This window comes from Crocodylus porosus, unplaced genomic scaffold (genome assembly GCF_001723895.1).
Source record: "Crocodylus porosus isolate Cpor-Errol unplaced genomic scaffold, CroPor_comp1, whole genome shotgun sequence".
Taxonomy (NCBI): domain Eukaryota; kingdom Metazoa; phylum Chordata; order Crocodylia; family Crocodylidae; genus Crocodylus; species Crocodylus porosus.
Genome location: NW_017728931.1, coordinates 41,905,580 through 41,972,734, shown reverse-complemented (window position 1 = coordinate 41,972,734; position 67,155 = coordinate 41,905,580). Strand labels below are relative to the sequence as shown.

The window sequence follows — 67,155 nt, the reverse complement described above, 5'->3', positions numbered from 1 at the left end:
CCCGCCCCCTCCGTTGCGCCCATTGGCGGGGCGGACGAGCCAACGCGGAAGACCAGAGCCGATTGATGGAAAGGCAAGCTCGTCACACCCAGGCCGGGGGTGGCCACGGCACCGGCGGGCGGGGCGCCGGCTCCCCGGTTACGCGGCGGGGAATGGGCGGGGCCTACGGGGACGAAGGGGGACGGCGGCTGCGCACGGCACCAGCTGGAGCGGGTACCTGCTGCCCGCCCCTCACTGCAGTATGCTCGGGTTGTACCGTAATTATCGTATTCGTACCGTAATTGCAGCTCTTTCAGGATCAATAATAATAAAGGTGCTCAAAATGTGCCGTCATTTTCGAGGCAACCCATTGATGCGGTGGGTGCAAAGCCCCAGTTGCTCTCAGGGAGTCTTCAGTGACTCCTCTTTTTTTTTCCATTTAAAGACATTTTTTCATGTTCCAAGCTAAGTCAGCCGAATCGAGTCCAAATCCGTGAGGGAGCCCGCCCAGAACCATAAATGGCCCTACAACCAGCAAGCATCCTCCACCCCCTCCAGGAGCTTCAGATATTTCCAATGTCTTTAGGCATGCATCCTATGTGCAGGGCCAAGTCTTGAAGCTTGGATGCCCCCAAGTTTCACCTGCCCTCATCCATAGGGCCGCAAAAGAAACCAAGGGAGGAGCCTTCTGTTTCCATAAAATGGGCTTTAAGCCCCAGGCCCCCAGTAGGTACTAAACCACACCAGAAGAACAGCTATGCCTGAAAACTTCACTGGCCCAGGAATACCTATGAAATTTGCAAACCCAAGAGTCTTCATAGCTTCCTAGATTTGCTACCACTCCTTTGTTCTGATGGCTTGAAATAAAAAGATACTTTGACTCTGCAGGCCCACATCTCACTCGCTCGCTAAACAACTCACAGTGAGCAGTATAAAGGAAATAACAAGATGAATCTGCATGCATATTTGCATATTTTTCAGTATACAATAGTTTTCCGTCAAAGACAATAATTTGGAGCTTCCAATACAATGATTTCCTGGTTAAGAGCTGGCAATGCTGCTCATGACCCAGACTGGCCATAGCAAGTGCTGCGCATGCAGGGTGGGGGGTCCCAGATTGGCCCTGTGTGGGGTCAGCGTTGGGGCCTGGGTGATGTAGCTCCATGGCTAGATTTGGCACATAGCCTGGATCTCTGATCTCTGCCAGCCCTGGGGTGTGGGAACAGGGTAGTACCAGATGGGCTGGCTGAAATGAGAAGTGCTAGAGGAGATAAGTTCAGAGTTGAGGGTGCCCAGAGAAGCAGAGGAGAAGTATCTGTGCTGCAAGAGGAGAGAGCAGATGCAACTGTGTTTATGGATGTCCCATCTGTTCAAACAAAACATTCCTATTTTGAGGTATTTCGCTGAGGGAAACCAAAGCATAGAAAAAGAGGAGCTAGGGCAAAGATAAGACATGCAGGAAGGCAGAAAGAAAAGAACAGAAAGTCCAGACCGGAGCCCTGGGGCTTTAATAAAAAGGGGCCTTGGTGTAAAGAAGATGTTTCTTCCCGGAGACAACCAGAGCAAGGAGCGGGGCCCGGGGCAAATCAGCCTGGCGGGGCCCTGCCCCGGACATAAGGAAGCAGCAGGGGGAGGTGGCAAGTAGCTGGACGTGAAGCCGGCGGCAGCATGGAGTCACCGCACCACTCTGTCCAGCTCCCCAAGGCTCCCCAAAGCACGGGGCCCAGGGGCAGCTGCCCTGATTCTCTCTCCCCCCAGCCCCAGACAGCCCTGTTTCCACCACAACAGGCATGTCTACATGTGCAAAAATGCCCTTTTCCTAATGCTTATTAGATTTACTACCTCCGGGCACTTTTACACATGCTCTGGCGGTGTGGGGGGGCACACGCTAATTAGAGCCACTTAAAGCACTGCTGTGTCTCGTGTATCAGTGTCCCCACACTTAAAAATGGTGGCGGGGGTGCTTATATTAAATCTCATTCGATCAGCTTTAGTTCAAACACCCCTGCCACCATTTTTAAGCACAGGGACACTGATAGATAAGACTCAGGAGCATCCTGGAGCACAGTAATTGCCATGCTCCAGCAGACTCGAATAATCAAGTCTGCTCCAATGTGCTGAATTCCAGTGTGACAGAGCAGCCTCTGCTCTTGTGTATAGGCGCCCACCAGTGTGAGGTACTAAATAAAGGTGCATTAGGCCGTCCTAATGCGCAGTAGTGCAAACGCACACTTTTTAGGTGAACCTTAATGCACAGTACAGGCAACCACCGCTTAGCGCTCTTAACTGGTTCAGAAAAAACTGAGCGCTAAGTGAAACAGCATTAAGTGAAACCCATTTCTCTGTACAATTTAATGTAAATAAATATAATTGGTTCTGCACAACCTGCTGGCCCAGACCGCACACTTCTGCTGTCCAACAGTCAGATTGCTTTAGGCTCAGGACAGTGTCCATGCCCTGCAGGTGAGTACATGACTGGAACAGGGCATGGGCTGCAGCCCACTGATGGGGGAGCTCCGCAGGCTTGGCGCCACTGCGGCCTGGGGCTGGGGGACAATGAGCACGTGTCCTGCCATCCTGGGCCCAGCACTCCCACCGTCCCTCCAGCCTGGGCCCCACACTCATAACACCTGCCCACCTGCTCCTTCTTGCTGCCATCACCACTCTTCTCCCATCTGCCCACCGGCTGCGGACTCCTGCCACGCTCCTGCCACCCTGCCCTGAGCCCTGCTGGCCCTGGGCCTGGGCACCAGCCTTGGCTCCACAGTCATGCATCCTCCTACTCCCCCTTCTCACCGCCACCACTCCTTCCCGCCAATTCCAGCACCATGTGCAGGAGCAAACCCCACTCTCCTGCTGCCTTGCTCTGAGCCCACGCTGGCTGTCACTCACCTCTTCACTCTCTGTTGCTGCCGCTGCTGCCTCTGCTGCTGCCATTGCTGCTTTGCCCCAGCCCCGCGCTGAGCATTATAATGAGACACTCTGCGCACTAAGTGAAACCAGGTACATATTTTAAATGAGCGGTAGGCGAAACCGCATTAAGCGGGGGTTGCCTGTAGTCTATTTTACCATGCATTAGCATAATGGCTATTTTTTACATGATGCTTTAATGCGCAGTAAAATAAGCTACTGTGCATTAAAGTGCACGTGTAGACACGCCCAGCAAGGAAAAAAATACGGTCAGATGAAAGCAAAATTGTAAAAGGAGGTAGCTGACAACATCTGCTTAACAAAGCTGTAAAGTCAGGAACAAGATGGACGAAGAGTGAAAAGGAAAGACTGGTACAAGAGAGAAGTAGTTTACAAACTACATGCAGTAAAATGCTGTTCATGGTATGAATATGTGGTGTGAACATGGTCTGAATATGGATTTGAGAACACAATGTCAAAAAAGCTGTTTTTAGGCAATTTCCTGAGAAAGGGAAGGTTACCAGTGGGATGGGTGCTAAAATATAAGAATCATCAAAGCATTAAAAGGCAGTAGCTGCATGGCAGCTTCTCTGTTTCAAGGACCCAGCTCCTCAAATGTATATAGGCACATAATTCCTTTGAAATCAAGGTGATTTCCTTATTCTCTCTTTCTCTCCATTTGATATTGGCTGGAGCTTTCTGAATCCTTTACAGAAAAGCACCAACAACAAAAACTTAAAGGCCTTTCAGCCATGGCAGCAGCTGGACATTCCTGATCAGTGACAGCAGCAGGCATGGCAAATTAAAGACGGAGATTTATATGTTGGTCCTTTCCCTAGAGCTTCTGGTACTAACTGCCTTTAGTTTAGAATCTGACCAGATGACTCCCAACTAATAAACTTTCCTCTGTGTGACCATCTCCAGTGATCAGTCTTTTTGAATTCCCCACCCCCTCCTACCTGCTGCCTGTGTCCCTATAGCATCGTTCCCCGCACTTCCCGATTTCTTTCTAGTTCATTGCTACAAGCCTTAAATGGGGGATCATTCAACAATGAAGTAACTCATTCTGTTACAGGAAAAATTAGGCAACAGCTTTGATGCTGGAAAAAAAAAAGTGAAAAGAGGTTTGTTTGCTGGGTTTTGTTCACAGAAGTTCATATTTTGTTTGTAAAAGATGTAACACTTTTACTTCAGATATCTGAAGTATGTACAAGAAGCAGAAATTTACCTTCATATGACCAGCATAGTATAGTGGCCCTGTACCCTCTGTTTCAGAGGCTTATTAGTGGCCTGGCTGAACAGCTAAGCTACAGTCTTGACAACCTTACTTACACACATGCGGTGAGCCTGCTCTGACGTGCTGGAAATCCAACGATTAATCGAGTATGCTGGAGCACGTAAATTGATGCACTCCAGCAGTCTTGCACATCACAGGTACCAGTGGCGCAGTGTGTCTCCACGCTGAGAAAATAGCAGCAGTGAGCTCTGAAATAAAACACATTCAAAGTGCTTTACTTCAAAGTGCCCCACTGCCATTTTCTCAGCGCACAGACATGCTGCGCTGCGATACAAGTGACACACGGGTGCTTTGAATTAGTGCAGCTCGCTAATCAAAAGCACCCAGCACTGCGTCAGAAGCACATGTAAAAATGCCCACAGAGACTAGTTTTCACTTGGTTTAGGGAGAAACACGCCCACGGAAAGCTGTAAACAGAAGACTGCCTTTTCTTAGGATCTCTTGCATCTGGGTTTTCTGATACAGAGAACTGCTCACTGAGCTCACACTGCATGAGAAGGTTCCAGGATAAAGTTTCAAATTACTAAACAGGGTCCAGAAACTGAGTAGCCCTCCTGATTACTAAATCATCTTGTCTGGTAGCCTGCCAAAATGTGATAGCCCAGATGGATTTCTACAGTACTTCAATCTAAGAAGATCACAGTGAAAGTAAAAGGAAGCCATTGTAAATGTATAAATGTAAATTTTATTCACTACACATTCATTCTTCATATCTGTATATCTGTATGTCTGTCTATTGCCAGCAAAAGAAGAGAGTTTGATTCATCAAGACACTAATTTATGCAGGAATTCATGCCTACTTATTCCCAGCAAAAAATGCACAGGTCAGAATTACATGATCTTTTTATTTCTGCAAGTTTTAGGCGCAGTTTCCCAGAAGTAGTCTGCAAGCAAGAAGGAAACATTAATATTTGCAGTAATACAGACATTAGTAAAGGTTGTTAAACCATCTTTTAGAAAGAGCAAGCCTACATACATGAATGTTTGATCGTTTATGATTTACTGTTTTCCTGATCTCTCTAGAATCAGTTACATGTTCTGATTCCTTTGTTATGAAAACAATGGATTACTCATTACTTTACTTAAACTGTACAGAACAGTTGTGACAATTCTGAATCCACCTAGTAAGTAAAAGATATATACAACCTTGAGCTGAAGTATCCCCTGCAGAAAAACACTATCTAATTGTATGTTATGTGTATGTATTGTTATATATATTAACTGATTGCAGATCATTTTTCCAGCCTGTTCACATCAGATATATAGATATAAAATAAATAAGTATATATATATCTGATGTGAACAGGCTGGAAAAATGGCCTGCAGTCAGTCTATATATATAGACTCTTGTGTGTGTGTGTGTGTGTGTGTGTGTATATATATATGTATATGTATACACACACACACACATATACACACACACACATATATATTGATTGCAGTATATATATATATATATATATATATATGATGTGACTAGGCTGGAGAAATGGTCTGCAATCAGACAATCAGATGAGATTCAATGAGGACAAGTGCAAAGTGCTGCATTCGGGACAGAATAATTACATGAACAAATACAGACGGGGGAATGACTGGCTAGGCTGCAGTACTATAGAGAAGAACCTGGGGGTTATTGCAGACCAGCAGTTGAATATGAACCAACAGTATGCTCTTGTTGTAAAACATGTCAACAGTATGCTGGGTTATAGTAACAGGAACGTCACTTGCAAATAATGGGAAGTGATTTTTCTATTCTATTCAACATAGGTTAGGACTTGCATGGAGTACTGTGTCCAGTTTCAAGATTTTCAAGTGAACAGGCATCCGTGTCAGAAACATTCCCACCCAGACCAGCCCTCATTCCAGAGAACAAGAACCAAATGGGCTTTAGAATGAACTATCAACTCTGTCTCTGGTATGGGTTTACCACCTCCATGTTGGCAGGGCTTTAGAGGAAGCCTGGAATTTTACTTCCTGTTTTGTCTATGAATAAATAACTGAATCTTAAATCTTTAAGGTCATTTCAGTATCTTTCAAAAGCACCACATTAACCCAATACAAACGACAAAGGAATATGAAAAATGGAGAAAAAGAGAATCAATATGAAAAGAGATTAAAGAAATCTGGCACCGAGTGAGCAAAAGAAATCACACAGGCTGCCCCTAGGCAGTTGTGAAATCCTCCCTTTCCCTCAGACACGGAGCAGTTTGAGAGCCCAGCTGCTCATGAAGTTAATAATAAATGGACTGTCTCAGCACTGAATGTGTCGCTGGAACGCAGGGCAGCTCTAGCCAATTCTGATGCCAGTCCCACAGACCCTTCCCCCCTGCAGAGCTGTTCACGAGCAAACTGCTTGCAGACCACAACTAAATCCGTCAGGCAGACACCCAGAGGTAAGAGACTGAGGAAATGCCAGACCACTGCATAACAAAACTGAATGTTAATGGTGTGTAAAACAATGGGCAGCTGGTTGGGAGGGTTTGGAGAAGAGCCTACATGGGGGAAGACTCGTTGCAACTATAGCTATGTCAAATTTTTGTCATGAAACTCCTAAACTTTTGTTGCAAACCAAAGGTTCAAGCTTGACTGGCTAAAGAGCTATGGCATTTAAAAATCTTTCAGCAAATCTGGGCTGAAAAACGGAATGGATGTTGGCTGAGCTTCCAGTGAATGTCAGCAAATGTTGAGTTTCAGCTGAAAACAAGCTGGTTTTCATCCAGAAACAGGTGCAACTTGAGTTTTTAGGCTTGATCAAATGCAGAGTAAAACTCACTGGAACCAACTCATGCATTCCATATAACTTAGAATTAGAAAAAGGATGAATTTTTTGTGCATGCAAAGTCATACAAAGCAAAACTAGAAACTTTGCATGAACTCTGGAGGTCAGACAGGATGGTAGGGCAGGGTGACACTTTAAGAGACAAACTGATTCAGAGAGGCATGAGCTTTCATAAGCAGCAATCTACTTTGCCAAATGCTGTGAAGGGAGTGGCAGAAAGAAAACCTTTTATGTAGAAGGGGAAAGGATAGGGAGAGGGGATGCTGCTAAGAGAGGTAATAAATGAGTTGATTAGATAAGTTGAGATGAACAAGGCAGTTAACACATTGCAGGACACTCAAGTAAACAGCTACTCCAAGTTATAGAATAAAAATCTATAGTCCCTTTTGAGAACATGTTTAATACAACTGAGTTTGTGGATGATTTATTTTCTGAAATCTCCTGGTCAAGTTGGTTTGTAATGGTTTGGTTTTGTTCTATTAATGGAGTTAAAATGTTATTCTGTGGGCTTTTGTGCGTTTCTGGAATTGATGCCATATCAACATCCACTCATATTTTATATAGAGATTGCCTCAACTGGCTGGAGACAGCACAGGGGGACTGGCAGGAAGTGATGGCCTACATGGTGTGGGTGGAGGAACAAAATGCACCCTGATATTAAAATGTTGCTTAGTCCAGTGATGTTCCAGTCTGTGTTGATGAAGGAGCACACCTGTCATCTGGGTTTGTAGCAAGGCCTGATGACTTGGTGAGAATTGGAGTTAGGTAGTCAATTGCTGGAGGGACATCCAAAAATGCTGTAATTGGTACAGCTCAAGTAGAGATCACCTGTATAGAATGGACATTTTCCTAAAGATGGATCACGATCTGATTCCAAAAACAAAGTGGGGTTTTTGTCTGAGTAGAGACTAAGGAAAAATGGAGTACGGACAATTGAATTTGGTCAGATGTTTAGGTAGGGAGTATCCAATGTTTCTTGGCAACTTCTGTTCTGGTGGCTTGACAGATGTCTAACAGAACTATTTCCTGCCTCACTCCCAATCTCTCCCTTATAGATATATTCCTGAGATTCTAAATAAAGTAGGGGTATGAATGAATATTAGTAGTGCTAAAGGTCTGCACTCCAATCAGGAACTCAGGGTGCAGACAGAAGTGCAGTTCTCTGCTATAAATGAAAATGCTGGTAGGCAGCACAGACAGAAGTTACAGAAGACGCTGTGTTTTGAACCATTTTCATCTCACCTCTCATGCAGTGAGGGTTCAGATTTTCACTGGATTGGCCATTTTTGAAGCTGTCTGCAGCTGTGTACTTGTGTATGGTTACAGCTATACGCCACTTTCTGTGGCCAGATCAGGCAAAAATTGTCACTTCTATCTGTGCCCGCTCTGTACCAAGGCACTGAACAAACAAACAATAATGCAATTTCAACCCTGAAGGATTTATGGTTTAAGTAAGCAAGGCTGATTTAAGGATGAAAAAAAGGAAGCTTTAGACCCATTTTACTGATGGGGACTTAGAAAACAAGAGATGCTTTAGTGTTTTGCCCATGATTCTTGAGGAAGATGGTGAAAGAGCCAAACACAGAGCCATATTCTTCCAAGTCACAGTCACAGTCCACTACCTTAACCACAAGGTCACCTATCCACCTACCTATTCATTCATCCATTTAGCTACCTAAACAAAGTAATAGTTTAACTGAAGCAAACAGAAGTTGCTTAGAGCCAAAAATTGTTTTTGTAGAAGAACTGAAGCAGCTTTCATGTGGACTGAACTGCATCTCCTTGCCTCTAGCCCCTAGTACTTACTCAGAAAAAAAATTGAAAGTAAGGCTAGAGTTGCACCTCTGGGGAAACTGGTCTATCTTTGTCTCTCTCTCCGGTTACAATTTCTCCACCTTTCCGTTTGTTGGCTTTTTCTCTAACTGTTTACCCCACTTTCCTTATCCAAGACTGCTTCAAAAAGTACTTTATATATTGCACTTACTTTTTTGTATCAGTCCCTATTCTACCACAGGCATAAGGTTTTCCTATATGGAAATAACAGTGGGCCAGTCTGCCATTCACAATTCATAAGTGGTTTGGGAAAGGATCAGATTACTTCCTTCCGGACTACTTTCATTTTGCATGATTCTGCTCTTCTCACAGTGCCATCCCTGTTTACAAGATGATTGGGAAGCTGGCCTGTAGGCTGGGAAGTCGCATGGCTGCAGTGACATATAGCATCATCCAGGTGAGAAGATTTCTGCATGGTGAGTAGCATGCTCTGAAAATGTCACAATCATGATAATGCTTTCCTCAAAACACAGTAATGGCAATGTCAGTGCCTGAACAGTGCAGTGATAAAATTAGCAAGTAGAGGCAACTCTCTCAGACTGCATAAGGAACCTTGAAACCCTTCAAAACTCATTTCACATAGAATTTCTGTTACTATATCTCTTGAATATGTATGTGTGTGTGTACACATACACACACATAAACACTAAGTGATATGTTGGTGTATGATACTGTAACAACATCTTAGTTTTCGTGGTCTTTTGACACTAACAGCTCCCATATTTTAATGCCCACACGTTGCTCAGATAGTGGCAGACTTGAATGTCTGAGTTCTCCCCATATCAATTGCAGTTAATTCACTGAAGTCAGTGAAATGTCACAGCTGCAAAAATAGTAGGGAAGGAGCAAAACTTAGTGATTTTTTGTTAAATAGTGTCTTCACCAAAAAATGCAGTTTCAGTCATCTTGAAAATATAAGTGAATTCAAGCTGCATTTACTGACTAGTTTTTTCTAGTAAAAATTGAAGGGAGAGGCGAAATTAAGTATGATGGTTGTTCTTACTTTACCCATTAGCCCAAGGAAATGGTTACTGACCCAAGATGTGGAAGAGCTAACTTCAAGTCCATCTTTTTCCTGTAGGGATTTGATTTGAGTTGTCCTACCTCCATGAAGACTATCTTAACAAGAGGCTAATGGGTACTCTGGGGTGGGGTACCCTCCTGTTGATACTTTTTCATTTTTCATAAATTAATTAATTGGAACAGGCACTGATCTCCAGCTGTCCCAAATCTTGTGTGTGTGTACTAACCACCTAACCACTGTCTCTGTGGCTCCATGACTATTTCCATATTCCATGCAAAATGGAACAGGTCCAGTAGGAGAGCTTGAAGGGGTTCACTTTACCTTTTAGCTCTGCGGTTCTGGCGCTCCCCAAAGAAGAGACAAGGGAGAGAATTGACTCCGTGTCTCCCACATCTTCAACAGCCTAACTGCTGGACTATTTGGGTAAAATGGGAACCTCCTTCATTAGTTGTTTTATGAACCTAGCCTGTCTTCCCTTGCTTTTATTACAAATGCAGAATTCCAAACTGTTCAGTTTGGTATTCAAAGGAACATTTTCTTCAACCTGTGAAACAATTTTTGAGTGGGTTGTTTTGGCATGAAGAAACAATACATTTTTATTTCAGATTGATCCAGACCCTTTTTTTCCAGCTTGGCCGCTGACCTGAAGTTTCAATTATTCACACATCTATAAAGAGGAAAATCAGGCCCACAATGGTCAGTCTGCGACTGATTGACAACTGTTTTAAAAGTCTGGATTTCAGGAGTGATGTGTGTACATTTTAATGTCTCAGCAACTTTGGACTACTAACCATTAGTAAAAAGAGCACTAAGCATCAGATGGAAATGAAACTCAGTTGGGACAATTGACTTTCTATTTTGTGTGTATACTGTACCTGGCATGAGGGGCATGCATTACTGATAGCTAATACAATACAGTTAATAATTAATAATTGATCTGAGGCTAAAAGAAACCCAGCAACTCTTCAAGCATGGCGTTATTCTTAAAAAATGCCTAAATCTGGTGTAATTTTTGTCATATAGGTTTCAATTTGGGCCTTCATAATTCCTGGCTATAATATTTTATAGATGCTGATCTGACATGAAACAAGTTCTTAGCAGTCTCTCCCCAAAACTTTCCTTGCAATTAGATTTGGAATGAGCAATTCTTTTCTGGCTTGAAGCACCAATGATTTTATGAGAAGTTGAAATGTCTGAGTGCACTTTTTAACCATTTAATCTTAAAAGAATCCTGTGAATTATACAATGTGCTGCTTCTGAATTTTTGTTTTAATTTTTTTTAGCTTTTTCTGATATTTCTTGGATTTGGGTGTCTTCAAGAGAGGCAGAGGTTTCAGACTTCCAAATGCTGGTGCAGGAAGAGAAATACAATTAGGTTTTGCAATTTCATGAGTTTTTGCTTCCTGCATAACTTTGCAGGGCGCAGGAAGGATCCACAAAAAATAGATTGAGTACTCACCCTAGTTTGCTTCTCCAATTTCCTGTACAGCTGTTCTCTTGCTGTGTCACCTTGGTAAAATAAGAAATCTCTAATCAACCTATGATATTAAACCATTTTAGTGTTTTTTATTCACAGATGCTCATTTCAGGGTTCAGTCTTCTGTGCAGGAAGCTCTGGCCAGTGGGAGACCGATTGTAGCCTTGGAGAGCGCCATCATTACACATGGCATGCCCTATCCCCAGAATTTGAGGTGCGGATTTGATTATTTGATTCTTCTAGTGCAGCAGAGTAGCAAGCTGTGTCTGATAACCTATGGGCCTGTTGGGACATCAAATATAGAAAAATCTGTAAAGTCCCAACAGCTCCCTAGACCATGAAGGGAAACCAAGGGTATGGCAGGCTGGCAAAATATGACCTCTGAAACAAAACACATACCTCTGGGCTTCCAAACACAGAAAGAACATTCTCAGCCCCTAGTTTTACAAGAAAAAATTCTCTCTCTCTGTAGTCCAGAGATTCACTAACTTTTTTCGGTCAACTTTACTAGCAACCAGATCATTTTGTACAACTCCCATCTACATGATCATTGGTGTGTGTGCTCCACAGTAGCTGTCCCTATGCCCACTTTACCCCCCAGTAAGAGCTAACCTGGGATAGCTTATCCCTGAATAAAACAAGTCAAAGCTGCCCTGGTTTAGCTTTCATTTAACATGGGTTAGGAATAGACACTTGAACAGTTACTGTGTTCAAGTACCTGATACATAATAAGTCCCTACCCCAGTTAATTAGAGGCACATGAATTGTTCACAAACCAGCAGTTACCCTGAGGTAAATATAAGATAGATTAGGGAAATTTAGCACTGTTTCATTCCCTGTTTCAAAAATTAAACTGTCTTAATTTAGATGTCACCATAGGGGAAAAGGGGCAGAGAGTCAGTTATTGCAGAGCAGCTGAAATACAGTATGTATATTCCTAAACCCATATTAATTGTGGGTACAGAGGAAAGTTGTGACTTCAGAGTAATTACAGTTTGTATGGAGTAATCCTGGGTCTCTCTGGGAATGTCCTTTATAAGAGGGAGGAAATTAGCCATTTTAGCCTGAAGGCAGGCAAGAGGCAGGACAGATGTGCACTTTATAGACTAACCAAATCAGAGATGCATAAGCTTTTGTAAGCAGCAGTTTACTTCATCAGAGGCTTAGAAGAGACTGCAGAAAGGTGCAAATCTGCCTTACCTTATGTCGTCTATAAACCATGAAGAAATAGTTGGGATCCAATGGTTTCATCTGAGTGCACCTACACATTCATTAATGCGCCTTAGTTACTGAACATTTAATTTAGTACTTGCCTAATGAAGTACTAACTAAAACCGCAGTAAGTAGAGTTACTGCCCACTAGCTCTCGTGCATAGTTATTTTATAATGCTTACTGCACGTTAGCTTAATAACACCACGCAGTAGGCTATTAGCACGGTTTTTGGCCACCGCACTACTATGCGTAATGTGTAGTAAGCGTCTCATGTAGACGTACTGTCTGTTTATTGATAGTTAAAAGAGCAGATACCACAACAATATTTTCCTGGACTCCCTTCCCATTCTGTTGCTGTTCATCTGTACAGAAGAACCCTGCCTCTGCTACCAACCCTTTAATTATCGGTATGCTCCAGATATCTTATTTCTCTGAGTGACAATGCCAAAAATGAAACCAGTTTCCCAAAGGCAATTACCCACATTCTTGTTTAGCCTCCAAACACAGTATCAAAAGGTAACAGTACTGAATTTTCTAATTATTTTATATATGGCCATTGTTTTTCTGTGGCAAAGAACAAACAGTGACCTTTGTTTCTGTGAGAAGCTTGAGGTGACCCGGTGTGGGTATCAAATCAGCCTGGGGGAAAAAAGAACCTTCCCGTACTGGTGTCCTGCTCAGTAAGAAATTATTTAGTTTCACAAATTAATAAATATACAACCTGAAAAGATCAACTTGTAGCTGACTAGTGCTCTGCGTCAGATTGTAATCTTCAGCACTGTTGCTGTCTACATCGAACATCAGGATTATGAGATAAGGAATCTGATTGGCAAAGAGTTTGAATATGGAGATATGTAGTGAAGGAACATTTGCCAGCCAATCTAAAAATGTTCTACATAAACCAACTTTACCCTTCCAAAAGTTCATTTCTACTGAACACCCTAATTTTTTTAGTAGCTGACAGGACTTGGTTTCCAACCTCAGATCTCACTGTACTCCACAGATATAGAAATAGTTACACGTGCACTTTAATGTGCACTTTAATGCATTATTCTATTGTAATATGTATTAAAGTGTCACTAAAAAACATGGGCATTTTCACATGTCCTCTGGGACGCGGTGCCAGTCACTTTAATTAGCAAGCAATGCTAATTAAAAGCATCTGTGTGTCACATGTATCAGCATCCCTGCACAACCCCACACTGAAAAAATGATGGTGGGGCACTTTGAGCCAGGGCTCATCAAATGTGTTTTATTTCAAAGTGCCCCACCACCATTTTTTCAGTGCAGGGGCACACAGAGATGTCAATACACGTGACACGGAAGGTTGCTGGAGCATGTCAGTTTCCGTGCTCCAGCAGACTCAATTAATTGATGCGATGGATCTGCAGCGCATTGGAGCAGACTTCACCCATGTGTATAGGAGCCCACAGTGCTATTCAAGTTAATGTACATTACAATTGGCTAATGCGCATTTAGTGTCACTTAAAACCACGCTATTTAGTTAAGACAGGCTAATGCTCATTTTCCTAGTACCTCACAATGGACGTACTAGATTTAATGTGCATTGACTAAAGTGTGTTAATGCACATGTAGACGCACCTTAACAGAACCAGGTACATGATTATGTGTAATTGCTTCCATAACATACAGATAATTGCTGTTCATTTCCATGATACTTGTCATCAGCTGTTTGGTGGATTGAGGGGCTGGTAAGACATAAGAAATTAAGTTAGTGGAAACAAATCACTTCCATAATCAGTTTGATTTGCCATATATATTTATGCAAATGAGTAACTGCAGTTTAGAAAGAGTTCTTAGTCTCTTCTACAATACTTACCTGAGCTCTCACTTATTACCAAGTCAGCATGGATAAGTGACAATGGGCATATACAATTTACTCATAGGTGACTGGTAGGGAGCACACAGGAGGGCACATGCCCCTCCTGACAGGGCCGTCCCCACCACCGATGCCACAAGCGGCTTCTGCTGGTGCTCGCCAGCTCCATCCCTGCTGGCTTTTGCGGGTGCCCCTGCAGGCTCCAGAGGCACCAGTCATGCATGAACTTACTTGTTCATGAGTAAAAACAGTCATAGCTGGATATTAGGGATGGAAAACAAGTACTAGGACCTCTACTACAAATTAGATTTCCCTCTAGGCTATGAAGAACAGCCAGGCCAGTCAGTCCTTCAGACACTTCCAGAAAACTAAATGTAAACAACATGCTTTTAAGAAGTATAAAACACTGTCAGTTTTGTAATGTGAGATTTAAGGAACTCTATGCCTCTGAGTATTAGGACCAGACTTTTGCTAGCTGAAGATAGCAGGAGAGGAACTACATTTAGCAAAATTTGAGGGGATGATTATTAAAAGTGGGAACTTGGAACCAGTGGCAAAGAGATCTGAGAAAACCTCTCATTTGATCCTTTTCTTTTGCTTCTTGCACTGTGTGTATTATTCCAGTATGGCTAGAAATGTGGAAGAAATTGTGAGGACACATGGATCTGTGCCAGCAACTGTGGGCATTTTAAATGGGAAGATTCACATTGGCCTCAATGACGAGGAACTTCACTTTCTGGCAAAGAGTGAAAATTTAGTTAAGGTATCTCGAAGAGATCTTCCCTACGTTCTCAGCCAGGTATTGTATATAGACCTTGAATAGCATCATATTTTCTTTATAGCAATAATGTACTGTCCAGCATAAAGGCTGGTGGCAGATATATTTCTAAGTCCCGGTGATGTCATATAAAATACCACTTTACTGGTAAACTGGCACAAGTACAGAACATGTTCCTAGTGAGAGTCAAAATCACCGAAGCTAGAAAACCACAGCCACGACATCTTCCCAAAGGAAATAATTTTATTTTGGCTCACAGCAGGAAAATAAGGGCTAGGTAGGAGTACTCGAGAGTACTCATATTGTAGTGTCTGTACTAAAAGATTCTGCTGCCCGTGCTCCAGGAGACTCAATTAATTGATGCGATGGATCTGCAGCGCATTGGAGCAGACTTCACCCACGTGTATAGGAGCCCACAGTGCTCCTATACACATGGAGCATTCATGATGAGAGACTCTTCTTTCCCTTCCAAAAGCATTACAGCTTTTGTGCTGACTTTTAGGCAGAATGGGAATGTCTACTTTGGAACCTGTCATCTGCCAAGATGAGAATCGAGAGACAGTCACATCAGGATACCCAGGAATGGGAACACTGTGCTAAATGAAAGATGCCTGTTATAGAAATGATGGGTCAAATTCTCTGCTTGTGTAAATGCTAACAGCACCATTCATTCCATTTCCATCAAAAGAGAATTTGATCTGATATCTTTCTGACAATAGCAGCCATAATGCTGTCCTTTGGGGAGATGTATTATTTGGTTATGCAACATCTTGTAAGCAATATTGAACAGATTTCCCTCTCATATGTAGTCACACTATTACCAATCATTCTTTTCCTTGTACTAGGAAAATAATACTTTTGTATCCTTTTTATTCATCAGTTCATCACTGTTGCTATCCAATGCACAATCTGGTAGCAGATATGTGCATCACAGAAATTTAAGGGGAAAAGGCTTATGATGTCAGGTTTACACCACAGGTTTTTCCAATATGACTACTAGACTCTCTGCTGAGAGAGGTATGATGCTCTCTATGGTAGACAAGTCTTAGACTACACTTTATTACTCTAGGGAAGAATGGGAAGAGTCAGATGAAACTAGTTTTCTTATATTTGCAACTCAGCTAGTTGTCTTGCCTCATACTGGGTGAGTCTACGCATCCATTTGATCCAAGATCAGTTTACTTGCAAGTAAGCTACAGGGATGTGGGAGCACTTTTGCTGTTTCCTGCCCAGGGGGCTGCCTACTGCCAGGGTGGGGACAATGTCCCCCTGCCTCAGCAGCAGGGAGCTGCCAGCCCTGGCTCCCTGATTGGGGCAGGGGACTTGGAAAGAGCTGCAGGGGAGGGGAAATTTCCTGCCCGGCCAGGGACCCGCTACTAGCTGCCCCCTCAGCAGATGGGGCAGGGGGCTGGGACCTGCCCCACACCTGCATATCCTTCCAAGCCCCATGCCTCGATCACCTGATTGGGGCTCATAGCTGGGACCTGCCTGTGAGCAGGACAGTTCCCAGCCCCTGCTCCATGATTACGCAGAGCTGAACGGGGAACAAGCTCCCCAGCCTGTTCCTCACCTGGCTGTGCAATCACAGAGCTGGGCAGGGAACAGGCTCTCCAGCCCCTGCCAGAAGGGAGCTCTGAGTGCCAGCTCCATGGTTGCAGGGCTGACTCTGGGAGATAAGGATCTCTCACCCCAAGCCCTGTGACCACAGAGCTGGTACTGGGAAATCAGGATCTTCCCTCCCTCTGTTGCCTGATCACGATCTTGGAGCGAGGGGCTTGGAGCTCCCTGCTGCCAGGGCAGCATGACTTAATTCCTTGCCCAGGATCTGGTGGCAGAGCCCCACCTGCAGCAGGCGGCTCCAGGGGGCAGGGAGCAATCTCCTGCCCCCTGGTGGCTGGCTGACCGGGAGCAGATTTGTTCCCAGGCAGGCATCTACATCAGTACTACTGCGCAGTAACTACTCGCAAGTAAATTTGCTACTTGCATTTGCAGGTAGCAAATTTATTTGCGATTACCAAGGTTTACTGCACAGTAAACATGTGCATGTGTAGATGCACATGCTTACTGTGCAGTAAACTACACTACTTTGCAGTAAAGTGTCTCATGATAGTCCCAACCCTGGCCAGGAGAGGTAAGATAGTGTAAGATAGACTCCTGTATACCCATTTAGACTTCTTCACACCTACATACGCTCACTCCCATGGCAGAAAACCCACATTAGTGTAATTCACTTACTGAGATGCCAGAAGATCCAGCAATCCCCCCCTCCCCGCCCCCCAAGCATAAATGCCTAGATAAACAGGATAGAGGCTGGCTCTACCAAGAATAGCAACAAGCATTACCAACAAGAATACGGACGCAGCTTACATTTATATCTTTTTTCACATTGTGGATAAGTTACATTCAAAGAGACTCAACTACACTTAAGAGCTGTGTCTTAATTTATGCTCCTGTTCTTAGTGACTGCTAAGGGAGAGTATGGATTATGACTGACTGTTCCATGGCAGGGCTCATCCGGTGGTACTACTGTCTCAGGGACCATGATTGGAGCCCACAAAGCAGGAATCCACGTGTTTGTGACAGGAGGGATAGGAGGGGTCCATCGTGGAGGAGAGATAAGTAAGAGAAACACTGCACCTCGCTTTGTCTCTTTGTGGATGAATGAATATTAAAGTTTTATTTGTTTGCCTTCTTTCCTGATTAGTTTTCACAGTCCCCCCTGTAGCCTGCTGAGAGAAAGAGTAGAACTCTCACTTCTTCCTTACTCCATAGATGGGGGTTAATTTGTCCTAAGACTTTGAGCGCACCATGGTTGGTATCTATGGCAAAAGGTTTGACTAATATGCTTCTCAGAAAAAATACACCTCCCTCCACTGGTCAAGGAAATCCTGCTAGGAAGAGAATGATAGTTGCTGCTACTGTGGTTTTAGCCCTATGGTCAGGGCCTCTGATGTTGCACTTGGCTCTCTCTCCAACTCCTCCTTTCTACAAGGAAAAGGATGTAAAACCAAGACCATGATCCTATGAAGTCACAAAAATCCCATGGCATTTTTGTAAGCCATGGGGTGTTACTTAGTTATCATGTTCTGGCCAAAGTCAAAATTTAGTACAGTATACTCTACCTACCTAACATTTGCACTGCACTTTTAATTGAATACACAATATTCTTCTTTTTCTTCCCTTCCATTTGCTAAGCTCTGGTGTAGTGTTGCAGTGTTTTGTTAAACAGCTAGGAAAGGACACAGCAAAAGCCGCATTTCAGTCAAACACCAATGAATTCCTCTGTTTGTACCATATCTGAAATCCTGATGAATTAAAAGAATGGTATAAATATCAGCTATGAGCTTATGAACTCTCAAGTACAGAGACTACCCCCAAGTAAGTAGGTAACACAAGACATTTTGGAATGAAACTCAGTCACCAACACAATGGCTACTTGTCTTTTAACAGCTATGGATGTGAGCACTGACTTGACAGAGCTAGGCCGTACTCCAGTAGCTGTTGTTTCCGCAGGTGTCAAGTCTATTTTGGATATCGGTAGGACACTGGAATTTCTGGTAGGTAGCACAAGCTGATATATGGGCTGCTGAAAATGAAAGCAGAGAGCACTGAACCTCATTCTCATTTTTGCTACTAACTTGCTGTATAGCCTTGGGCTAGATTTACAGGAGTAGCTAGCAAGTATGGGTGCCTAAATTTTGTACCTGTTCGACACCCTAAGGGGGCTTGATTTTCAAAAGCTGAGTGTTCAGCACTGTCTGATATACCAGGACCCAGATTCTGAACTATGATTGAAGAACGATGGCCAACTGAGGATACTTTACCTCCACTGCCCATACACTCTAACTTTAGCAAAAACTAAAATAAACTCAAAACTAAAATGGGAGGAGTAGCGTCATAGCGGTGCTCAGAATGATGCAGTATTTAAGGTTGCACTCACAGTCCAACAAGGCTCGTACTTCACAGGGTGGCTGGGAAATACATGGCATTCTAATAACCTATGGCGTCCATTTATATTTTTGCCAGTTTATAATTCAGAATAATATCTCAGAATGGTTACTGGTCCTTTGAACCAGGAAAAGATCCAGGCCATTTACCAGATGGGACAGGATCCTTTGAGCCTGTCATTGTTTCGGATGGGGTGTGACACTGACCCTTCTTGGTCCCTCTGACTGCACCCTCTTGAAGCTCTCGCTTTCTGGGTGGAATCCCAGGTTTATCCTACTCTTACACCAGGTAATAGATATATGAGGGTTGTTTACCCCATTGGTCTGACTGAGCTTCAGTGCCAGCATGAGTTCGTGACCAAGGTTAATACAGTAATGCCAAAGCACCCTTCTTCAGCCAAAGAACTGTTTCATCTTAACAGTGGGAACACTGTATAAACATGAAACAAAAGACTTTGAAACTCACAGTAGGTCTGCTTTATGCAAACCATACCCACAGGCTTAGATTGCAGGGTCTCTTTATGTCAGCCCATTACTTGGAAATAGAGGACTCCCACACTTGGTAGAAACTTTTTAACTCTTTAAGGCCTTTCCCCTCTCTTGGGTCCCAGAACTGGCAAAATGAGCTGTGTGTGTACCTTGGCTGAAGCCAAGGATGTGGGATCTTCACAGTTCATTGTCAATGTGAATACTGCTATCTGCATTTCTGTCGAGCAGCATTCCCTCTAAGATGTGCAGGTGTGCTCATGCCACGCAGCCAGGCCTGCCTGCGCGGCCACGCACATCATGCAGCTTAGAGGGAACGCTGCTGTAGAGCCTGTGTCCCTCTTTGCTAGACATTGTATGAGCACGGAAGCAACATACATTTACTGCCCCAGAGACTATATACATTTTTTCTTACTAGCCTGCAGAGCTTACTCTGAAATATGTTATAGGAACCTATTTTCCCACTTCCTATTTGCTTTTCCAACTGCCTGCTGTTAAAATAAACCAGCATACCAATATGGTAAAATATCCCAATAATTTGGTCACTGCATAATCTGCATAAATTGTGGCAGGCGACTGCAAACATGACACAATTTCAGCCATCCCAGAACAGTCAATCCCTGATAACCTTATCTTCTTTGCCAACAGTGTCTCACCTGCTAAGTTCTAAGGCCATCCAGAGTTTGCCTGCACAGTTGCTGTCACCTGATTTGTTGACTTAAACATTGCTGCACAACACTGAGAGTAGAAATGAAGGTGTATAAAAGGAACAAAACTCGTAGTGAAGCAATTCATAGCAGGGGCAGGTGGGAAAATAATCATTTTTGTGGTTCTGCTGATGAGCTTGTTGCATCCTCTTTACTGTTGAAGGAAACTCAGGGTGTCTGCGTGGCAGCCTTTGGTGAGTCAAGGGAGTTCCCGGCCTTCTTTTGCCGCCAGAGTGGCTTCCAGGCTCCGTACCAGGTGCAGAATGAGGAGGAGGCTGCCAAGCTCCTTGGTGAGTTCTCAGTGGAGAAAGGACCAAACCTTGATGTTTAGACGTGGACTGTGAGATAAGGGTTTGCAAAGGTCACTGGGCTTGAATGAAGTATTGGTCACTGTGTAGCAAATGTCACTGTGCTTGAATGGTCACTGTTCAGCAAAGGTCACTGTGCTTGAATGCTAGGGTTATTTGACCCCAGCAGTCTTTTCTGCCCAGAGCAGGGGGGCTGGACCTGATGATCTCACAAGCTCCTTTCCAGCCCTAAACTCCTGCGAATCCATGAAAAAGTACTCTCTCTTGTCTGAAGATGAGGCTGCCCAGAAAAATGCTCTTTCTGCTACTTACTTTGAAGGTAAACAGTGAGAAAAAGGTCAGTCTTTCCACCGAATCAGTGGAGCAAAAGTCACACATGCTGACTGGGCATTCAGCAAATAAATCATGGTCATATATTTTGCTTGCACTGGGGGACCTAGCAGGGAATCAAGTGACCCCTTGTTTAAAAAAAAAAAAAAGTCTCTCAGCTCCTGCAAGGAAAATCAGACTGGCCATCAAAAAAACTGAGAGGCAGGGTCCCTTTTCCTCTCAAAGATAGACTCAAAAGTCTAGAGTTGCAAGCTGAATGCTGAAAGCAATTCCCTGTTCCAGCCCCATATCAGAGGAGAGTAGTGGCTATGGCACTGCATGTTCCCTATCTGTCTCAAATGCCTTGTTGCTTTCCAGTTCCATTGCATTATTCAGCTCACAGGGACTCACTAACACCTTATCCATTCACCTTCAGCCAGCACCTTGGCATTGGGCCTAAGTAGTGGAGTGCTAATTGCTGTGCCCTGCCCTAAAGAACAAGCTGCTTCAGGGCAGATTACTGAACATGCCATCCAACAGGCTCTGAAGGAAGCCAGGTGAGAAACACCACAAACTCTGTTCTTATTTTGTTCCGGTGTTGTGATAAATTAAAGATTTCCATGGACTTACCAGAAATACCAGCTCTTTGGCATGGCCTAGAGAGAGAAGTGTTAAAAGAGAAACAGCATCAATTTAAGAAAATTAAGTGTCCTTTTCTCCTCCCCTAAATCAGTAACAAAATTTAGGGGCTGGATGAGGAAGCACAGAAATATACAGTGCTATGTGGACAAGGGAAACCTGGAGCCCTGGGCACAGTTCTTCACAGCTGTTAAAAGAGGAACTAACTTTTGCTTTAAAAATCAAAATTGAGTGGACATTTCTACATGTATATTTAGACTGTGTTGCAGATCAGGGGTGTTTAACTACTATTGCTATGCTTAACTCACCACATTGCCACAAGGACTTTGATAGTGCCCAGGTCTTTACATCACATCCCACAAAGACTATAGTGGATATTATATCCTTAATCTTAGATTTAAGTGAGCCCTGAACATGATTTTCAGTGTGGCTCTATCCATACTGAAGCTTGTTTACTGGGTGTTTGCTGTGGGGTATGGAACTGAATAGATATCTTCTCTGTTTAGTAACCAGCCCATCCACTCGGATCCCCTTCCAGCTCCATTCTTATCTACAGGCATTTTCTTGTCATTTGCAGGTCAAAAGGGATCATAGGAAAAGAACTCACTCCCTTTGTGCTACAAAGAGTGCATGAACTGACGAGTGGAAAATCACTGGACTCCAGTATCCTTTTACTAAACAGAAAATAGACAGGAAAAGAACCCCTAAAATCATATTTCATACTGACCTCAACATCTCCACAGATATGCTGACCCAAAATACTGTCCCTCTAATTATGATCCATCAAGAAAAAATACTCTATTTCAAAGTAGATTCATGTACAAAAACATCATTAGGCTTTCTATTAATGCTCTTTCTGTCTCCCCTCATTTTTGTATTAGAAATGAGTGTGGCTGTGACAGCAGATGTTCAAAAAGCCCAAGAAAATATACCACACCCCACACCCTGACTCTGGATATCCTTATATGCAGCTGGAACACACAGGAGTATGGATGACCATTCCTCAGTACAGGTCCCAGCTCCCCATTGCCGTGTGCAGTCATCAACATTAGTGCAAAGTGAAAAGAGAGTGGGGTTACAATGCTACCAGAGGAGAGGAAGGCAGGTTCAGTAGCTACAGGGTGTAGGTTGTAGCTGTGTTGATCTAAGGACATACGCAGACAAGGCCCTTTGGGTAAATCTGATATCTTTTATTAGACCAACTCAAGTAGTTGTAAAAATTCTTCTTTGCAAGCTCTTGGGTTTAAACACCCATTGTCAGGCTGAGGAAGCATCTGCAGCTGGTGTGTGTTCTTCCTGGATGGAAGGAATAGAGAAGCCAGAGGCTGGTATGCATGCAAGAAAGCCAGTCAGTGAAAATGTAAAGGTTCAGTAGCTAGGCAGTTAATCTGGGGTGTGTGAGGCCCAGGGAGATTTATCCTCTTGCTCTCATATCTCCTGTACAACCTCATCAGGGACCATATCCTTAAGGATATTTAGGCACCAAGAGAGGTGGTTTGGTACCTTGTGGCCAGGGACAGACGTTACACATAGTGCCCCCTGCTCCTGGCCTGAGCAGCTGCAGGCATGTGCCTGCATTGCCTCAGTCCAGAGAGCATGTTTGCCTGGTTACAAACCAGTTCAGCCTAGGCAGGTTAGACTAACTTGCAAAGGTTGAATCTGTTCAGGCTCCAGCTTTTTGAATGTCCCTAGCCCATGGGATTATCTGGACCCCCTAGGGGTTTTGCTCCTAGGGAACTAAGTAGATGAGACTTAAACAAATCCCATTAGGCACAGCCTATGAGCTGCCTGCCTGGCTTCTTAGGTAAAGTTGTCTTTGAAAGCCTGGCTATTGGTATCTCTCTGTTTCAGTTTCTCTGTGAAAACAGGATCATTGCAGGGAGAACTGCCTGAAAGGCTAGGAATCATTTGCATATTATGGTGTTCTGGTTTAAATGCTATAAACAGAGAGGTGCCAGGCAGAGGAGAATCAGGTCTCTGGGGCCCCACAGTGTCACTGCACCAGTCTGTCCTTCCTATTCTTACTCAGTTAAGGAAAAAAGTTTCTTCACAGCCCAATTTCTTGTGGTTCGTTTTTTTAAAAATAAAATCTATTTAGATATTGCTCTGGTTCAGAACAATGCCAGAGTGGGCAGCCGTATAGCTGTGGCCCTGGGAAAGCTCAAGAAAGCCCAAGGGAAGGACAAGCTGCCTCAGAGTGGGAGAGCAACTGCACCCCGGCCAGTGAGTTCCATGTATATAATGTCTGTCCACTAACCATTATATTGCTGAGCTTATGCCAGCCCTCCAAAAGATACCCACCACAGTGGTCTACTGTGGCCAAATACCATCCTTTCTTCTCTGAACACCAATGACTCCCTTCTCCCTCTTCAGTTCTTCCAGGTCCTTTATTTACATTTCCTTTATTCCTTTTTTCTTCCCCCTTTACAAAACCTTTTCAGAGCTGGAGTCTTCAATGAGGAGCACTAGCACGGGGCTAGTTCCTCAGAATGGATTCCTAGGGCATCAGCTCAGGTTGCATACAAATCCCTTAAACATCTCACCTTGCTTTCACATTCTACCTTTCCCCCAGATACAGCCTCTCTCCTGAGAGCTCCCAGCACATATCTTCAACTTAGTTGCTATCAATGCAATTAGTTTGAATGTATGCATCTATCTCTGGAGTGAGGAGAGAAAGAATAAGTATGATGAGATTCTGGGGTAAAGAACTCTAATGAACATATTTAAATTAGCCTCTTTACTTATGCATGCTAAAACCAGAAGTGAGGCAGGACATCCCAAACAAGATACACTAACATCTTTATATCACATTACACCATCATGTCTACTTTATAAGCCGTATACTTTACAGAAAAGCTACTTTAGCAAAAGTTTAGAGAGTTGCAAAACCTCTGAATAATACTTACTATAATACTAGCTGCACACACTATCAAAGTCTGATAGTGTCTGCTAACACTAGAAAAAGAGCTCAGTGTTTGCCTAGGCATTTGGGTATTTTTCCCTTTTGAGTGATGTTAACCTCCCATTTCTAGTCCTAGCAAATCATGCAATATCAGGTCTTAATCTTGTCATTGGCCAAAGGTTGAATATTGCCTGAGATTGAATATTTTCTGGTAGGGTCCACTGATTAGGGCAGTTATTAAGAAAGCATTCCCTATATTAAGAGAAGGAAGGAAATATTTCTCTAACACACTGATTTTTTAATGGCAACTTTTGAAGTTTAACATTTTGGAAATGGCTTGAATAGAGATGGCCAGAATGAAGTAGGATGGCACGATACGTAGGATCTAATGTAGGGCCTTGCTGAATCATATGGCTATCACCTGGTGTGTATGGATTGGCATTTTTGTGTGTATGGATGTGGGTCTAACATCTTGCTGCATGGCACTTATCCTTCTCTTTGGCTTGATAACAGTAAGAATACAAAACAGATTTTCCACTCTTTTCAAATAAGATTGTATGGAACAGTTGTTTGCTCTGGCCTGTTTAAATTCCTAGATAAGTTTGGGTCTTCACATTGATTTGCATCTATTTTAGAGGGTGGAAGGAGGTTTGACAAGAACAAAGAAAACATAGCAGTTCTTCTTTCAAATGTTTTCTCCCACGATTTTTTTCTCCACTTCTTCAAGGTGGTCATCGGAGGCACCAATGTCGACTTCATAGCCAAAGCGAGGAATGCCACCATGCTGGTACTGTACCTACAGTGCTCTTAGGCACTACCATTGTCAACAACTTTCATAGGAGCTCCAACCAAAGAAATGTGTGTGTGTGAGTGTACAGTGTATCTGTCTATAGAAATGCAGAGTGGTTACAAAAAACACTTCTGTATATGGAGGGGAGGTAAGTGTTGTGTTTGTGCACGCCGATGTAACTTGTGTATATGGTGTCTGGACTCACCTAATGATCTACTCTGACCTGCCTTCAAGTTAGACTCAGTGCAATTCTAGGTACAAGGCATAAGAGTACCAAGTTATCACCTTTGTGCTATCTTAGGGCCATCTGGGGATGACTCTGAGCCCAGGTATATAAGTTAAGGCTCAGACTTAAGCTCACCTGTCCCAAATTCTAAAGGTCTCTTCTAGCAGAACAGCTGGAGCATGCAGATCACGTTCACCTTTTCCCTAGTCATATCTAATGTGCCAGGAGCTGACAGGGCAGGGTGAGGACCATGGAACAGCTCTGCTCTGAGTTTTATATTACCCAGATTCATGTTGGGGGAACTCCTGTCTGTGACAACAAATTTCCCCTTTCAGTGGCAGTGGTGTTACAGTTACAGCCAATCCGGATGTTTGTTTGGCTTAAATAACGTGGCTGTAGATGGGAAATCAACTTCATTTATACCTGATATGAAGTTGTAGCTGTCATCACTATCAGGCACTCTTTCTCTCACTTGTATTTTTAAAAGAAATGACTCAGGAGGTTTGACTGAAGGTATGGGCTACTTGCACAAGTTACCACAAGATCAGCTAGAAGGGGTGACAATCAAATTGTCTGGTATTCTGCAGTAACTGCCCATGTGCCCTGCAGTAAAAACATAAAAACACTGTCATCAAGAGGGAAATGATCTGGCAGTTGCCACAGGTAAGAGCATGCACATTGGCGATGACTGTGGATCTCCCAGCACTCCATAAGTTCAGACACTAGTTTACCTCAAAGGTAGTTTATTCACATAAACATACCAGGGAACAGAACTGTGACTTCTCCATTTCAGTTCACATCTGCTTGTCTTTTTAATGCATAGGCAAATTTAATTTTTTTTTGATGTACAGGCAGTAACATATGGTACAAATGAATGTGATTTTATGCACGAACATGTTGAAATTAAGTGGGACTGCTGGTTGGGCTCTTTAAAAGCAAAGTGTCACATCTTCAATTACTATACATGTGTTAGGAGGCCAGAGAAAAAGTCATGCTCTCAAATACAGTATTCTGCTCTTGTCCCTGTGAAATAGGGAATGAACTGCTAAGAATATCCAGCATCAGTAGTTAAGGAGAATGAACAAAGTGGTTTCTTAAATTCACATTGCACAGAAAAATAGCAAAACATGGTGTGGTGTCATATATTGTTTAGAGTCACCTGTAGAGCTGAAGGTCTGCTCCTGAGAATACTTAACTGCTGGTCCCCTTCAGGAGCTGCAGAGTTTAGTTCTTACCTGAGGAATACAAACCACCTTGACAAAAAGGAGGACAAAGGCCCTCAGCTGGGGATGAAATCAGAGTCCCTATCAGTTCTTTGAAAAACTTCCCTGTGCCCACAGACAGCACCTGCATTTATCTTGAAAGTGTCTACGCCAGATTCCTATCTCAAAAAACAGAATACAGCTCTGTGATAATGAGACAGACCCAAGAGGCATCAGTAAAACTTTTTCAGTTAGTGTCTGAAAAGATCCAGAGCCCACTCCAGACAGAGCCATCCCTTTTGCTGTGAAAAGAAACTACTCGTTCCTGCTTAACACAGTCATCCACGCCTACTACTTTATAGACATGTATTCCTCTCAGTTGCTGTTCTCCTGTTGAACAGTAGAGGGTGACTTATAGCTAATTCTCAGCACAAACTGATGGTAAAGGAACTGCAGGGATGATACAGGATTTTAGAACAGTACCAGGAATCTGAAGTGCTTATTACTTTTCACTGGGTTAGAAGAGAAGGATAAAATAATGAGGGAAGAATGAGGAGCATGAACACTTGTGATAATTTTGCTGAAGTCAGTTATGATATCTATTTAAACAGGACTGTGTATAATGGAACTTGTGCTTGTTGACTGACTTCATAAATATCATAGATTTTAGAGTCAAAAGGGACCTGTTAGATCATTGAGTCTGACCCCCTGCCCTGGGCAGGAGACAGTGATGGGGTCAGATGACCCCAGCCAGGTACTTGTCCGATCTCCTCTTAAATACCTTACAGATTGCTTTAAAATTAAAATTAAAAGAGTCTAGTCTTCAAAACAGTATGTGTGACCTGCTCAAATTAATAACCTGGTTTTAAACTCCTGGACAGGGTTTTCTTTTTTGTTTTGGCAGCATCTATTGTGGATAGTGGCGTTCAGGATTAAAATACTCGTGCTTGGTACTTTGGAACCAATCAATCGCTGTGGGAAGGCGGCTATGTGATGCTTACTGCATTCACGTGAAATTAAGCATGGACAAGGAAAAGAAATAGAAAATCTTTACTCCTGGCAGCAATGAAAGCAAGTAGGGTCTTGCAGGTACCATTAACTAATTAACCTATGATCCAGGTGTAATAAAGCCAAGGGCTATAGTGAATGAAGGGCAACAGCTAATGGTGATGAGAGAAAGAGACAGAGAGGATGTCCAGATACCAATTATAAAATACAAGCAAATTGCCCATCATGAATGACAGAGGGGGGACAAAGGGGGTGCTGCCATCCAGTGCCCTGTGGTGTTGCTGCTCCACCTCCGGCCCTGTGCGTCCCTGCGTCCAGCCCAGTAGGATCCCCCCCACCACTCTGTGTGCAGCCCCATGTGCTCCCCCCAACCTCCTGACACTTCACCCCGCACCACCGCCAGCTCCCAGGCATGGGGAGCAGGGAAATTTGCACACAGCAGTGGCCACCAACACCCAGTGCCCCACGCTGCCACCAGTCCACGTCCAGCCACACACAACATCCCTCGCCTCTCTCTGCCTCCCCTCCGTCTGTCCTCCATCCCTCCCCACTGCTTCCCTCTTGTCTGCTGGCTGTTGTCAGGGCCAGGTGGTGGCAACAGGGGGATGGGGGAGGCACAGAGGCAGTGGGGGGGGCACTGCCGCCAGAAACCCCCATTCCCCGTCTTGCTCCCCTCTCTCCCTCCCTTGCTCCCCTCTTCCCCACAGCCTCCCCCTCCCTGCCTGGGAGGAGGGCAGGGATGGAGTGCCACTATCCACCATTCTGTGCCACTGCTGCCTGCCGGGGGGGAGGGAAGCTTGCCTTGTCTCCACCGCTACCACCCCACGCCACCACTGCATCCAAGGGGTGGCCTCCCCCCTCCCCCCTGGCCCTGCTCTTTGGAGGCGGAGGCAGCGCAGCGTGCTGGTGGCATGGTGCTGGCTCCCCTCCCCCCCCCCATTCCATGCCCTTCATCATGGTGGCACTCCGTCGTGCCAGTCCATCTCCACCGTCCCCTGCTCCCCCCTCTGCCGGGGACGGAGTGACATCATGATGGTGGGGATGAAGCTGGCCAGTGTCACCATTGCCTCCAAGGAGCAGGGCGGGAGGGGATGCCACCCTGCTGTGCCAGTACATCCCCACTCCATCCCCTCATGGCAGCACTGTGCCATATGTGTCCATCTGTGTAGAGCACTCTGATTGGTTGTTTCAGCTCCCAAGACAACCAATCAGAGTGCTCATAAAGCATTAGGGACAGACAGACAGACAGACTAAGGCTTTTATTATATTAGGATTTTCACTCTGTTTCAACTTAGCTGAGTGTTTCATTATGATCTGTGTCCAGTGCTTCTCTGTGACTAGGTGAGATTTTGACCATTGGCCAAATCCTTAGGAAACAATATTACCATATTTTTTACTTTCCTCCCACGACATGTTGCAGAGTGGAGCAATGCTGGGGGAGAGGAAGGAGAGAGCAATATTTTTAGATAGGCCCAGTACAACAGAAAACATAAGCCCATCATTGATGGGACATGAAATCTGGCAGTGTTTCGCACAGGAGGGAAGTGCTAGGACAGTTTTTTAAATGCCACAAAATAAAATGTGGTTAAAAAAAAAAAGAGCCAAAGATGTAAAAGCACGAACGGATCAGAATGTTGTCTGGGGGTGGTCATTGCCACGGGCAAAAAGAGTATCTGTTGCTAGGTAAATGATGTGGAAAAGGCAACATTTTCTGTCTTCCTTTTTAAATAACTGAATATTTGTGTGTTACAAGACGGTACTGTAAGTGAATTACAAGACGGTATGATAAGTGGATTCACAAACTCTATGGGTAAATAAGCAAATGAAAGTAGTAACATGTAGTAATGCAGAATAGTAACAATTTATAGCTACTAGCTTATTTTCCAGATTCTAGCGCACATAGTACCCTAGAGATTTAAGAGGTAAGCTAGTAGCAGATAGAGAGTCGGGTGACCAAGTACTCCAGGAGGAAAGGTGATCTTGTACTTAAGACCTGGGATTGGAATTCAGGACATCTGGTCCAATACCTTGAGGCCAGGTACAGACATTACACCTTTACCAGTATAAGTGATCAGAAACTGGTTTATACCCATAACAGAACAGAAGTTCGGCACACACAGACTAGTTTAAAAATGGTGGAATCTGGTTCAGGATTTGCCCCCCTCTAACAAAGGGCAAATGTGTATTCTGTTCATGAGTCTGCTACAGACTTACCCTCCTGTCTCTCATTTTCCAGTCGGTAAAATGGGGATAATAATAATTCTTTCTTCCTGCTCTTTGTCTGTCCTGCCTAGACTATATTAGTATGGGCCCTGATCTCTGTGGAATTGTTTTGTGGACTTATTCAGCAAAATAAGTTTGGAACTGTGCTTTAGTGGTATTTTAATTTGCAGTTCAGACGATATGTTTGTCATTTGTCCTTATTTTATATGTGAGTAGTTCAGCAGCTAAACCTATCTTCCCATGTGTACTGCCTAGCCCCACCTTAATTTTTAGATACTCTTTTTTGAGCTATAGCACGACGGTTCATTTCTTGACAACTGCTGCAGCTATTTTGCATGGATAGTGTTCTGTATTGGGAAACTGTGTATCATGTTATATATTCTGTTTTGGGAAGTATTTCCCAGAACATGGAAAATTGGATGTGTATTAAGTATCATGTACTGGCTATGTTTTCTCTCTCTTAAGTGTCTGGTTCACATCAAGGATGAGTTTACTAATCCTCTCTGAGTTGTTATATTTCCATTAGTCAGTAACAGTAATAGGCTTGTACTTGTCTAAAGGATAAAAGACTATTTCTCTCAGGCAATGGAATTACATCCTGAGCTTGTGGGGTAGGAGACTGTGCTTTGCGCTGTGGTTGTATTGTAAGGTCAGCTGTTTGAATGATTACAAATCTGTAATCTGGTGAAGCAGTGTGGATAAAACAAGATATTCTGTTCCTGTCTGTGATTTAGTGTGTGTGTGCGGGGGGTGTATCTTGCCAACCTCTGAGAACTCTGCCCTGTCTCCAAAGAGTATCCAAGAGTGGGGAGAAAACCGAGGCAGGGAAATGTGTAGAGATATTTTATTCTTTTGTCTCACTTGCGTCTTTATTGTTCCAGCTAAAGTAAAGAGCTATATGCTTCAATTATTGTGTGCCCCTGAAGAGATGAATTGTAAACCAGAGTGCTCATGAGTCTGGGTCTCTGGGAAATGGTGTGCCTGAGCAACAAAGGAGTCTGCAAAAGCCAGCACTGGCTCTGCAGGAGGGCTAGAGTAGCAATGCTTCTGGTACCGTTTCTGTGAAGGGCTGACAGACAGATAACCCAGGCACTGGAAGTCTGACAGCAGGGCCAAAGAAAAGGAGTGTGTTGGATTGTACTCAGAGCATGGGAAACTTAAGAGCACACAGACTAACTGTGGTGAGACCCAGGTAGGGTACCCCAGCCAATATTATGCTGGAACAGACCAGTGGCAGGCTAACTACCAAGAAAAGCAGGAGGCATTGATCTGTTGTCTAGTGACTTCCTTTCCATTCTACTTAAGGACTGAAATGAGTCTGAACAATTTCAGTTGATGAAGCTGGTGCAATGAGGTGATAACTACTTTACTGCAGTCAAGGAAAAATGAGAGGGAAGCATTATTATCCTCTTATTTATCTTCATACACACAGACAGTAAACGAGTGGAAAAAGTAACAGTGATTAGAGAAAAGGATTGCATGTGGATAAGAACTTCCACTGAGGCAGGAAATTTACTTTTCCTGTATGATGTTTCTCTCCATTGCTGCTTCTCATCCTATGTTTGCCTTTTCCTCTTCTGTCAGTGCACTGGCCTCCTTCTCTTCCCCATTGTTTTCCATCCCTTCCACTTCCCTGTTATTCTGCTCAGGCTCTGAGTGAATTACATTCAAGATGACTGAGTCACCATCTCAACTGTAGCACTTTGACCAGGACCTTTGTCATCTGATAAGGAGTCTGGAGGGAGGGAGGGAAAGATTTCAAATCCTTTTCCATTCAAGAGGGGTGATAGCAGGAGAATCGTGTGATGCTACTATTCATATTACTGACCTGTTCCATTCTAAATACTCTGCCCTCTGCTAAATCGTGTCTGGGTTATGGAGCAGAGCACCTGTTTAACTAGTTAGTTCCATTTGGTGGGTTTAAGTGACAGTTTTAGTGTAAACCAAGGGCACAAAACTCGGATCCAGTTTTCAAATTCCTGAAAACTCAGGTATGTTGGAAATCAGGGATTCAGGGCAGCTCTTTGTGCAGAGGCAGGCACACCTAGAAAAATTCTTCTCCAGACTCCAGGTCAGCCCTCCACTGGAAAGCATTGGGTTGACCTGTGGCCCACACGGCATTTCAGTTTTTTTTCCTCCAGACCCCAGAACACAGAGGCTTTCAGTCAAGTGGGGATGGGTATATGCAAGAGTGGGCAAAGGTCGTTTTTGTGTGCATACTCTTGTAGGGTTTGTGGGGGGCAGAGTGTGTTTTGGTGAGTGTCACGGCAGGGAGTTGGTGTGTATGGACACGTACACATTGTGGCACTTGGTTCCTAAGCTTTTAATGTATTCATTGAAGATATTTCTTTCCTCCTTGAAAACTCTGGAATTTCCAGAGCAGTGATGATCATCACCAAAGCCATTGAAAGAAGCCTCCTTCAGAGTAGGAAAAAATATTTTGCTGGTTCCGAAGCTAAGAACTGTAAGACCACTTGATAATAAGTGATGAAACCTCAGTTGACTTGAGGCAAGCAGCCTGTGCTATTTCTAGCTGGAGGATTTGGAGCTGCTGTGTCTCAGCAGGAGCCCAGTGAGGTAATGTACTGATTGGAGAAAAGCAGAATGTGTTCCACGAGGCAGCATTTGGCTGTGTTTGTGACACTGACAGATAGATGGAAAGAGAAATTGGAAGGAAAGGGCAGGAGGACAGAGAAATCTGCAGCCAGACATAGATGGAGAAGTAGAGTAAGCACAGGGGGATTTGGGAAGAGAAAAGAGGTAATGCAGATGCTTCTGTAAATAGGGAGTGGGATATACAGCACAGGCAGATGTTACAAAGCAGGAGATCACACTAGCAAAATCACTGGAATTACTTAAAGAAAGGACCTTTCTGAACTGGTGGAGGACTGGATGTCTTGGGGATAGCCAGTGAAGTAGAGAGTCTTTTGCCTCTGGGCCTGTGACTCCAGTCTGGTTAGAGATGGTCAGCTCAGTCACTGTCTTCATAGAGGACTGTTTATATTATATAAAACATTCTGGTAAGTATCTTGATTAAGTGGTCTCCATAAATAAGACCAAAATATGCAGGACACTAAACTTTTCTGTAACACAAGGAAGGGGTCCTGTCTGGCCAGGACTGAGGCACACGTGTTGGATAGGAAGACTTGTACATCTCTCTGTCCCAAAGCTAGAGGATTTCAGTCTCCACAGCTGTCAGTCCCGCACACATTCACAATTGTATCTTCTTGAAATATGTGCAGAGGAATGTCCTCTATGCAACTCAGTTTTTTTAGCTCATGTGATTCTTGATTTACTTTTTGCAGGTTGGCGGCCAGACGAACACTGGGAAAGTGAGCCGAACCTTTGGAGGTGTTGGGAGAAACCTGGCAGGTGCTGAGTGGTGGTTGTCTGGGGGTTTGTGGAAACCATAGTTTATTATTACATATTATTTACATCACAGGAGCACCTAAGCAAGTGCCAATCAGGATCAAGGCCCCATCGGGCTAGAAACACATGGGGCCACCCTCCCTCCCCAAAGGCTTTGCATCATTTTAAATGACAAGTGATAACAGCAAACAATAGAAGGGAAGGAGGGGGAGGGGGCCACACAGCCAGGGGAAAGAAAACAAGGGCTCTCTATTACAGATAGAAAGTTAATTAGTGCATAGCACAATGTCAGCAAAGTAAAAGATCAGTTTACCAAGATCTGCTGCACAGCATAGTCAGCCTTAGCATGTTGGCTACTTGCTGGAACCATAGCAGATGTGAGCCTTGAAGAGGGATTTGAAAGAGTAGAGAGTAAGATCATTATATATTCCATCAAGAATGATGTCCCATGCACAAGGGGCAAAATGGAAGAAAGCCTAGAGACAGTAGTGGGAGGGGCAGACCAAAGAGCTGCAATCATTGAGAGTAGGCCAAAGGTCCCTGTAGCCCAGATTAAATATATTTGAATTGCTGGTGTACCAGAGAACATAGTTTGTATTTTTGCTTGTCTGAGAGAGGAAGGGGAGAGATTTAAGGAAAAGTCCTAATCTAACCATGGAGCTGAAGTCTTTTAAAAAATCTTTTTCCATCTTTCTGATACAAATCTGCTCTTGCCTCAGAGCAAATAGATGGGATTTCAAAAAGTGCATTTTTGCAATTGGGATGCAGGGGAAGAAACACGGTGGCCCGCTGCACCATTTCCTTCTACTCCCAGACCAAATGAGCTGCACAGCCAGAGATTCACATGGCAGCACATTAGCAGATCAACTTTTCCTTTCCACACTCCAGACAGAGTGATGGACAGCAGTAGAGAGACCTGATAGAGGATCAAACTGATGAGGTGCCAGATGTGGGGGACTGATGGATGATGAGAAAAATACAGGGCATCAGGCATCCCAGGAAAGGCCCTTTCTATAGCCACTCAAAAATGTCATCCTCTGAAGCTTGGGACTCAGGTTTAGTCATGTGGTCCTCCACTGGAATTATAACTTTGCTCCACTGCCATCTATTTGTAGATTGCTTAAGCCGCCTTGGGAGGACTCCCTTCTTTATATCAGCTATGGGGAAGGATGAACATTCAGAGTCCATCCTACGCTACTGCAGTCATATGGTAGGTCATGCAGAAACAGCTTCTCATGGGAATGCTGAAGGTAACTTTGCACTGGGAGAAGCCTCAGTGAAGCTAGTGGGCATAAGAGCCAATTCCTTTGCAGCTAAATGAGGGAAGAGTTGTGTGCCTTTTTCCTCGTGGCTAGGTGAAGAGATAGGAGCCACTAACCAAAACAGGTCACATATAAGACCACTCAGGAATCTGAACTATGAGGGCTGCATATAAATTCAAGAGCCAGAGTGAGAGAAGAGTTGGAGTCAGAATATCAAAGGCTTCAGAAGGCTCAGACACAGCAAGAAACAACTCATGGCATGATCCCGAGAAAAAAGCTTTGCTTTGGGGAAAAGGAAAGTCTGGAAAGAGGTCTGGTACTATGTACAAACCGTCCGCTGCTGCTTGATTCCTACATGGCCAAGAAAACAAGGTTTAATATTTGTTTTTTGTAAACAAATGGTATCATATCCAAGGACTAATGGACTCCATCATCCATTTCTCTTCCTTAGGGAATCAACATACAGGAACGAATATTTTCACTAATTGCTCAAGCTAAAAGGGGGTAACAATAATTAGATCGCTGTATGTGTGCATATAGTCTTTCTACCCTCATCCAAATTTACATTTTTCTAATCTGTGCCATCACAGTAAATATAGTCCTGTAAGCAAACACAACGCAATTGCAAAGAGCATTGCTGGACTAGAAACCATAAACTGTCAATGCTGGAGGGGACTACTTGGTTTTCTTCAGTCCACTAATTTCATTCTGCATTTGTGTGATGGGTCCTTCTGATCGCTGAGGAACAATCCAGGCATCTTTTAGAAAGAGCATCAGAAGAAAGTCAAGTGTGGATGCTTCTGTGCAAGTCTAGGGAAGATATCTGTCATTCCCATTTACTAAATAATTTATGCAGCCATTGCCATGGTACCTGTGCACATTGGGTACAATGGAGTTCTTCTGATTATTGCTCAGAAAAGAAAGGGAGGAGGTGGAACAGAGAACAGTAAAGTGGACTGCTGCTAAATAACCGGTACTTGTTACGTGGGGATGGCTAGAAGAGAATCCTGAGGTCAGCCGAACATGGCAGAGAAAGGCAACTTATTCCACTGGTGACTCCTCTTCCTGTTGTAGGACATGGGAGGTGTTCTTCAACTGGAGGGGCACAACACAGCTACCTACTGTGCAGTGATGACAGGGAGTGGGGAACTCAGCCTTGGCTTGGGAGACATGGACATCCACCAGCAGATAACAGAACATTATGTAAGGATTTCCTCTGACCTATAATCACTTGTAAGAAGAAAGCATGGATGCATAACAGCAGCAAGTGTTTAAGGTGTGTGTGTGTGTGTGTGAGAATGTGAGTATAGGGGCTGAGGGAATCTGGATAACATTATTATATGCTCAGAGTGGTTACTGCTATGCTACTGGGACATAGGCAGTCACACCCAATGATAAGAGCTGAGGCTTGTAACCAGAGTTGTAGGGGCAGTTAGACTTCTGCCTGTTGAACAACTGGCTGACCATTGTCCCAGGCAGGGAGGGGAGGCTTAATTAGGGTGCTCCCAGATGATCAGGAGGTGTGCAGGTGCCAGCAGCCTGATGGACTCCAACTGACCCAATCAAGCCCTGGCAGGGCTGCCCATTACAGCTCATGCATTCTGAAATTAGGATCAACAGGTGGAAGCCTACAGTTCGCCTCAGATATGGGTTACTGATATGGCCCTGGAACAAGCTGCTCACCAACCAGAGGTGCTTATTGTTATCTAGAATACATACCCCCCAACAGAATCCCACCAAATTAATCCTATCCATGATATCTATGCCAGAACCCGTTGGTCATAATCACTTTTGAGCTTTCAATGACTTCATGTCCACTTAGGTACCTGAAGATAACATTCCCAGCTTTGAAACCAGAATAGCATGGATAGGATTACCTCCTCTCCCCTCTACCCGCTGCTTCTACATGCTGAGCTGTGTAAACTGATTCTGCTTCTCAGGCTGGTAGGTAGGGAAGGTTTCAGGCCATTAATGGAAATGATGATTAAGTTTTGATTCATGTAAACCCCCACAGCCCCACCCTCTTTCCCCACTAATTCCACCGTTGACAAAGCAAAGCCTGCACTTACCAACTGATGGTAATTTGGATGGCAAATGCAATTAGTTTATTAGGAGGACCCTCATAGGGCTGAGAAATCTTAGGGGAAAAAAGTGGTCATTGCTCCCACTTCTATCTCCACCCTTTTCCTTCCCACAATTTGACAATGAAAGGAAAACTAAACCATTGAATGATAGATTAATCTTTGTGATCTTTGCAAAATAACCAAGAAAGAGGCCAAGTGGAAACTCAGTAAACTTCTCTCCTGATGAAAGCTACACTCTGGTGATGTTTCTCTTGATGAAATTGAGCAGAGACGTGGGAAAGAGGCTGTGGCAGAAGCAATGGCACAAGCCAGTGATTTCTATGACACCTCATGCCAGCTAAGAATAGCCATCATGAGGCTGGAAATTGGTTGCTGAGCTGTCTCTGAATTCTGCATCCACCTCAGGGCTAGGAGTGTAGTCACAGATGGCGGTAGTGGTAGGCAGCTTTTACCAAATTGGACATGACATATTGAGTTGTGAGAAATATTTTGGTAACAGGAAAACTTGAGCTGCTTATCTGGGTGATAGATCCTATGCTTTTTGCTACCAAAGAGGGAGGGGGGTTGTCTTTTACTTTCTATGCACAGACTTATTAGTACCATAGAAGTAGCACTTCCAACCTCTGGCAGCAGAAAGCCTGGCTGCATGTCAGTAATAGCTTCAGATAGTCATCAATGGACCCTGAAGTGAACCTCCTCCAGTTTTCATTGGAGGGAAAGATGACTGCTCTGCGAGAAGGGCAAAAATGTAAGGGAAAAGTCTGGGAAGGCCCTGGATGGATATCAGAAGACCAAATCTTGGCCTTTGCAGAGATATTAGATTGTCTGAAAGTCTGTGAATAGCACAGGCATAAAAACAGAGGAAGGAGGAGTAATTTGAACATCCAGGCATACACTTACCAATAGGTCCATAAATTAGGCTCCTGATGACCATAGTTAGGCCCCCTGAAAAGTTGTCCAGTTTTTTCAAAGTTCTGGCCACATAAAGTCTCCTATTGCCTAAATGAGACTTGAGGCAGCACAATTCTGAAAGTTTTGGCCATTCTGTTAAGACAGAAACACCCAGAAACTCATTGATGATGGCACAACCCAGTTGCTTAGGGCCACTGCAGGTCTGTTTTTGGTGACTTCTCTAGGGCCTGGGAAGTAATTTTTTTTCCTAGCCACTCTTTCTAAGTATGTTGAACTAATCAATTCTCTTCTGATATTCATCTCAGATATACACAGGAATACATTTGGGCATTCATTATTATAAGGAACTGAATGTTTGCCTGACAGCTAGGTTCTCTTGTAACCCAGATCCTTCCTGTGTTGGCACTGGGCTCATATCTTCCTTATTGACCATCCTCAAAAGGGTTCAGAGAGAGGAATAACAGATACTGAATTCCGACCAAAAACATTTGTTAAAACTAAGCCTATTGGTCACTTCTATTCAAAAGAAGTCACAGCAGTGCCAATCTTTCATATACTGTAGTCTAGAGGGGCATCCAGTCCAGGTGGCGAATACCAGTTCCATGTAGGTGTCTAACTCAGGGTTGCAGATAGGCACCAAAGACCCAGAGAGAGGTGGGATTTTTGACACACCCATCTCTTCAGCATGCTCTATTATCCAGCTTAGGTAAACCCTTTGTCTCCCTCACTCACCATCTTGACTATTGGGAAGTGCTTAATTCTCTTCATTTACCAGAGAGGGAAATTCAGTACCTCACTTGGCATCATGGATTCTGCTGAAGGAGCTGGATCCTCAAAATTATACTACAGCAATGTTAAAAAAGTCACCTCAACTAATTCCCTTGGTGAAGCTGGGTCTTTGGCCTTTGCTCCCTGGTCCCACTAAATCATTAAGGTGTGGAGGCATTTCATTTTATTCCCTAGGCCCTCCAGCTAATCAATAAGCAGCAATATTGAGCTTGAAAGGGAGTCAACAGCAACCTACCTGTGTGTGAAGGACAAGCTAGCCTGATGGGAAAGTGGGGGGGTTATAAATAAAAGGGAAAACTGAGAGAACCTGAAAGGCTTACTTGCCCTAGAAAAAGTTGCTGCTGGTTTGCAAGCCTAAATCTAAGGGCTGCAGCCAACATTGATGGTTCATCTGCATCGCAGTACCTGAGTCTGATCAGAAGAGTGTGGCAGGTAGACACTGCATTCTAACCCATTCACAGGGCAATGGATCCAGCTGCTTCTATTCTAACTGTGCTCTGCACTTTGCTAGGTATCCAGGTTCAAGCAGCATCTGTGCATGGCCCCGGTAGTATGTATTGATGGAAACATGCCAATTGCCACAATCCAGTACGTCTGTCAGATTGCCAGAGAGCACCAGGTACCAGGTAAGGGAAAAATCACTAACAGCAGGTCCCTTTGGGCATAACAACTTGTGTGCTGAGACATGCTATGTAACATGTACAGTGCCTTCAACTCTTCCTTATTTCAAAAGCACACTATCTTATGTCTTGGGTTAGTTCTTCCCCCTCTTTTTTCCTTATGTTTTAATTTATTCCTAGTTTTTCTTATTCTGTCTTATATCTTATAGCAGATCTGATTTTTGTGTGGGTAATAGCTATATCCTCTAGCACCCACTGAAAGTCAGGAGGGATGAGAGTAAAGAACCAATATGGGCACTTAAGGTGAAGACAGAAGTGACAATTTTTGACTGATCTAGCCCCTGGAAATGTTCTACAACCATGACCAAACAGAAGTGCACAGCTGCAGAGCACTTTAAAAATACTTGATCCCATGAAAATCTGAACCCTCATTGCATGAAGGTTCAGATGAAGATGTTCCAAAATGGAGTGTCTTCAGTAACTTGTGTCTGCACTGCCTCCCAACCCTGGTGATGTTTTCAGCATGGGAGGGGGGAAAGGGAGCAGAGGGAGTTTGATCTGGGTTTTTTTTCAGCCGGCACTGGAGGGGGTGGGGGGAGGTCCAATTCATCCCCCCCCACCATGGGCTGGAGAACCCCCAGAAAGAGCTCCCATCCTTTCTGAAAACAGTGCTGGCTCTGAGAGGGGGGAGGGGCATTGCTAGGGGAGACCAGCTACAGGCTCGCAGCCAGAAGCTGAACTCCCCAACCCCTGGGACCCTACAGTGAACTTCTGTTGGGTCCAGGGGATCGTTGTAACTCAGGGCGCTTCCTGCGAAGTGCCATGAGTTACAACAGGGAGCTGCTGTTCTGTCTGTGCCTGTAATTCCTCCTGTGCTTTGAATACTGGAGCATTTTGTGAAGCAATAAGCACTACCTTATATTTTTAAAGGATTTGTTCCCTGATTCACATGAAATACTTCAATCCCTCTTGTTTTGTTGCAGACTTTTCACAACGCTTCTTCACACCTCAGACTTGCCACCTAGCTTCTTCAGATGCAAACTCTGAAGGGGAAGAGGGTGGTATAATTCTCAGGGCTCAGCATAAACCCTCAAAACAGTAGACAAATTGGCAAATGAACAGGAACTTTCAAGCTAAAAATACTTTCCTAACTATGTCTTTTATCATAGCATCCCAGAGCCAGAAACAATCTAATCAGAGTTACAGTAAAAAGGTAGATTAGTAAGACTGCCTTGCCATGAACAATAAGTCTAGATGCTGATAAATTGTAGCTACCTCAGCATGGTAAACATCATAATAAGCCTTTTAAATAGCTATTTGCTCTGATGGAGGAAGTATATTCTAGTAGTTAACTAACTGCAATGTCATTTTGAAGTGTGCTATGAGCCAACAGATGAGAACAAGGCCTCTAAGCCATTCCTTTCAGAGAGCTGGAGAGCACTGGCCTACATCTCCCCCAACCTGCGAGAACTAAGAGCAATAAACCGGACCCTTGGACACCCTGTGCCAACAGGTACTGTACACTGAGAGGGCAGCAAGGGAAAAAATTCCAGATGATCTAGGCTCTCTGGCATGTCCAGACCAGCCTTCACGTGTGGTATGTGGCACTGCAGACTCATCTGCAGCACCATACACTGCACACACCACACACGTAGGTATTCCCCATGCTGCTGATTTGCAGCATGGGAAAACCCACAGTGGAAGAAAGCAGGGTGGTGCGTGTGGCAGCAGCATGTGCCACCTGAAGGCGGAACCTGGCCAGCTGGAGCCATGCTCCGATGGCCAACCAGGCATCCTGCTGCCAGGTTGCCACCACTGGAGCCTGACCCCAGATAAGGCTGCTGGGGCCAGCCTCCCCTACCCAACCTGGGACAACTTGTTATATGCCAGAGCGTGCCAGAGTACACATGCATGGATGTTTCCAGGGAGAAGTAGGAGCGGCATATAGTGTGCCACTGCTATTTTTACTCTGGGAAATGCACATGTGCGCTCATGTGGACGCGCCAAGAGAAGCTCCACTGCAAATTGACAGTGTATTGCTTAGGCTTAACCAGCACTTTCCCAAGTTGCAACATTATCAGTCTGTCCTGGAGACACCAGAATAATTCACTTTGATTATAACAGTATTGATGGTAGCTTCCCGAATACCAGGGAAGGCCAGTGCTAGTCAGGACTGCAGTGAACTCACATAGAAGTTATAGCTCATCCAAAGGAGGAGGAGCTTGTAACCATCATGTGTGCTCTGAGAGAGCATGCACAGATCTTTCCCTGTTATTGTTTGGGCATCTTTATTTTTTTAAAACAAGTATCTCAAAACAGCTAGCACTGGCTACCTAATAAGCCCTTCACCTCGGGTGAGACAGGTTAAAATGGGGTGGGAATTTATGAATGATTTTAGTGTAGCCCACCTCAAAATCTGCCTGTACCTCACAAAGCTCATTCACATGAAACACAAGACAGACTCATGCATCAGATGGACTCCCACCAGTCCCAAAATGGGAGTCCCTGTTTTCATGACTTTGCCCAGCCAACGAAACAGAAATACCAGTTTATTGCAAGAGTACCACACTCTGATGGAACATATATTCATGCTGCTTCCTTCACAGACCATGAGTTGGCACTGATAAACTGACATCAAGGCACATATCATGCTTTATGACAGGGTATAATCCTGTAAGAGGCATTTCCTTGCTTCACAGTGGACGGACAATATGGAGGGCTATGATTGCAACAGTAGGGAGGGGGAAGGATTGCAGTCAGGAATGCAAAGTACAAGCAGCTTCACATCAATGGAAAGCTCAAGTCGGAAGTTTTGTGGTCTGATGCTTGCAGTTCATAATGGCTTCCCTCCCCCACACCCTTGCTGTCTAAAGACCTGCCATCGAGGCTGGAAGACGTTGTCAGGACTGCGATGACCTTGGCCTGCCCCTTGCTGACACAGCTGTGCTGCGTGGTGGTAACACTTGGGCCTCACGGGGTGTTACTGTGCGGCAGGAGCATGGGAGGGAGTGTGTCTCTTCACCCTGGACCACACATGCAGGTAGGGGCACACGAGTGGCAATGGATTAGTAATCAGGCCTTTGTCTGGCAGGGGAAACCCCATGTATCTGGGTCCATGAAGGCAGTTTTCCTTAAGCGTTCCTGGGGATAACTATTCTTCCGGCGTGGTTTAGTACCCACTGGGGTCTTGGGGCTTAAAGCCCACTTTATGGAAACAGGAGGCTCCTTCCTAGCTTGCTTCTGCAGCCCTATGGCTAAAGGCAGGCGAAACTTGGGGGCATCCAAACCCCAAGCCTCCAGGCTTGGGCCTGCACATAGGATGCCTGCCAAAAGACTTTAGAAATATCTGAAGCCCCTGGTGGGGGTGGAGGATGTTTGCCGGTTGTAAGGCCACTTATGGTTCTAGACTCCCTCACAGATTAGGACTCAATTTGGCTGATTTGGCTTGGAACACATTTTCTTTTAAAGAAACATCCTTTGTGTTTGAGTCATCCAAGTGGCATTGAAACCTGGTGTAGCTTTGCTATCAGTTTATCGGTCCTTGAGAGATGGGAAGGCTTGGAGGGTTAGCAAGGGAAACAGCCTTCCATCCTTATACATTGGGACCTTCTCTGCAGAATAATGACAAAAAGCAGTTTTAAACTGTGCTTTCCTGGGCATTTGAGAGTGTAAGATTAACAAGGGGGGTAAATAGCACCCTGTTCAAATTCACAGACGACACTAAGATATGGGGGGAAGTGGGCATGCTAGAAGGGAGGAATAGGCTGCAATCAGACCTGGACAGCTTACAGGGGTGGGCGGATGAGAACAGGATGGGATTCAACACTGACAAGTGCAAGGTGATGCACCTGGGGAGGAAGAATCAGCACCATACCTACAGGCTGGGGAACTCCCTTCTTGTCAGTGCAGAGGCGGAGAAGGATCTAGGAGTCATCACTGATGCTAAGATGAACATGGGCCGGCAGTGTGGGGATGCAGTCAGGAAGGCCAACCACACCTTGTCATGCATCCACAGATGCATCTCAAGCAGGTCCAAGGAGGTGATCCTCCCCCTCTATGCGGCACTGGTCAGGCCACAGCTGGAGTACTGCGTCCAGTTCTGGGCGCCGCACTTCAAGAGGGATGTGGACAACATGGAGAGGATCCAGAGGAGGCCACTCGCATGATGAGCGCTACCAGGAGTGACCAGGAATAACGGCCACAAGCTGGCAGAGGGTAGATTTAGGCTAGACATCAGGAGGCGCTACTTTACTGTCAGGGCAGCTAGGATCTGGAACCAGCTTCCAAGAGAAGTGATGCTGGCTCCTACCCTGGGGATCTTCAAAAGGAGACTGGATGAACACCTCGCCATGGTCGTTTGACCCCAGTACTCTTTCCTGCCATGGCAGGGGGTCGAACTAAATGATCTCCTTAGGTCCCTTCCGACCCTAGAAACTATGAAAGTATAAAGCACAGCCAAAAATAATTTGACTTGATACATACATAACACATTATTTGGACTTTTAAGTAGTGGTGCAGCTCTGTATGTGATCAGCCAAGTCACATGTTGCCTCTTGACCCGAGCAGACTTCCAGTAATGCCCCGTCTTCTCTCTTTTTCTACAGAATGCTGCAGGCCAGCTGTGTGCTGCACACTACCCAGCAGTCCCTGTCTCCAGGGAGGAGATTGTGAATGTCTCAGGAGCAGGTGACAGGTATATTGCTAATGACCCAGAGAGGAGATATACTTGTGGCAGCCCCTTTTTCCCTCCATCTGAATTCCACTCTAGAATTCTTCAATACTACTGTCAAGATAAAGCTCACCCTAAGGTTTGGAAATTAGGTACTAAAACCATAAAACAAAGGAGAGGTGAATGCTGGGGGTGGGGGGGAGACGATAGACAGACTGTGCTCCAATATTTCCCCTAAGCATTTTGAAGCTAGTTTGGCCACTTATTTTCATGGAATAGGCATGAAGCTATATCACAGCATCCCAGAGTTCAGTAGCATATCTAGGATGCAATGCTTTGGGCTGACAGATGTTTTCAAAATGGCAGCCGGCCAAAGTGCCATAGCACTAGTAAAAGCAAAGTAAGCTACCTTAAATCAAAGCTGAGTCAGTCTCTCTCAACTGGAAGTGGGATTTGGCCTTCATTGTGGCTTTTGCTAACAGCAGGGTCTGCCAGTGCCAAGACAGGCTGCCACAAGCAAAGGAATTGCCTCACAGGAGCAATCACATCTAGAATTGTGCTGCTGGCTGTGGTCAAAATCCTGTGTTCCTGAAGAGTCCTTGCCATAACTTACCTATTTATTCATGCACTGTTGTACAAAGGGATAGGAAGAGACAATTTTTACTTATTGCCTTACATCCTTTAAGAATAAGCTCTTATTATTCTCCTCTTAACTTGTGTATGCACATGTCATGCAGTCATAATTATCCAGCTCTTGATTCCTAAGCTGTAGTAATTGACTCTGACTTCATGCTGCCATGATCTGTGCAGATATTGCAAGTACAAAAGGTTTCCCCTTTAGTTTTCTACCTTCATTTGCCACATATTTGACCATTTTTTCACCCTGGCAGACAGCAGGGAAAGCTATTGGAGGTATTTTTGCAAACCTTAATTATTCCAGTAACTTCTTTTGTCTAGACTAAGAACACAGATAGATGTACGAAGAACCTGGGATTAAAGAAGGGCTTTGCTGTACATCAGCTGCTCTGCAGTAACTGCCCATGTGTATGCTCTTCCTTCATAATAAATAGAAGCTAAACAGCTTAGCCCTCAATGAAAGAGGGACAAGTATCCTCATTTAGCTTTTACTTACTATGAGACATAGAGAATGCATGCAAGCAGCTGACACACGGCAAAGCCCCATCTCCTATTATTCTGCAGTAAATAACCCTGGTGTTTCTAGTGAGTCCTCATATGCTCATCCTCCTACCCGCTCTAAATCAGGCATTCTCAGCCCGGTGCTCACAAGCACCATAGTGCCCTTGTGATTTTATAAAGTGCTCTCCAACAAGTCCAACAACAGTGCTCGAAAGCACTTGCGATCTTGTCAAGAATCACATTGAAAGGCATAATTGAAGATGATTATTATAGCTATTTGATTTTCTTTTAATGCTCCATGAAAAAGGCTGAGTCATCACAGTGCTCATTAATGAAAAAAGGTTGAGGACCCCTGCTCTAAACAATGGCATTGCCCCTCCCTGGATCCTTTCTACCTCAGCCCCAGCACTGCACAGGTCAGACCACACCACTCAGTGCTATCATTATAAACAGTCTAATTTTTGTTGTGTTATTTTCTCTTCCTTCTTATATCTATTTAAGATTCTCAATCTGTGGTTGAGACCTTTTTGGACTTGAGGCACCCCTTGGGAAATGCCAGCTCTCAGTTTTGACTCTTTTTTTTTTTGACTGAAGAGAAATGGTAGAGCAATTCTTCAGTTGCAAAGAACTCAGAAAGACCATATGGGCAGAATTATTTTAATATTACAGATTCCTATGTGAAAACTGTAATCTTACCTGGTGAATCATATTTGCACACCTAACAGTGCTAATGTTGTGCGACAACCCACAGCACCCTTGAATGGTACCCCAGGGCACCCTGGTTGAGGTGCTGTCCAGCTAGCCGGTTCCTTGGTAGGACTGTGGCAACTGTTTGCTCCTTGGTTGCTGTGATAGCATAACAGTACATGTCTGTACATGGCATTGTTACGGAAAGATTCCCCCACATTATTTATTCCAAGCCTCGGGAGCTGCTGAAAGATTGAACAGCGATCACAGCCCACAAGTCTCCCTGCTTTTGTTAGATAGAAACAAACAGGTAATTAGTCTAAGTATGACATGGAAAATTTCCCTCCCCACCCACTGCAGTGTAATGAGAAGCACCTGGAGCCTCTGTTTGCCAGATCAGAAGGCTATTTTAATCCTGACAAGAAGGTCCCCTTTGCCCATCACTGCTAAATCGAGCACTTGCCTGCACAGAGCAGGGGCAATCTGCAGGCTAGATGATGCCCTTCTGTGCTGTAATGCCACCTTTATTAGGGAGAGATGACCCTCAGGGACCAAACAAGCTTGGGCTCTTCACACTTAGAGACCTTGTGCAGGTCCTTATGCACAGGACAGCCTGGGAGCTCTGCCTCAGGGACCATCAGAGAAGCCCTTTCTCTGATAGGTTGCGTGGCTACTTTGACTTAAGTACTTTCAACAACGTGGGCGCTAGCTCCCGACTTTCTGTAAACACCAGTGTCATCATCACAGGACATGCAGCTCCCGATTAGCCCGCCTCACTATGTACCTTTGTCTCACTCTCACTTTTTTCTCCTGTGATCTTTGTCACTGTCCTGTTACTTTTGAGCCTAGGTAGACTTTTCAGGCCCCTCGCTGTATGTTCTATAGATGTGGCTCCCAAGTTTTTTTTTTCAATTGAAAAATTGAAAATTGCTGAGGGTCTCAGCAGGCCACTCAATCAACTTTTTTTTTGTTCTACAAATCAAAGCACACAACTCATATTTTAATAGCAGTAGATTACAAATACAGATCTTCTCAATTGTTCCACAACCTTTCTGCGGACCCCCTGAATGGAGCTCGCGGACCAGTGGTGGTCTGTGGACCACAGTTTGAGAACCCCTGCTCTAGATGTTGTGGATGGACATCATCGCAGATTTCCTCCCTGCTGAAGTTGAAGTCACCAGAATGAGCCACTGGCAACTCAGGCAAATTAAAATCATTCCCTCCAACTCCCAGCTCCCTACCCTCATTCTAATTATTCCCCACCTCCATTTTCAAACATCTTGGGAAAAACAAGTGTGCCTTGCAGTCTGAAAAGATGACTTTCATCATCATCATCATCATTTACTACTGCCTCAAAAAATCACAAACCCATTTATCTACCTAATGCAGCGGTAAGCGAAGTACTATCCCTCTTTTGTAGATAGGAACTGAGGCACAGAGAGATGTAGTAACTTGCTCACAGTCATATGAGTAGGGTTGGACACAAGCATGAGCGAACTGGGCAGCCACCTGGGGCCCTGACAGAAAGGGGGCCTGAAAATGGTAATTTTTTGTTTATTATCATCATCATCTCTGGCAAAGGGGGACCCAACACTAAAAGTTTGCCCAGGGCCACCAGGAGTCTAAGTACGGTGTTGCATATGAGACCTGTGTTGTAGAGGCAGGTCGTGAACCCCAGTCTCCCGAGTTCTCATGTACTGCTTTAATCACAAGGCTCTCTCTCTTTCCTCCTCTCCTTTCTTTGCCTCTGCCCTCAAAGTTAGAAGTGACATGCTCATGACAACATGAATGGCACTTTTCTGCTGTAATACTTGGTTTAGCAATAAGAACCTATGACAGACCTGGTTAGAAGAAGAAAAAATTTCTTTTTCTCAAATAAAAAAAAATAGAACAAAACCCTTCTTTTGTTCCAAATATTTTCAGTGTTTTATTTTTGGTGGGAAATTTCAAAATGAAGTGAATCACATTTTTTAAAGCTTTTTAGTTAAATTTAAGTTTTCATTTCCACTTTTGATTTTTAACAGGTTCTTTCTTTCCATTTCCCTGTCCCCTCACATTAAATATTTTCATTGAAAAAGGGGGTGGAAAAGTTAAAGCACAGAGGGAAGAAACCCATTTTTTACATTTTTAGCTTTTTGCCCAACAGGGAAGAATGGGGGTAGGGGAGAAGTACATGACAAAGGCAAGGGTTGGAGAGGAAGAACCTCACTTTTTTTTTCCCCCATCTAGAAAAACATAAAAGGATACCAAAAAAAAGTAGTATGGGAAAGCAGAACTCTCTCCCATTCCAGACTTCTCTGATTGAAACAGTAGTTTTTCCTCTAACTTTTTCAAGTGATGAAAAACCAGGAGAAGAGAAAGCCCCTGTCTTTATAGAATTAAATCTCCCCCTCCCAGTTCCTGTTTACATGGCTTCGAGAATTATTAATTTGCCTCTGCAATTTCCATGGGATTGCCAAAACAGCCCTTCCTTTCTCTTCACAGTTTAATGGGAGGAATAATCTCTGGCCTGCTAGCCGGCTACGACACAGACACCTGCGTCCGGATGGGCCTCCTCTCTGCAAGCTTCTCCATCCGCTCACGTGAGCCCATCTCCCAGAAGATCAGTACTTTCAGCGTGAGCTTGGAACAGGTCAAAGCTCGAAGCTGGCCAGAGGCAAAGACGTATAGGATGGACTAGAGCTTCTGTTCCAGAGTGCTCTCGACTGCCACCTCTCTCTTTCAGCCACACATTAAATTTGGTATTTGTTCCCTTTAAGGAGGAGTGGATAATCTGGATTGGGTCCAAACTACAGTGATTATAGCTGGCTGTGTGCAGAAGACTTATGACAATATTATACAGGCCATCCTCCCAGATTTCCCAGTGCAATACCACCCAGAGACCACAAAATCAGGTTGCTTAACCCCTCAGATTGCACTATAAGGCTAAAGTACAGACAGTCAAAAAACCCGAGGCTGTATCGATTCAGTCTTTGCAGGGTAGTCTAAACTGTAGAGATTAAACTGAAACAGAAATGACTAGATATTTACCTTTGATTCAGGAAATGCAGTTACATGCTTGCAGTAGTTCAGGCCAGAAGCCAGGGGGTGCTAGTGTAGGGCTCTCTGGCTGTGTGTTCACTTCCTTTTCCTGCTGCCCCCAAGGTCTCTGGGATTTGCAGTCCAGAATCACAACAGCAGAACTCTGCAGAGTTGCTCATCACTTCCTCTTCCTGCTTCCAGGTGCCTCTGGGATTTGTAGTCCACAGTTGCAGCCAACACAAAGTTTGAGCAGGGGAAGGAGTGTTTAATGCTCATCCCTGGCCCCAGACCCCAGCTGTAGACTGGACTGCATCTCCAGCCAGGCTTCCCCCTGCAACCCCTTGTCAGCCAGCCCTCACTGCTCCGGCTAGGGAGCAGAGGAGTGGGCTGGCCCTGCCCTCTGGAGCAGATAGCACAGCCCAGTCCAGGGCTGGAAAGCATGGTGGGATGCTGGGGGACTCTGATTTAACTTGAACAAGGAAAGGGTCTGGGACAGAAGTTTCATAAACCAGTTTGATCCAAATCAGTTAAGTCTGATACTACATTCAACCAGATTTATCTTAAACCAGTTTCAGCTATTCTGAAAACTGGTTTATGTGCACTGAGCGTTTGTTCTGTTACAGGTTTAAACCAGTCTCTGATGACTTAAAGCAGTTTACGTGTAACTTCTATACCTAGCCCAGATACCTTTGCCTACCCTTAGTCATGTAGGAGTTGCAGCAAACCAGACTCAGTTGTTTTTTTCTACACCCCGTCTGAGAAATTTTGTTTTCCCATCCAGCTTGGTTTCTATCAGCCTGTCCCTTCTCAAAGTAATACTCAACGGGCTCCAGATTTTTAGTGACCCCCACAATGGAGGCTGGCAGGGAAGCAAGCCCAGGGACTCCATATAAGACAGCCAAAGTTAGTTTTTCATCAGGTGCTGAATCCCTGAGCTGCTCCTTGTCACATCTCTTCTTGAAGGCATTTTTTTCTCATTCCTCTTGTGAGCTCTCCTCTACTTACCCAGACAGCTGCCCTTCCTCTGAGGCCATAGGCGGTGGAAGCAGGGCGGGGGGAGGGCCTAACAGGGCTTAGCCCCTCCCCGCAAACACAGGGCAGAGGTAGAGCCGCAAGGCAGCTTGGCCAAGTGCTTCTGGTGGCTGCAGCAGGGGTTAGGAGGGAGTGGGGTTGGTGCTAGGGGAGGGGCAGGCACTGCATAGCCAGTGGGGCACGGGACTGAGCTGAGTGGCTCGTCTAGGGGCTCAGCTCCTGCTACTACACTCCAGGAGGCATGGGAGGTGCATTCCCCTGCATCTGCACAGGATAGGGCATGCTGCTGCTGTGGCCTGCATCTGGGGCTGCAGCACTGGGAGAAGGCTATGGGGAGGGGTTGCAGCCACCCCAAACTTTGCTGTAACCCACTCAACCCCCCTCCCAGAGCCACTGCCACTGCCACCAAACCCTGAACTGAGCCCAGCCCTGCTGACAGGAAGAGTCCAGCACTGCCCCGGCCCCAGGCAGCAGCCGCAGCAGCAGCCTGCCTGGCCTTGCACGGTTCCAGGGGCACACACCCCTGGGGTGTGACGTGTGCCACCCCCTCCCCACGCCCCCCAGATGAACCGCAGCTTCATCCCACACCCTGCCCTGATGCAGGGCAGGTGCAGGGGTCCCAGGGGGTCCATTGCCTTTGGCCCAGCAACACAGCTGAGGCTGGCCCCACTCCAGCCCCCAGCTCCGGGGGCCCCTGGGCAGTGCAGGGCCAGGGCCAGGGCCAGTGCAGGACTGAGATGCAGTGGATTCATTGGTGCAGGGGGCACCGGCACTGGGCAATGACCCTGGGCACAGGGGAAAGTGGGGCCACATGGGTGCAGTGGGCCCCAGCCCTGATCCTGATCCTGGGCCTGGCTTGGCTCCACTGTCTCCTGATCCCTGCCTGGTCCCAGCCCCAGTCCCTCCCACCCTCCACCCCCCAGCCCTTTCTCTTTCCCCCAGAGACTTTCCCCGGCCACCCCTACCACAACAGACCTACAAGCCTGGAGGGGGCACTCAGCACCCCCCCCTTTTCTGTAGGCTGGCCCAGCAGGAAGATCTTCTCTTGCTGCCTCACCAAGTGATAATCAACACAGTTGCCCTACCCCAGCTTTTCTCTCAGGCCACAGTCTACAGTCAGTTCCTACGTATAAGGCTTCCTACTTCTCATATGGGGAGCTTGCCTATCCACCCCCTTAACCGGTCTCCAACTGCTGGCCTTTCTCCCTCTTAAATCTAATCCTCACAGGTGTAGCAAGTGGGGCTACTAGAACGTGGCTGCTATCCCCAGGACTCCTCTTCCTTAAAGGCACTTACCACCTTACGCAGGCAAGGTTCTTTGGGTAGATCTGATATCTTTTATTAGACCAACCCAAATAGTTGCAAAAAATTTCCTTTGCAAGAATTTTTCCAACAATTTGAGTTGGTCTAATAAAAGATATCAGATTTATCCAAAGAACCTTGCCTGCGTACGTCTTTAGACCAACATGGCTACAACCTACACCCTTGTCACCTTATTACACACACCTTCTTGGAAAACTTAGGGTTCTTCCTTTTGTATTCCCAGAGAGTAGACTTACAAGCAAAGGAGACTGGTCATTCCTTCAGCTCAGAGCTGAACCAGGCTCTTTATATCAGGCCTGCTCAGCTAGCCATTCTCTCCTCAGGAACAGCCTTTCTGAGAACCTGGCAAAACAACGGATACTTGAGATAAGCAACCTCTACCAGGGAAGGTTTGAGAGCCGTCCTTAGGCTAAACAGCCTTTGACATGGCCCAGATACCAAATAGATCATTGGATGCTGGTCTCTAAATATGTAGAAATTCCTCTGGCCCCCACTGCAGCCTGAGCGCTCTGGAAACACTAATGAATGCAACCTTACTACATCCACTGAGCCAGGAAGGTACGGTACTATCTTTATCCTGTAGAAGGGAATATGAGGGATAAAGATGAAGTGACTTTCCAAGGTTGTAGTGAGTCTGTGGCAGAGGTGAGAATGGAAACAAAGTTTGTCCAGCTGCTCTATCCAGTGCCTTAAACACAGGATTATTCTTCAACTTGTGCCCTTTCTGACATCCAGCTCTTTAATACTTTTATGTTATTACCTTATTGCTGAGGGCAGTTGCGCATTCATTTGTTTATAGGTACAGTCCATAAGCTTCTGGCAAGTAGCTAATGCAGACTCTATGACTATGCAAAGCTTGAGTACTCAGTGTTATATTGTATAAATAATACCTCCCATTAATATTTAATGGAGTGATCGTCTGACCATTTTAGCAAATAAACCTTTAAGAGGGAATACACGTGCTCTGGCTCCAATGATTTCAGTGCTACCAAGAACTGAAGCTGCTGAAGAGGTCTATACTAACACACTGCTAGACATGAGCAGGTACATAGGAGTATACAGTCCATACTCAAGGAGTAGCCTCCCAGCTATCTGTGCTACTAGCTTAATTCCCATGCTGAAGGCAAGGACTGTTTAAGCATTGGGTCAAAATGTCAAAAGTCCCCTCTGAGCCCAGCAGCCAGGGTCCTTAAAGTATGCAAGGAAGTGAGGTGGCCACTGGCCAGTAGCGTCCAGTCACCTTTGCCTCAACCGCCCAAATAACCAGATCTGGATTTAAATCTGGGCTAACTGGGGGCAGCCTGTAGCATGAGTCCGGAGTGATGCTCAAACTCATGCCTCAGGAGATGTAGCACAAACCCTGCAGTGGTGCCCTCTGAGCACTCCCTCCTCTGTTCAAATCACTCGGAGGTTACACGTGAAAAGGCTCATGATGATTTTAACCCACAGTTTCTAACTTGCATCACAAGAAGAAACGGAGCAATTCCAAATGCCAAGATGCCACCCAGGAGGTCTGCAAGTCTAACTAAGGTACCTGATCCACAAACGTTGTCTTTTTCAGCTCCAGCTTTAACAGGCCAGTGTTGTTCAACGTCCCATTCCCGGTCCATGGGGATGGTGGCTGCGCACATCACACTTCCTCACTGACGCACTTATATAGCCTACAATAGGGGCACGAATGTGGGTGTAGGTGCAGTCGTCCTCCGGTTCCAGTTCAGCAGTTCAGATTAGCCATTCAGCAGCTAGGCCAATTTAGTTTTTCTCTCCGTTATGAGCACTGGTAGCTGTGCTTTGTATCAGCAGAGGCACACATTTTTCAGAAATGTAGTGGCCGAGAAGCTCATATTTCACTTAAGCCAGTGGTTTTCAAACCTCCTAAAGCCAAGGAATACTTCCAGATTATTTTTGTGCCGTGGAATCCCACCCCTGGCTCCAGAAGCTGTGTGAGCTGATGCAGAGCCAGGTGACCCGGCCCAGCAGTAGTGGTGTACCACCTCCCAGCCCACTCTGCCATCTCCCCCAAGCTCTTTGCAGAACCTATCCAGGAACCCCACAGTGCCACAAAACAGTTTGAAAATGACTGACAGGCTATTTCCTCCCACCAGAGGGTACAGCACCGCTGGCAAAACAGCCAGTACTCACACTGACGTTTCTTTTCAATCTGGAAATTTGGCAGTAACAAAGGAGCAGGCTGTGCATGTAGGACTCTAGTGCTGAGCAGTGAGATTTAGAGAGGTCCCTGGCTTTCCTTCTAAGTCTTCTTTTGCATAGCATCTGACTGGAACTGATAACCACCTTGTACCATATTGGCTATTAACTCTACATGTATCATTGTGAGGACAGAGAAGGGGAAAAAAGCTCTCAGAAACTGTCAGTGAGTTACAATCCCCACCTCGCTTTTCAATATTTCTTTTCTATTTTTGATTTCAAAAATAGAAGCAAAAGGCTATTTTCAGAGGTGTTTCTAAACAAGAAAAGATCAAATTTCCACCCTCCAGAAGACTGGATGATGCCAGGCCAGAGTCCTCATCTTCTTGATGCTCAGGCCTAGGCCCAATACGCTGAAACAAAGCATGAAGCTTGAGGATGAAGAGCAATGCTTCTCTGGCACAAGAGAGCTGCCTACTGCCAGACTAAAACACATTTCTAGAAGAGTCAAAAAAAGGTCATTTCTAGGAACACATTTCCTGGTCCCAACCATGAGGAATAAACTACAACCTCGGATATCATCATCGTCATCTTCCATTCCACGTGCAATGCTCACTCCCTTACCTGCATCACAAACACACATAACACAGAAGACATAGATTATTAATAATAATTAAAAAAATTAACCTCACTAACCCTCATAGTGTTTTCCCTTTGGAGAGAAAAAGAGTGAAGCACAGGACAGCATGTGCCAAATGCTAGTCGTATTGCTTGATACCCTTCTGGGAAGCACTCAGACCCCAGGGACAGGAATACCCTAAGAACCTGAAGAGAATACCAGCCAAAAAAGAGGGATTAGTAATGGTGGAAGATGAACCCTGGTGGTTCTAGTTTGTTGAGGTACAGTTAAAATCTAAATGAGGTCAAAAAGTGCTCTCTGATGGCAGCCTGAAAGCCCAGGTGAGGTGACCTGGTGGCTTCAGTCCTGTTCCCAATGAACAGATATCCACATCATATAAAACTGTCATCATCACTGGCACTGATGATAAGTGACAGGATAGAGACTGACTGGGCCATGGAGACATCTCTCTCACTAGCAGTGTGCCCTCTGGAAGCACACTAGTATGGCATCGTGAAGACACTGTGGCTGCTTATGCTTTGTGTCTTCTCTGGACATAAATTTCCAGCTCTGGGGCTGTCAATCCATTAAATTTCACAAGTGAAAAACTCCTTAGGTACTAATAGATAAATCATACTTTTGCCCAGAACCTGCATTTTATTTTTATTTTTTTGCTGTGAAAAATGTACAGACCAGATTGGCCAGTTTTTGATTTGGATCATATTTCCTTGCTGCCACTGGTGGAAGGGGGCTAGTCCCTGTGCTCAAGATTGGGACTGGGGCCAACCCTATGGCTGAGGAGAGTACCACTCAGCAGTCACCACCATGGAGCATCTCAAGGGAGAGCCTAGTCCAGTAGCATAATAGGAGTAGCAACAGTGGGCACATCTACACGTGTACTTTAATGCACATTAGCCTATTTTAATGAGCATTAAAGCATCACAAAAAAAATGCTCTTTAGCTAATGCACATTAAAATAGGCTAATGTACCTTTATATAGTGCCTCATAATGGAAGTACTAGATTTAATGCGCATTACCTAAAGTGCATTAATGAATGTGTAGACACACCCAGTTTTGCCTGTGGATGCAGTGAAAGACAGAGAGAGCACCTAGTGGTGATGGTGTGTAATCAATCATCTTTAGTATTTAAAAATATATGCTTTTAAAAGGTACCTCAGAGACCATCTTATACATCTTATACATCTCTTTCCAATCTTCCCCAGTCCTACACAAACAGTTTGCCAGCAGACCCACTCTGTAAGCACACTCCCACCTGCAAAGACAATTTAGCCAAAAGTTTCCAGGCACACAATTGGAAAAGATTATGCTAGATAGGCACACGCAGGTCCAGGCACATACGCACTCAGGGATAACTCGGGTGTTGTTCGTGAGAGGGGAGTGGGAGAGTCTGGGGTGGCATTGAATGGGGGGAACTTTGTAAGCAGCATCAATCAGATTTGATGGCATCAGGTGAAAGCTAGGATTTCAGTGACGCTGACAAGCAGAAAGAGGAGGTGGGATGGGGTTGGGTACATCATGACTATAAAAAGATTTCAGCAATCCACACAGAACAAGAGGCTGCTCTGGTCTCTGATCTGCCCTACAAACACGTGGGTTGGGCAGAGGAACACCAAGCACCTGAGACAAGGAGTTGAAGCCTAACGATGAAGATTTATGCACTGACCATCCTTGCTGCCCTCCTGGGACAGTCCTCTGTCCTGGTTCAAGCCAGGGCAGGGTGGGGTGGGAAAGAACTGGCAGCTCCAGAGAAGGAGCTTGTGGCAGAGAAAGCAAGAGAAGTATCTCCGCCATCAGACGGAGGAGATGACATGCCAGAAAGCAGCACGGCAAAGAGTCCATCGCCTGCAAGAGTGTGGAAGGTAGCAGGAGACACCGGAGCCACGGCCAGGTCCCACAGCAAACCAGCGAACAAGCCACAGCTGGGAAGCAGCAAACAGAATGGCACTAGCAAGCAGCAGAGACCCCAGCCACAGCAGCCCCTCAGGGCCAAGAGTAATGGACTGAGCAATTTCTTGAAAGGCCATGGGAAATTCAATTCTGACACTGTGAGTATAGCACTCCCCTGTCCTTTCCACCTCAGACCCTGGCGCCCACCCAACAGATGCATCCACCATGGTTGGGAGGGAGCACTGGTATATCACACCATGCGATAAAAGACAAATAAACAACAATTACTGACGAGGGAGACAGGCATCCTATCTCAGAGAAGGAAGAAGCCAGAGTGCTGAGGGTTTGCATGAGGTAGACATGGTGAAAGAAGCATCAGGCTCTCGGCCTTTGCCTAGCAACCAGTTCAAGCTATCAGGTGGTTTTCCTCGTCTTTGCCTAGGATGTGTGCAACTGCAGGCAGTTCTGTGCTTCAGCCAGGCCGGTCCACCTACAGGGCAATGTTCCTGCTAAGGTTTAGCGATCCAGGCGCAATCCTGGCTGGGAGTGTGTGGGTATCTCAGTGCGCCCGTCGCTCCCCTCTCCTGCAGCCTGTGGCTGCGTTGGGGCGGGTGGCGAGCGGCCAATGCAAACCTGGCGGCGGCGGGAGGGGGAGCACTGGCACCCCCTTGCTACAGCACTGGGCGTCCCCCCTAGGCCGGTGCCCAGAGGCCAAGGCCCCCTACCACCCTTCCCCACCCCCATTGGTATGCACGGCATTAAAAAGTTACTACATGGCATGAATTTTTTTATTGTGCACAGTCACACGTGCATACAGCTTAGAGGGATCTGTGCTACAGGGCTTCAGGCGGGCTCGGAAGCTATCTGACTGACATTCAGAAGCTCATAACAAAATGACAGGGCCCTAAAAATGGCTTCTTTCAAGTACTGTCCCATAGCCATCACTTCCATGGGTGAAACAAAGAGTATCTTTTAAGGCTAAACAGTCCCCACAGTGCAAATACCAGTGCCAGATGGCCTGTCTTTGCCAGCAGGGAAGTGTCCCAGCACCTAGGCAAGCTGGGAGTCTCTTCAGAGTAATGATACATCCCAGTCTGTCTCATCATTAGTTTTCCAAGTAAAGAGATGAACCAAATGGACGCAGGAGATTTAGATCTGAGCTGAAATTAAGAGATGTGAAGCCTGTTCCCAGGGCCTCTGCTTCAAATCTAAGCAAGCACTTTGTGACACCTTCCTGATACTTTTCACCAACAATTATCATCACCCGTATGCCCAGATTCAGGCAACTAAATGAATATGAGCTTCAGGCACCCAGGCTTAAAAGTTGTACCTTGAAAGTAAAGGCAGCTTGCAGAAAGACACCTGAGGGGATGGAGGGCTAGTGCTGGGCTCAGGGTGTGTTGCTGTGGACTCACCAAGTCCTTGTCCTGCCTCCCACTTCACTGTAGAGGTCCTGTGTCAGTGCCCCCTCCATCCCAGTTCAATCTAGGCAGCTTTGTCTTTAAGCATTGATAGTATATGTAATGTGGGTCACCATAGCTTGGTTCCTCTCAATCCAGAGGGCTTGGCTGTCTTTCAAACGGACCTCCACTGATAGCCCTTTCCAAGTCCAAGTCCTTCTGTGATATCAGTTGCATTGGCAGAATGTGTCCTGAAGGGAAAGCCTTTCTTAGCTCCCTCCATTTTAACAGCCACATTCAAGTTATAGCTTCACTTAAATAGGAAACTAATTAAGGACCAAGAAATACCATAAAGAAAAGCATCTCCTCAGTTCTCATCTAGGTAACAACTACAGTCCTAACCACAGTGGACCCTAAACCCTATCAGCCCTGCCTCTGGCCTGTGTATTAAGACAGGCCCTGCCCACTCACTTCCAAACAGTATGTGCTGAATTGCAGAGAGGGGCACGTGGAGCTGCCTTGGAGCAGCACTGTGCACACATCAAGAGCATGCCTGATACAGGGAGCCTGAGAACAGCACTGGGGTACATGCTCAGGGCCGTTCCAATACTTGATAGCGATACTTGAACAAGCCAGAGCCCCTGTCTGCAGCCTCATTGCCGTCCTCAAGTGCGTCTCCCCCATGAATGCACATCCTCTCTCCTGGAAGGGGCTGTGAGTCAGGTAAGGAAACCAGCTCGTGGTCTGTGTCCTTGTGCCCGGGGTCTGGGACAGAAGTTTCATAAACTGGTTTGATCCAAATCAGTTAAGTCTGATACTACATTCAACCAGGTTTATCTTAAACCAGTTTCAGCCATTTTCAAACTGGTTTGTGTGTACTGAACTTCTGTTCTGTTTATGCGTAACTTCTGTCCCTGGCCTGGGTGTCCGCACCTATTAGCTTCAGTTCATCTTCAGTCCCAAACTTCTTGCTCCTAGCTCCCCATATTAGGCCTTGCCTCAGTAGCAAAAGGGGTGGGTTCCTTCCTCAAGGTACATTATAACAAATATCACACAGATAAGATTTTTACATTCAGCCTCTTTTATAAAAAGAAAGTGAGAAGCTCATCGCATGACATCATCCGAGTAAATTTTGCAGATCAGCTTCATTTTCTCCTGGATTCATGCGCATTCTTCAGGCTGTCTGTCTGGGGAGATTAAGTGGACTTCTGAGTTCATTTAATTGCCAAACATCCCCATGCTGTCAGCTCAGAAGAGCTGGAGACAACAGCTCATGACAAGTGCAATCCCTGGGACTGAGTGATTGATGCTGGTAACATTTTTAACGATTAACTAAATGAGTCTGTTTAGGAGGCAGCCTCTGGGGACCCCACCATAGCTTTGAATAGGAGCTGCCGTTGCTGCTCTTCAAAACTTTCAGGTAGACTTTTGTGAAAGGCGCTTAAGACATTAGGTACCTAACGCCCCACGACAGTTTGAAGTATGTGCCCTGTGACTGCTGCCCTCCACCTTTGCCTTGAGAGAAGATAAACTGTTCTCGCTTTGCAGTCGCAGGGGCAGGGACTTGGTGAGGCTGCAGCTGATCCTCCAGTGCAATTTTTTGAGGACCCTGAACAGCCTTACTGCAACCTTAGCAAGTTTAGGAAGTGAAAGCAGGAGTTTGAGTTCACTTTGAAAGGCTTCAGATTTACAGTCAGGGTGGCAGTGGGCCTCGCCTTAGCTCCTGGTCTGTGAAAACCCCACGTTAGAGCAAAGGGTGCTTCAGAACTGGAGCATTGTTCCTAATGGCATGGCTGTCACCCAAAGCTATATTAAGCTACACAAAAGCTGGCAGCCCAGGCCCAAATCCCTCTGAACTAAAATGAGAGCAGAGGAGTGAAAAGACCTAGGGATCTGCACCGACACTTGATTGGTTTGGGCCCAGGCACGGAGTAAATGTTTGAGTATAGCTAGTATACCCCTCACCTGTCTGAAACAAAATGCATTTACTAGTGCAACTATTATGAGCTGGAATGAAAAATACCAGTCGAGGCAGCTAGAAGGTGCAGAGTTCACTTGGGCTGGAGGTTAGTTAAGTAGCATGTATGTGCATGCACATGGCAGTATTGCAACGGGCTCTGCCCCCTCTCTCTTCCCCCCAGTATGCCTGTCCTGGGATTCAGTCTAGGACCTGTCAGAAGCCCTCAGACTGTGATGGCTGCCTTGGCCTCTACACTTGCAAACTGCCAAGAGGGAAGTGCGATTTGAAAGCAGTTTCCAGAGAAACAGGTATGTTACAGCTCCCACGTCAAGCAGCACGTTATAGCATGGGATGCATCCAGCTCCCACAAGATGCAGTGAGGTCCTAGGAGCTGTATGTACATCATTTGAAAAAAAAAGCAAACATACACCTTGGACTTTTTCAAATCATCTCTTCATAATGCTTGTAGCGACTCCACTAAGCTTCACCAAGTGGACAGCAGCAGGGGGTACAATGATGGTGGCAGCAGCATTTCACCTCTGACAACCCCCAGCTGAGTGAGGCACATGCTATGGAGAACGGTACATTTAACAGGAGGGCACATGAGAGCTAAATTAAATATTGCTATGCTAATTAGTAGGTTCTTTATATGCATTTGAAATTCTGGTTTCACAATGATTGTTAATTGCTATTATGGTTAGTTTGGCTGAGGAAGATACATATTTTCCTCAAAGAGGCTCTGCTAGATCCAGTCGGAATTGGTGTGTTGGGTAGCAGCTGATGCCGCACACAACTGATAACTTACAGCTGGGACACAGAGGGAAGTGACGTCTGTCAGACTCTCCAGACTGTCTGAGGAGAGGAAAGATGGTCCCGCAGCATAGCCACAGGCCTTGGAGTCAAGAAACCCAGGCTTTGTTCCCAGCTTTGTTCTGCCACAGTTTGCGTGTGCAAAATGAGTGAAACTCAATTAACCTGCTTCTGTTTCTTCATTTGCTTAAGGGACATATTACCTGGTAGAATGGTTCATTCATTAATTTGTAACCCAAATTCCACGTAGAGGTTGGAAAGCATTCTAAAAATGCTGCCTGTAATAAATATGCAAGTAAACAAATGTTAATGTAAATACGATCACCTTGTTTAACTAGCACAGGTCCTTTTAACTTACTCATACACTGACTGTTCTCAGGTCTATAAAGCTAATAGATCTACTAATCAAAGGAATTGGTATAAGGAGGTTATAGTGATCCAGTCCCCTTATCAGGCTCATTTTGTGTGTGTTTTCTGCAGGTGGATTCCAGCAAAGTGTGCGAAGCACATGAGGCACACAACCCTGCTATGGTTGGAACAATGTAGCCCCGTGTCAAGCTGACAAGGTTGCACTGCCATCTAGAGACCAACGCTTTCTGCATTTCTTTATAGATTTCATTTTCTGGGTTTCACTTTAATAAGATGCAAGCATGTCACACACAAACCATGTAAAACTGTCTCCTGTAAGCCTTTCGTACTCCTTCCATAAGCTACATAGGTTCAATTCATGCTATCCTTAAGGCTACCAGTGAAACTACTTCATGGGCTTCCAAGCCAAGGGCTGGAGGGCACCTTAGATTTGTCCTGCTACAGGCAGACCACAAAGGAAAATGAGCTTAGCTATGATCATGACCTGATTCATCCTGCGCTGCAAGGGTGGGTGTTTTTCATTAAAAGCTGCCAATGCCCTGGTTTCATCAGGGTCACACTCAGAACGAAATTCAGCTAAAAGTTCAGCTACCACCAAAATCTCAAGAAATTTTTCTCGGTCTTTGCTGTGACTCCAACATAACAAGCCCCTGAGCACATGCCTACTTTACACTGCCCAGCAGTGGTATCCTTCAGACCTGCTACATTGCTCCTCACATGCAGCCATCCCCACAACTGGAAGCTGTGTAACCATGCTACTAAAGGCATACCGATTAGGGCAGCCATTCAGTAGGACTAATTAGTCCACAAAGAGATGGCTGCACTGTTTTTGGTTGAGGTGGCAGCATACATGCTTCACGGCACCACTACCAGGCATAGTATCTTTACAGTGCAGACGGGGCTCAGGGGCATTGCTGAGCTCTGTTTCTCCCTGTTCATCTGTCATTACATTTCCCCTCCATTCTTTGAAGTATAAAGGAACAGTTTTTGTTAAGGGAAGATAAATTAAGGTGGGATGTCTCCACCACAAGACTGTCAAAGCTCTTGGTAGTTGCAGTGTTCTTTTGATAGCTTCAGCAATGATTAGCTAGGGTCTTAGCAAAGCACAGAATCAGAGAGCTGTTAAGGCTGAAAAAGACCCATAAACCTTATCTATTTGTTTTACTGCCTGATTTTGCCCAGGTCATGCAACTATAGAACAAAACTGGTGGTCTTAAGTGATCTCTTCTGCTGACTCACTATAAATCATAACTTGCACGTGTCATAGCTGTTCAAGTGACAGGGGAAGATGTGTGGCTTTTTTGTCAAGTAAAAAATGATTATAAACCACACAAGTGGTATCCAGTGTGAAAAGCATATGGATGTTGTGTAGGTAGATGGGAAAGCTTCTAAATAAAGCAGATTGGTAAATGCCACTTGCTGTATTTTTGTTGGTGGTGGTCTGGGTTTTTCTCCTGTTTTTTGGTTGATCAATTAGCTGAATACAATGCCAGTAGCTGGGGCTGGAGCAACAGCTCTAGCAACAGAAATTATTTATCTACAAGACAGGGACACTCCAGGGGCCAGCCTGTCCTGGAGGGACCATACCTAGCACTGAGAGGCAAGCTCAGTCTACTTTGTTGTTCTGCTTTGTAACTCTTAACTGTACTCACAGTAACATTACCATCTTTTTTATATGGCTGCTATTTACCCTTTTTATTGGGTTAGGACCCGTAGGCCAACTGGACTGAGGGTCTCTATTGTAGGTGTTATACAATAGCACTCAATCCACTCAAAGCACTAAGCAGTTACTAGCTAATTAATGCCCACCCATCCTTCTGATATGCATTCATCCACCCTTCCACTACCCACCCATGAACTCTCTGACCCACTTCAGATCTATCAAAAAAGTGGCTGTTTTAAGAAACATTGTAGGTGCTGCAGACCAAAGAGGCAGGGATCAGATGCCCTCAACCCCTGGGCTGTGGTGTTCAGTGTTGGGGAGAAGAAAGATGGAAGCCTGCTTGAATTTCTAGAAGCCTGTCTCTCAGACAAACCCCTGCTAGAGAGATTTGGTGGGGGGGGCTTTATTTGTGAAAGCAAGATGTGGAAGAGTTGCAGCAAAAAGAGTGCTTGAACACTGGAGAGAGCATGGATGGATGGGCTGGAAACTGTAACTGTTCAACCACTAGATGGCCTGTTGGTCCATCTATAACATCTGACAGGAGAAAAAAAGAATTTAAAATTCACAGCACATTTTCTTTTTACGTCACTCATTTTAATTATACCAAATAAAGTTCTCAACTTAGACAATATGAGGGAAGGCATCTCCAGGTACCAGAAGTCCCTGACACAGCCACCTTTGCAGCTCCTGTGGCTGGTTGGCAGGTCAAGTTCTCAGGAGGTGTAGTGGTTCCTCCTCTGGCTTGTTCTCTCGTGAGTAAGCTCTCCCCTGCCCAGTCAGCAGTCCTCGGTGTCCTCGTTTTAGTGCGCGGCTATTTTCATACGCTTCCTCTATTTCTCCCCTCCCTTTGTCCTCCATTGTTTTGCATCATAAGCTCAGTCTAGGGTTAGAGTCTCCCATTATGACATCCAACAGTGCCACTTGGAGGGGAGGCAGGGCACAAGTCATTGGCTAATAGTTGTCCTAATCACAATATAAATAGAAGAAAAAAAAAAAGGTTTAATAACTAAGAAGTCAAATCCATTTGGAGGTCTGCAATACGCCAATGCAGAGTTCAGAGTGCTTGGTCCAGTGCATGTTACTGTAGAAGTCCAGAGACCTGTCCAGGCTGCTCCATCGCCACCTCTTCCTCTCCTGATGTTGCATTCACGCAAGAGCAAATCCTCCGGCATTCAGCTCCCAGGTCAGTCACCCGTTGGGAGCAGGCTAAGTGGGAATGGTTAGTAACAGTCTGTCTGGTTTCTGCTGAATTGTAAACTCCTCCTCTTCCACTGAATGGTGGCACTTGTGGCTCTTATTTCTTGTGGAGGAATTTCATTTTGCTACCTGAAGGGGATTGTGACAGAAAAACAACGTTTACATAGAGACAGTCTTAGCTCCATGTCTTGGCCCATGAACCAGGTAGGGCAAGGAGAACAGTGAAGCTAGACCATAAGATTTTCCCCACTGCCAACACTAAGCCTGAGTGCAGAGCCAAGAGAATGGAGTCATGGTCCACTACAACTGGTCCCATGAGACCCCCATGTGTCAGCCAGATGGGTACAATTTGATAGTGACCCAAGACCAAAAGTTCTCCCTCCTTCTCCCCTACATAGGGGTGTGGACAGACATAACGTCTGAAGTGCTTCAAATGTCTTGCTGTAAAAACGGTAGAGGCATGCCACAAGGAATACTGAAGGAAACCAGTACTATTTAGAAGTGCTTCAAAGAGCAGCTGCACTTAGTAATGCTTCAAATGTTATATCTGTCTCCACAAAGGAGTTAAATGGCTCTCAGAGGGTTTCCAGTCATCTCTCTATGTAGGCCTGTATATAGCCCATACTATCAGAATGGCTTATAATCATTACACATGAGTAAATTTATCTTCACATTGCCCCTGGGAGATATGACCATTTCCACTTTGTGGCTGAGAAGCAGAGGTGAAGGAGGATTAATTGACTGACCCAACTGGGAATTGAATTCAAAACTCCCTGTCCCACACCAGTGCCTTCATCTTCCTTTGGGAGTCAAGGGAAGAGCTCAGGGCTTACCGAGCTCCAAACGCACATTCTGCAGCATTAAGTGCCAGTAACAATCGTGAATATTCATAGGTGGTTTGGCACTGATCATTTAGGGAAGGCTACAAAACAGAGATCTCAGCAATGTGCAGCCCTTTGGAAAGCAGTGCTGGCTGCTTCGGCTCCTCTGCTATCAAATCACTGACCTGGTGTCACAGCAACAACCAGTACTGACCCTGGGCAAAGGCAATACCTGCTCTGGCAACTTACCTAATCCTTTCAGGAATTTATTGACTCCACTCTGCTCCCCACTAGGAAGGGTTTCCAGGTACTCCTGGGCACGTACCTCAAACAGACCTTCGGGGAAAGACAGCACAATTCTTCTCATTCCAAATACAGAATGATGCAAACATTAATCAAATCTCAAAGTATTTCTCTGAGGTCATACTTTCTCCTGCTTTTACAGTTAAGGAAACTGAGGAACAGAGCAGTTAAGTGACTTATTCAAGACAATGAGAGAGCCTGGGAACTGACACAAAAACTCCCAGACCTAACTCAGATCATCCCTCTCTCAAAGGTGACATCAATGCAGTCTTTCACAGGCCTACGGACATAACAGCCTCATTCCAAAGCTAGGACTGGTGTTGTTCTGGGAGATCATCTTGGCTGTTTGTGTTATTCTCACAGTTATTGGGAGTTTGGCAGCAAATACATCACAAAGCTATCTGACATAAGAAGAGACCCCAACCTTTGACCCCTTGTTTCCGCAGCTCCCGTTCCTGAATGAAGCCCCCAAACATTTGAGTTTCCATGAAGACCTCCAAGAATCGGCGCAGGCTCTTGGAGGAGACAGACTTGCGGAAGGCCTCCTTCTGCAAGGTCCGCTCGTCTCGCTCACCAGGGGTCAGGAACAGGGAATAGTGACCCACAATTTCCACAAAGAAACGGACAAAGGCTTCTGACACCACTTCATTCAAGGGGCTGGACTCCAAGGAACAGGTTGCAGAAGAGGCTGAGAAAGACAAGAGGTGAAGATGGAGCTGTAAGGCTGTGCACGCAGGTTTACTTTAAATTGGCGTTCATGGCTGTGGCCCACACCACCTTACCAGCCCCGTACATGGCCCCTGCTGGCCTCTGTAAAAATAGTACCCTGAACTTGCCTGAAAGCAAGTAGCCACTCTGGAGGCAGAGTACCTTAACAAATACTTTCCATTGAAAGACAGGCTGCTAGTGCTCCCAAGAGACCTTGTAGCATACTTAGCCTGGCTGGTGCTTTGCCTTTGTGCCATCAGCCCCCACAATAAAAAGATGTTCAAGGATAGTGATCTGTAACCTGCATTGCCACATAGGAGACCCCAGCTCAGCTTATGGACTCACCCGCTCCACATTAGCTGTGTTGTGGAGACATCATGCTTGGCCTGGCTGGACAGCCTGCCTTTACTCACAGGGTCAGCATTGCAGTGTGATGCCAAGCTAGTTGGATTATGGCTCCTCCCAAGAGCTCTGTGGCTTTGCAGGGGCACATGAAGCATAGACACATGGGGTTGAGAGTGAAGGACCAGTCATGAGTGGCCAGTGGTGAGGGGATCAGGAAAAACTCTAGCCATGCGGTTTCTGTAGGCTTCAGATGAACTGTGCCTTTGATTCATATCTGGGCCCAGAGCTAAGAAGTAGTCCTTTTTGCGGGGAGAAAACAGACAGGTGTCAGAGCTTACCCTGCTTGCCATTCAGGGTGCCCTCCTCCTTGTCATTACCCAGCTCATTCCTCTGCTCCAGGATATGTTCAAGTGCCGCTTGCAGCTTCCGGGGCAAAATAGAGTCTTCATCCTCCATCTAGAAACACATACACTTACTCAGGGATTCTCAGTGTGAGACTTGGACCAGCTCTGGGAACCTGCCTTTTCCCTCACCTAGGTCACATGGAGTCATGGACATAGAAGGCCCTATCAAAGATTACTGGTCATACTACCCTGATAATGATGTTAATACTGTGTATTTACATGGAAGTAGCCTTCCATTCTTCCTTTGAATAGTAAAGGGGGAAAATGGCCTCATTCTCAAATGCACCTCTTATATCAGATAGGTCGGTCTGAGATCCTGCCTCCCAGCCACCCAGCCATGACTCCATTCCTTAGAGGTAGGAAAAGTGTAGTTCTGGAGGTGTTGATGCATGGTCTGGGAAGTAACACAGTGGGGACTCAAAAGGAAAGGCTTTGTTATATCCTGGCTCCTGGGGGTGGGAAGTCCAATGTAATCCATGAAGAGACGGCAATACAGCCAGAGCAGGTGATAGAAAACAGCTACATAAAGAGATAAGAAACATCCTTGATCCTGCACTGTATCTCCATGAAAGAGAAGTCCTACTACCCACTTTGTACAGATGTGAGCCTGAGGCTAAAAGGGGTTAACTCACCCAAGGTTAAACAGGGAGTCTGTGGTTGAAATGGGAGCTGAGCCCAGAGCTCCTGGTCAATCTGATCTCTTTGCCAGAAAATGTGGTTCCTGCTCTAAATTGTTTGTGCTGCGGTTGTGATACAGAAGGGCTGGATTCTGTTTAACATGCCCTGACCCCTCCCCAGAAGTCAGAGAAAAGGTAGTCTCATGAGTCTGTTCGAGAAATCTCCCAAATTTTACACGCCTCTTCTTTGGATCACAGGGAATTGGAATCAACAAGCACATTTGTTTGCAGACTCATTGCCAGATTCCCCTTTATTGCATTTCTAGTTATGGTCCAGTAATGCAAGGACTAGAGGGAGGCACATGAGAGGAACCAATGAAGACAGAAACTGAAAGGTCCATTAATGTCATACTATTTGGGAGGTGCAGGTATTATGATTATAGGGCAAGTCTATGTTACAGAGCCTCTGCCACTATAGCTATGGCCAGCATAGCCACCAGGAGGAGATGCAACATATTTTGGTAGATGAAGTTTGCAAATATTGCTACAGCATCTCCCCAATAGCTATGTCAAAAGCAGGGCTGTTCTGCTGACACACCTGGGTCCACACCAGAGGCTGTGCTAACAAAGCCAGGTAGGCCAAGAGGTGTGATTCTTTTTATACCACGGGGTGACACAGATATGCCAGTAGAACATGGCAGTGTAGATCAGGCCTTAGTAGGCAATATGGATTACAGCTTCAAGCAACAGCCTAGGAGTCTTGCATTTTGTTCCCAGCTCTACCTGGGGCTCAGTCTGTGACTGAGGGTAACACATTTGCACTGCCCTTATGTCCCAGTTTCTATCTATAAAAAGGTGATAATACTTCACAGGTCATGCAGTGCTTAATTCCTTGGTATTCACAAAGTACTTGGGGCTTCCTAGATGGAAGCACATTATATGAGCACAAAGCACCAGGACATTATAGTTAAACAACAGTTGGCATCCAAACCTGCTTCCTGATCTGCATACAAGCAGGTCTTCTAGCCAGCAGGGTAAACAAAGGCAGATCAAGATACAAGGAGACAGAAGTAGTAGAGAGAAGTACCAACCCAATAGAG

At 45.2% G+C, this 67,155-nt stretch overlaps 2 protein-coding genes across 10 annotated transcripts in view; one reads left to right on the top strand and one right to left on the bottom strand.

Annotated features, from left to right (window-relative positions):
• The first annotated feature begins 6,473 nt into the window (after positions 1-6,473).
• On the top strand, positions 6,474-48,164 carry LOC109316531 (pseudouridine-5'-phosphate glycosidase-like). 5 transcript variants are annotated; one of them, XM_019544696.1, is made up of 19 exons: positions 6,474-6,579; positions 9,111-9,214; positions 11,399-11,513; positions 14,977-15,151; positions 17,638-17,749; positions 18,581-18,687; positions 20,434-20,560; positions 21,324-21,444; positions 22,104-22,189; positions 23,625-23,749; positions 25,156-25,215; positions 33,183-33,249; positions 34,362-34,456; positions 35,583-35,711; positions 38,805-38,919; positions 40,289-40,426; positions 41,787-41,953; positions 43,518-43,606; positions 47,891-48,164. In XM_019544696.1, the coding sequence occupies exons 2-19, from the start codon at positions 9,130-9,132 to the stop codon at positions 48,084-48,086; spliced, it is 2,109 nt and encodes a 702-aa protein (XP_019400241.1). In that variant the 5' UTR covers positions 6,474-6,579; positions 9,111-9,129; the 3' UTR covers positions 48,087-48,164. The 5 variants fall into 5 exon arrangements, with proteins under 5 accessions (XP_019400241.1, XP_019400245.1, XP_019400243.1 ...); XM_019544698.1 differs by having other exon boundaries at positions 6,483-6,632; positions 40,340-40,426; XM_019544695.1 differs by having other exon boundaries at positions 6,486-6,632.
• A 14,068-nt stretch (positions 48,165-62,232) lies between these two features.
• The window catches only part of DENND2A (DENN domain containing 2A), a 72,825-nt gene continuing 67,902 nt past the window's right edge, over positions 62,233-67,155 (bottom strand). For 3 of the 5 annotated variants that reach the window (XM_019544694.1, XM_019544690.1, XM_019544691.1), the window contains 4 exons: positions 65,373-65,490; positions 64,406-64,669; positions 63,851-64,014; positions 62,999-63,389 (listed from right to left, as the gene is read on the bottom strand). In XM_019544694.1, the coding sequence (XP_019400239.1) occupies positions 63,851-64,014; positions 64,406-64,669; positions 65,373-65,490 (546 nt within the window). In that variant the 3' untranslated portion in view covers positions 62,999-63,389. The other 2 variants (XM_019544692.1, XM_019544693.1) reach the window with 2 other exon arrangements.

Bases quoted from the DNA above. Each gene is read 5' to 3' on its own strand.
- LOC109316531 (XM_019544696.1), top strand. From the start codon at position 9,130: ATGATTGGGAAGCTGGCCTGTAGGCTGGGAAGTCGCATGGCTGCAGTG. The intron at 21,445-22,103 runs GTGAGAAACACC...TGTCATTTGCAG, and splicing joins CAGGCTCTGAAGGAAGCCAG to GTCAAAAGGGATCATAGGAA. The intron at 43,607-47,890 runs GTATATTGCTAA...TTCTCTTCACAG, and splicing joins GTCTCAGGAGCAGGTGACAG to TTTAATGGGAGGAATAATCT.